Source organism: Epinephelus fuscoguttatus, linkage group LG13 (genome assembly GCF_011397635.1).
Source record: "Epinephelus fuscoguttatus linkage group LG13, E.fuscoguttatus.final_Chr_v1".
In the NCBI taxonomy this organism is placed as follows: domain Eukaryota; kingdom Metazoa; phylum Chordata; class Actinopteri; order Perciformes; family Serranidae; genus Epinephelus; species Epinephelus fuscoguttatus.
Window position 1 is genome coordinate 41,647,890 of NC_064764.1, and position 72,089 is coordinate 41,719,978.

At 41.3% G+C, this 72,089-nt stretch overlaps 3 protein-coding genes across 3 annotated transcripts; all 3 read left to right on the forward strand.

Moving 5' to 3' along the window:
* Positions 1–11,897: 11,897 nt before the first annotated feature.
* On the forward strand, positions 11,898–18,325 carry cd28 (CD28 molecule). The gene is made up of 6 exons (XM_049593527.1): positions 11,898–11,972; positions 12,094–12,167; positions 15,247–15,497; positions 17,166–17,322; positions 17,441–17,595; positions 17,707–18,325. Exons 2-6 carry the CDS (start codon positions 12,095–12,097, stop codon positions 17,794–17,796), a joined length of 726 nt encoding a protein of 241 aa, XP_049449484.1. The 5' UTR covers positions 11,898–11,972; position 12,094; the 3' UTR covers positions 17,797–18,325.
* Positions 18,326–34,682: 16,357 nt separating this feature from the next.
* LOC125899326 (uncharacterized) lies at positions 34,683–42,769 on the forward strand. Its single transcript, XM_049593529.1, has 5 exons — positions 34,683–34,931; positions 36,169–36,289; positions 38,310–38,515; positions 38,805–38,974; positions 40,463–42,769. The coding sequence occupies exons 1-5, from the start codon at positions 34,859–34,861 to the stop codon at positions 40,553–40,555; spliced, it is 663 nt and encodes a 220-aa protein (XP_049449486.1). The 5' UTR covers positions 34,683–34,858; the 3' UTR covers positions 40,556–42,769.
* Positions 42,770–57,691: 14,922 nt separating this feature from the next.
* Positions 57,692–59,014, forward strand: LOC125899538 (trace amine-associated receptor 13c-like). Its single transcript, XM_049593929.1, has 3 exons — positions 57,692–57,767; positions 58,008–58,047; positions 58,201–59,014. The coding sequence occupies exons 1-3, from the start codon at positions 57,692–57,694 to the stop codon at positions 59,012–59,014; spliced, it is 930 nt and encodes a 309-aa protein (XP_049449886.1).
* The last annotated feature ends 13,075 nt before the right edge of the window (positions 59,015–72,089 follow it).

Genomic DNA, 72,089 nt, shown 5'->3' on the forward strand with positions numbered 1-72,089 from the left:
GTATTTCAGAGCTGAGAGAGCCAGGGCAGATGTTCTTTTATTGCAACTGAACTACACATTGTACTTTTTAATGTGTATGACAATAAACTAAACGTAAACTGCAGCCTGTTCTCATTCCCAGGGCATCCAATACGGCAGCTCGCAGGGGACAACAAATCATTAATTTATAAGAAACAAAACACAACCTATATGGTCAAATCACATATGGCTCAAGCCCAAGCTTTGATCATATGTTCAAATGAAGCAGAGTTTTGGCCCTGAACCCTACGTTACTTCCTTTCTAACCAGAAGGTCACTGTGTGCTCAGCTGAGAGCTGGTATCCTACCCCTCGCTATTGAAGTGGGGCGGTTCACTGCGGTACCTGCAGACAATAGGATATGTAATGTCTGTGATCTAAAAGAGGCTGAAAATGAATTTCACTTTGTTTTATTGTTCACAGTATGAGGACTTAAGGGTTCCCCTGTTTGATGAAATGCAAAAACAAAAAGCTGATTTATTTTGGGTGGATGATGGTCAGAAGTTGGAGTGGTTATTTAAGACTGAGGTTTTTAAGGCTGCTAATTTCATTTTCGAAGCCTGGAATAGAAGGCAATCCTTGCTCTATGAGTGAGATATATGAGTGGATTAGATTAGGGTTCACTGTCCTAATCACGAGGACTGTTGTGTTTACGTTCTACTATTGTACATCTGTATTATTGTACATCTGTTTTGTATCTTGGTTGTTTCCTAATTGTATGTTTGATCATTGTTTCTGGTTTTGAGATAAAGTGTCTTATAAGCCCATAAGGGCTGGGCTTCTTTGAAGCATGACACTTACATAAAGAAATCAAATCAAATCAGATATTGGATTTTTTGCCGATATCTGATATGCTGATATGTAACAACTCATTTGGCCGATAACTGATGCCGATATATCCACTTGTTTCCCCACCTAATGTCAGTGATCATCATCAAGTCTCTTCTGTAGTGGATTAACATCATATTATACACACAGACTCTGATGGTGACGGCCCACCAGCAGATGGAGACATGAAATACTGTTCAGTGTCTGTGATATTCAGTCATCGTGCTAAATAAGAAAAAACATGTTGGCTGATTCTGATGACGTGACGATGTTATGGTGCATCCCCAATTTGTACTGTTTGTGATAAGTTAACATATAAAATGATGGAACTAATTTCCCAAGGTTTTCCTCCCCAGTGTTTCTGTGTACAGAAATCAAAAATTTAGTTCAGTTTCGGTTGATATGTTGTGTTGGTCGTCTCTCAGGCTGCAACATGCACGGACATATTTTGCTGCATCTGTGGCGCAGACACTATTTTCTCTGAGTAGATGTTGCATTTCAGTCTGGTCAGAGAGTGAATCAAACTCTTGGAGTTTACACTTAAGTTTAGTTTGGTGTCTTCATATGGTGTTTCAGTGTAGCAGGAAATGTTGCTCTGTGTCTGTCCGTCTCTGTGTCCAGCCTGTGATCACTGAGTCAGCATCTTTCTCAGTTTCTGATCAGTCACGGCTGTCACATAGTTGGCCATCATGTTCTGTTTGTTCAGGGTCAAACAGCACTGAAGTTTGTTTTGAGTTTGTCTTTTCTGTTCTGCTGCAGTCTGACTCTGCAGAGAGTTTGTTCTCCAGTCAGTTTGAAGTCACAGCCAACAGCAGTGGAGAGTACGTCTGCAAGAGGACAGTGGTTTATCCTCCACCATGCACAGAGGACTGTCACACCACTGAGGTCATAGTGGCAGGTAGACCAAAAACACAAATACACACTGAATTATGTCACACTGGATACACAGTATGAAACACACTGAACGAAGCTGTGTTCTGATCAATTCACAGAAAAACAGTCTTTGCCAATAATCAATGACACCGTCCCTGGAACCAATCAGAGCTGTCCAGTCAGGACTCCGTTCATCCCAGAGGTGGTGACGTGGGTGGCATGTGGAGGTTTATTCATCTACAGCCTGTCTATTACCTGCGTTACTATTGCTTTATGGGTAAATCAGAAAACATGGAGTGACTTCACTCAGTGTTCTTTACTGCACAGATTTTGAAAAGTATTGTTAAGTTAAATTGAAACTCTTGTCTTGTCTCTGTGTTGTATCCTGCAGGTGAAGATGAAGAGAAATGAAGAGGATTCAAATGTGTATGTCAACACCAAACCTGGAGAGGCCAGGAAACCCTACAAAGCCTGAGCGCAGCCTGTGGCAGCGATGAAGAAATATTACAGCTGATAAAGCTCTGAAAGTTGTCTCACACTCTCAGTGTAAATGGCAGGACTGTAGTTTATGTACAGAGTCTGGTAGAAGAGTCAGTAAGGGAGCTGCTTATGATGTGAATGATTTAATTAAATTAAACTTTTATCTTATTTAAACTGAAAAATGTTATCAAACTACATCTATTAGCAATAGCGTTTGTGCAGCAGATAGTGGTGTGTTGCACTGAGCAGATAAGCTGACGTACAAAACATGCAAAAAACTGAAACCTGATTTTTTCAAAATACTTAGAATAATAATCATAATCCAGAGACACACATGTAACAGCAATACATTTGCAAATGTTGTATGTACAAATGCTGTATGTATGTTTTCTGACAGGAACATGTACCTTTATTATGTCAAACAGCTGTTTTAACAATTAATCAAACTGTTTTAAAGGATTTTTTCCTGCATCACTGTCTCTCATGAACTGTGTTAAAATATATATTTACATGTTTGTAATATTTGTGATATACAGTACAGGCCAAAAGTTTGGACACACCTTCTCATTCAATGCGTTTTCTTTATTTTCATGACTATTTACATTGTAGATTCTCACTGAAGGCATCAAAACTATGAATGAACACATGTGGAGTTATGTACTTAACAAAAAAAGGTGAAATAACTGAAAACATGTTTTATATTCTAGTTTCTTCAAAATAGCCACCCTTTGCTCTGATTACTGCTTTGCACACTCTTGGCATTCTCTCCATGAGCTTCAAGAGGTAGTCACCTGAAATGGTTTTCCAACAGTCTTGAAGGAGTTCCCAGAGGTGTTTAGCACTTGTTGGCCCCTTTGCCTTCACTCTGCGGTCCAGCTCACCCCAAACCATCTCGATTGGGTTCAGGTCCGGTGACTGTGGAGGCCAGGTCATCTGCCGCAGCACTCCATCACTCTCCTTCTTGGTCAAATAGCCCTTACACAGCCTGGAGGTGTGTTTGGGGTCATTGTCCTGTTGAAAAATAAATGATCGGTCCAACTAAACGCAAACCGGATGGGATGGCATGTCGCTGCAGGATGCTGTGGTAGCCATGCTGGTTCAGTGTGCCTTCAATTTTGAATAAATCCCCAACAGTGTCACCAGCAAAACACCCCACACCATCACACCTCCTCCTCCATGCTTCACAGTGGGAACCAGGCATGTGGAATCCATCCGTTCACCTTTTCTGCGTCTCACAAAGACACGGCGGTTGGAACCAAAGATCTCAAATTTGGACTCATCAGACCAAAGCACAGATTTCCACTGGTCTAATGTCCATTCCTTGTGTTTCTTGGCCCAAACAAATCTCTTCTGCTTGTTGCCTCTCCTTAGCAGTGGTTTCCTAGCAGCTATTTGACCATGAAGGCCTGATTCGCGCAGTCTCCTCTTAACAGTTGTTCTAGAGATGGGTCTGCTGCTAGAACTCTGTGTGGCATTCATCTGCTCTCTGATCTGAGCTGCTGTTAACTTGCGATTTCTGAGGCTGGTGACTCGGATGAACTTATCCTCAGAAGCAGAGGTGACTCTTGGTCTTCCTTTCCTGGGTCGGTCCTCATGTGTGCCAGTTTCGTTGTAGCGCTTGATGGTTTTTGCGACTCCACTTGGGGACACATTTAAAGTTTTTGCAATTTTCCGGACTGACCTTCATTTCTTAAAGTAATGATGGCCACTCGTTTTTCTTTAGTTAGCTGATTGGTTCTTGCCATAATATGAATTTTAACAGTTGTCCAATAGGGCTGTTGGCTGTGTATTAACCTGACTTCTGCACAACACAACTGATGGTCCCAACCCCATTGATAAAGCAAGAAATTCCACTCATTAACCCTGATAAGGCACACCTGTGAAGTGGAAACCATTTCAGGTGACTACCTCTTGAAGCTCATGGAGAGAATGCCAAGAGTGTGCAAAGCAGTAATCAGAGCAAAGGGTGGCTATTTTGAAGAAACTAGAATATAAAACATGTTTTCAGTTATTTCACCTTTTTTTGTTAAGTACATAACTCCACATGTGTTCATTCATAGTTTTGATGCCTTCAGTGAGAATCTACAATGTAAATAGTCATGAAAATAAAGAAAACGCATTGAATGAGAAGCTGTGTCCAAACTTTTGGCCTGTACTGTATGTACATTTGTTTTTTATTGAATTATCAACCTTATCATTGACAGTTAAGATTTGGTATGTCAGGGCACTCACCATGCAGTTCTCTGGAGCAGTCTCAATATGAGGTTTTGCCCCACCCACCATAGCAACCATAGACCAATCAAATCAATTGTTACATGTCAAGTACTGTTGCGGCAACAGTTTGAAGTCATTTGCATTCATTGGCTGTTAACTTTTATAGAGCTGAGACGCTCAAACCTTAAATGGCCCATTTTACCTGATGTCACCCTATATCCACTAAAACCCGGACTGACCAAAACATGTCTGATATTCAAAGCTCCATGTTTAATATGTAAGGGATAATGTATAATGAGCCGGTGAAAATAACTCCCGACAGCGCGTCGAGGTTCTATTCCCCTGAAGGGAGTTGTTTTCCCAGTATTCACCGGCTCATTATACATTATCCCGCTTATTACACAGCTAATTATCAGTTAAATAAATAATTTGAGACAGAATATTGATTAATTATACAATTTTTATTGATTTCTAAATTAAATCGGGAGGAGAGAAAAAAAAAACTGCCAGCAACGGCTGAATCTGCGCGACAATAACCCGATAAAAAAGTAACTGTTGTCAGGGCAGCGTCCCTAGCAACGCTGGGCTACATAGCACCTGTCATTACACAGTAATATCAGACCTCTGAATGTCGCGACTGACCAATCAGAATACAGCATTTAATAGAGCCGTGTAATAAAATAATATAAATAACCAGCGCCAATTCATCAGTCAGTGAGAATGTGTGTGTGGGCGGGGCATAAGCACATACAGCCAGCAGCAGCAGCGACCCACAGAGGGCTCGGTGGGGACGGAGCACCTGCTGCAGCAAGCCAACGCGCTGTCTGCAGTCATTTTGACTTGGCCAGCGGACTTCACTACAATCTGATTGGCTGTTGAAACAGGTGACGTGTTTTAAAACCAGCCGCCGGCCATTTGACCAGCTGAGTGTCAGGTGACACCATCAGCCGGCTTGAGTCGAGCTCAGACCAGCCAGTTCACACTGATGACACTTTTCTCTGCAACGTTCTAAAACAGTTTCATCCCATCATAAATCTTTGGTCTGAACTGGACTTAAACCTTTTCAGGAGATGTTTGAAACCCAAAGTGACTCTGACTCAGTCTTCACACTCTTTAACATCGTGCTGTCTCACCAAATAAATCCTGTGTGGTTTTAGCATTCACTCTTAACCAGACGTTTGATTCTTCACACATGGAACCAAACACACTCAAAGTGTTCTCAAACCTTAGTTCAGATATGGAGACCCTTCTGAATTTTTTCAGCTCTCTACAGCCTGGGTTTTAAACAGAGGGTCCTCAGGGTTATCGCAGGGGGTCCGCCAAATTATTGTTTGATAATTCAGGTCCCAGGTAGCAACACTCGCTGACGGAGCCCTTTTTCCCCTCCTCCTTTTTTTGCTCTGTCTTTCCCGTTCTTTTTCTTTTTTTCTGTTAAGCAATGTATTATAACTCACAACACTGGCAGGTGGGTTGCGAATTCCATCCACTGCTCAGGCACAAAAAATGACCCTCATTGACCTCAAGGTGGCGCTTTATCATCAAGTTTACGCAATTACCTCAAAAAACGTCTGGTTTAGGGTCATTTTCTTTCAGTATATTAATCTCTCAAATCATCTGCACCTTTGCTCTGATGGTCCTCGGCTCTAAAAATGTCAAATTCTGTGACCTTCTCTCATTTTCTATAACTCACATTTTCATAAACTCATCCTGAAACTTTGGATCATCTACAGACGTCGCTCAACTTAAGCTTTTCCTTATCCTCTGTGAGGGTCCAAGGACAGACGGACGTCGTCTGCTGTTAAGGCCTCTGAGGCAAACTGTGATTTGTGATATTGGGCTTTATAAATAAAGTTGAAATTGAAGTGAAATTGTGTCAAGTTGTCACAAGGTGTGTGTGAAACCACGTCCTGGTGGCGCCATGAGGTTTATTTGTTGTGTTTTGTTTTCTTAAATCAAAATATGTCTAAAAACACACATTAACGTGAATCCATTTGTCTGTTGGTTAAAAAAAATACTTACACAAAACAGCCCATTTAATTTCAGTACACAGCAGCAACTGTTTTTGTTTTGTTTTTGTTTGTTTTTTGCTGCATATTTACAATAATTTTTCACCATATTGACATTAATGGCATCAGAGTGTGCATGGCTAAATCAGTGAAGATAATGGGGCATCAGATGTTGTTGCCTCAGTGCACAGATCATTAAACTCTAATTAAAAAGTAACCATCTGTGACTGACAGCATGTTTGAGGTGAATATTAAATATCAGGTGATTTATATTTGTTTTGTTGAACTCCAGTGACATAAACTTAAACACAGCCTGGCTCCCAGAACATTTTATCTGCCTCCTGTTTTCAAAAAAGTTTGAGAGGAGCCGTCATTGTTTCCACCAGCTCGTTCTGCACTCCTCCAAATAATCATCTCTCCGGCCTCTCTCCCACGCTGAGCCCAACCAGGTACGACGCCCCGTTGTCACAAGGAAACTCATTTTGTTCCAACAAAAAAAGGAATTTAATGTCTGTTATTGTTCTCTCAGCTGAGTCTCTGTTGGCTTCCTGCAGAGGCCTGAACACACATGTTATCAAACACAATCTGCGTTCTCACCAAAAACTATTGACAGTCTCATGTATGCCACACTGTGTGAATGTAATTTGACTAAACATGAAGGGGAATGACTCATGACTCACTGTAACCAATTAATAAATCAATTTTCACTCCATTGTATGTGGAATATATAACACACAGGTCTGCATTTTTATTTTTCAGCACAGAACTGAAACTCATTTCCAAATTAGAACTGAATACAAGATGCAGATTTACAGAGTGCCTGTTAAAACAACATATTACAAGAACTGTGAGATTGTTTGGGATCAACTGATGGTTAAAATATCATCTGTGGCAGAACACGAATAAAATTCAAGGGAGTTTACATTTAAAACTACTGTTTGAAACATGAGTAAACATTTGAATATTGGAGGGTGAGAATCTTTAAACATCAACACATTCAACAGTCACTGAAGGACTTTCTTTCTTCCAACAAAGTTTCTTTGGATGAAAAGGGTTCCTAATTACACCTTTAGTTTTACATGAACCTTTGAAGAACCCTTTTGGAACCTTTATTTCTAAGACTGTACAGAAAATAACTGGATGGATGTTAATATTTCATTTTCAGACCAAAGTAACTGAACACTTCTTTCACAAAACACACTCCAAAAGTTCCTTATTAGACAGACAAATATACAGTACAGGCCAAAAGTTTGGACACACCTTCTCATTCAATGCGTTTTCTTTATTTTCATGACTATTTACATTGTAGATTCTCACTGAAGGCATCAAAACTATGAATGAACACATGTGGAGTTATGTACTTAACAAAAAAAGGTGAAATAACTGAAAACATGTTTTATATTCTAGTTTCTTCAAAATAGCCACCCTTTGCTCTGATTACTGCTTTGCACACTCTTGGCATTCTCTCCATGAGCTTCAAGAGGTAGTCACCTGAAATGGTTTCCACTTCACAGGTGTGCCTTATCAGGGTTAATTAGTGGAATTTCTTGCTTTATCAATGGGGTTGGGACCATCAGTTGTGTTGTGCAGAAGTCAGGTTAATACACAGCCGACAGCCCTATTGGACAACTGTTAAAATTCATATTATGGCAAGAACCAATCAGCTAACTAAAGAAAAACGAGTGGCCATCATTACTTTAAGAAATGAAGGTCAGTCAGTCCTCTTCACATTTTCCTTTGTAATTATGAATGTGTGTTAGCTCTGGTCCAGGGCACATCGTGAGCTAGCTCTCACTAGCTAGCGCTCACTCACACTCACACACACACACACACACACACACACACACACACACACACACACACACACACACACACACACACACGAGAAAGGGAAAGGTGAAAAAGGCATGTACTGTAGCCTAGAAGTGATAGTGGAAGATGGTAACATGAAACTATAATTACAGTATGGCAAACAAGAAGGAAGAGAGAGGAAAGGAGAGGAGGAGAAAGGAAGACAAAAGGACCTGAAGCCTGATCGCTATGTTATGACTATATTAATGTTATTTTTCATGAATTCTTTAAAGCATTTAATGTATTTAAATGTAAAGTTCTATTGTGTTGTGTGTGTTGATATTAAAGATAATTTGATTATATTATAAAAAATGACTGTTGCAGTTTGAGTGGCCCATTTTACCTGAACACTGCACATCTCAAAAATGGGGGACAGCTGATGTTTCAACAGCTGTAGGGTCTTAACAATTATATTTTATTACATAAATTCAACACAAAAATATTAAAATAGGAACACCATCAAATGTCATAGATTGTTTTTTCTTAGTTTCCCAAGTGATTAACCAGAAAGTGGCCCAATGTAGCTGATATCACCCTACGTAGTTTAATCTGCACTGAAATCAGCTTCATCTGATAAATTCTGACTGACAGTTTCTAATTATATTTCTGTACTTCATGCTAAACCATTCTGAAACAATGACAGCAGCAGAAATAAACCACTGTTTTCCAGGGTGACTGAAGATCGTAGTGCTGACTGTGACTTCAGTAAGAATGGGGTTTAACCCCACAGAGTGTTTCCAGGCAAAACACAGATGTGACGTCAGGACGACTCAGAATGTCACAACATCAGCACTTTCACTGTTGATCTATCTGAAAACACAGCGACTAGAAATAGCTATTTTCCACTGTTTGCAACTTTATCAGGTACTGAGAGCAAAGAAATTCAAACAAGATGAGTCAGCAAAAAATGATTAATATTCCAAAGAAGAATAAAGTTGATGACATAACAGAAACTGTTGCATGATGTAAAATCACAATCAAACTTTTGATTGCATCACTCACTCCATTTCAACCCCACATTACAAATCATAGGTTTATTTTTAAAGGTTTTTTCTGAGCGACAGTGTAAATGTCTGTGTTTATATAACCCAAATTCAGTAAATGAAGAAGCTGATGCAGATAGACAGATAAAGGGAAGCTACTGCAAGGCTTTACTATACAGTAACAAATAACTGATTTACTCCTCTGCACCGTCAGTGTACGTCCCCTAAAAGCAACACATCCTCACTCTGACCTCGTCACATGTCCACACTTGGTCATGGACTTTCCATGTTGAGATACATGTGTAAGGTACCCTGGGAGTGTCTTCTAGGTTCTGTCAACTTCAGCCTGTTACATGCATTGTCTGAATTAGAAATACACTTCTGTTTTCACAGAAAATGCACAGTTTGCATTTGCAAAATAAATGCTCTCCAAACAAATGCATGTGGTTGGGTTTAGGAAAAACGAATAGGGTTTGGCTTTGCAATCGTACGGAAAGTGAAAGTTGGTGGTTGTTGGACCCATCCACCCTACTTAGACTTCCGCTGCCTTATCCTCCGTTGTTTTCGCACCACTTTCCCTCCTGACGCCGCAAAGTGCCGTTAAACAATAAGGGCAACCGGCTGCGAATCACGCTGACATGAAAGACGGTCAGTGTCTCACGCTGGAAGTCACTGACTAAGCGTCGATTTTTGATGACTTCACAGTGAGACTGGGTCGTCACATCACATTTTCTTCTTTTAAAAGGTCAAGAAACAGGTGGAGACATTTCCAGTCTGTTAGCTCCACTAAATTTGTGCTAACTTTAGGCTCTTCGGTTTATTTGAAGTGTGTTGGATGGTGGTTGTGTGGATGTGGGTCAGTCATCAGAATGAGGACGTCCTCTCACCTGTCTGTAAACTTTTCTCCTGCCGACTTCTGTGTGGCAGCCAGGTTGAGGTTTTCAAATGTAAACATCGAGGAAAAGATAAAGAGGAATGAGCACCAGCTGAACTGCCATCCTGCTCGCTGTAGTTAAGGTGTTAAGGTGTTTCCGACAGGATATAAGAAACTATAATATCCTTTGATTCACTAAAACTTGGCTGAATCATGGATAAGGCCATTCAACCAGGTGACTCTTTTTTTATGTTGATCTGACAGAGCAGAGGACTCTGGGAGAGAGGGAGAAGAGACGTGTGCTTTACGGTGAATAAGGACTGGTGTGACAGTGGGAATGTGAGGTGCTGTCCTGCTCCTGCTGTGGATCACTGCTATACGCTGTTCAGAGTCAGACACTCGTGTTCAGGAGGAGCAACCACGCAGCTGTCTTGTTGGGATCAGGATGTGTGGAATTAAATTATTCCACACCCAGCAATCATTGATCACTAGAACCATCTGGAAACATGGCCGATTATAAAGCAGCAGCCAATGATGGAAGAAGACAAGAAAAAGGACTAAATTACAGTGCACAAGTTAAACCGGGTCTCACTCCAAAGTCTGATGATGATACATGATACACAGCTGGTCGCTGTTATTATTTAACAGCGCCTGGCAGTGTCAACAAACTACCAGCGCCCACTAACAACCAACGCACCCAGGGTACCTTGCAAGTTGTATCCGTATGTGGAAAGTCCGTGATCACACATTGATATGTGATGAGGTCAGAGTGAGAATGTGTTGGATGTGAAGCACTTAGTGTCTGTTACTGAATTCATGACATTTTGCAGCTGGAGTCAGAGACTGCAGTCGAGCTGCAGCAGTTTCTACTGTACATCCCACTCACAGCATGATGCAATCACTCTGCTGCTGTTCAGCTTCTCTCTGCTCGCCCTGACACAACATCCTATCCTGCTCCTGTAAATGCGACGAATGCTGCCCTTCATTCACCTCTTGTTAGGTCACTTTCAAAGAGTCATATTGATTCAGGATGTGCTCACTGAGTGCTGACTTTAGGAGCTGGAAGTGTTATAACCCGAAATCAAAAATCTTCTGCTGATTCCTGAGAGACTGACGCTAATGTGTGAATTCAACAACTGAGAGCTCAGAATAAAGTGCTGCTGTGGTACAATCATCACTGTGCAGGCTTTAGGGGATATTGTTCACAAGCAGGTATAAAGTTGAAGGCTTATGTAAAAGGATTTCTTTTTAATTCGGAAGCAAAACACAGAAATGACTAAAAACATAGATTATTATATGTAGATATTTCCCAGAGTTTGATAATAACACTGTAATCTAAATCTAACTCTTGCAGGGAAAATTCAGACTCAGCGCGGCAATCAATAGGAATTCAAACTTAACATCAGCCCTGCAAAAGTTTCCACCTGAACAAGTCATTTGACTCTCAGCACAAAACTTTCCACAAGCGTTACCTGCAGAAAAAGTTGAGTAGATTTCTTTTGTTTCCGACATGTAAACCTGCCTCAGAAACATTCGAAAATCAATTCAGATTTCAGCATGATTTTATTTTCTTTAGTTTTCCATAACTGTGACTTTGAGCAAACACAATAAGAAATTGTTGGAGTTAAGTTTTTCTGCTTCTTTTATTTTTTAAGCCAAAGAGATTGTTAATAACGCTGAGACTAAACTGCTTTGGTAAAATCACTGAATTCAGTTCTTCTCAGCTTTCCTGCAGAACCACAGCCGCTTCAACTTGCCGTCTCTCTTTACCGGCAAAACACCATCATCACTTCCTGTGATGGCACACAGTTTCCATGACAGCTGAGGAAAATGCTCGACTATAAAGGTGAGTTTCACCGTTTTTGCTGTGTTTTAAGGAAATTTCTTCAGTGAGAGGGTGTGTGTGAGCTCACCAGCATTTTTGGTGATTTTTTACTGTCAGTGTGTAACTTTGTGAGATTCTGTAGGATGTTCCTGACTCACTGTGTGATGGTTTGGATTTTGGGGACGGTCCTCAGCCTCTGCCTGCCTGTGTGTAGCGGTGAGTATCAACACACTTTAAGTGATGGGATGTTTAGTTCAGGGGCTGGTGACACTTTCTGCTATCAGGTGATAAAAGATTAACTGTTGTTGTTTTCCTGGACCTCTGTGGGCAGGTAAGACCCTGACCTTATGGTGACTCTGTTTCAGATGAAGTGATCTTAGCAGCAGCCTGATGAGCACTGAATTCACACTTGATATGAGAGAGGAGACTTTTTGCTTTCATATAACTGCGTTTTGTACGTGTTTTTCTTAACATATTTACAGAATGTTCCAGTTGTCATGAATTATTGGTGAAATCCTCTCAGAAATTAAGTACCTCTAGGAATTTGATGGCTTTAATTTGGCCCTAAATACACACAGCAACTGATGAACACAAAATAAACTAAAAGTACAGAACAAGACTGTGGGAGATATGCCTCTTATATCTGCACTGTAAAATATTTGACTGTACATTTACAGTAAATTCCTGACATTTTTACAGCACACTGTTGTGAACTGACAGCTGTATACTGTGATCTCACTGTAGTTGTTGTGTAGTTGTGCAGTATGCTCCTGTAGAATTACTGTGTATAACTGTCAGCTCTCAGTTAAACTGCTTTTCTAAAGTTACTATATCTACCTGCATGAATTTCACAATAAAATCTGGTTGAATATCTCAGTAAAAGCCAGTGAAGTGGTACAAATGTAATTTATTGTGAAATATTACAGTTACATGTTGTAATGTCCCGGAAATAATTAGCAGTAAGTATACAGCTGGGGCCAGCAGCCTGTTAGCTTAGCACAAAGACTGGAAACAAGGGGAAATTGCTAGCCGGGCTCCGTCCAAAGCTGACAAACTAAAGCTAAAGCTGTAAAAGCTCACTGATTAATCTGTTATATCTCTGTCATATGTTTGCAAAGTGTAAGAAAGTGTAAAAAAGTTTTACAGGTGGTTATATGACAGACTTTTTCCTTTAGTCTTTCAGCTAAGCTAACTGGACTGTATTGTATTCAAGACACGGATGAGAGAATGGTTTTAATCCTCTCATTTAACTTTCAGCAAAAGGAAACAAAAAGGTTGTGGGTTTGTTTTTTTCAATTGGACTCTATTTTCTCATGTCTTTGTGTTTAATTGAAGTATTGGGCTGCAAAGTATCACACAAGGCAATCATGCACCATCAAATAATGTCGGCTGACAGGCTCAGATTGGTATTTTAAGTGTCTGGCAGCATTATGGAAATGATCCCTACAGAGATAGACCTTTTTGTTTAAGAGAAAGATCCTTTCTATTTAACCAGAAACAGCCCCAAAATCACCTTCGCCAAACTCACCAGACTCCATTTAAATACCAATAATTTTAGTGTGTACAGAGGCAGCATGTTTTCACATCTAACTGAGTGAATTTAGGGTTTATTTCAACCAAAGTAAGGTTGGTTTGTCTTTCCTCTGTTCCAACAATCACCACAGCAGCTTTTGTGAGCTTTATTTGTTTCTGTCAACTTTGAATGTCTAGTCTAGCTTAACGCTGGTGGAATCCTTTCCATAATGTTGTCAGACACTTAGTATAATAATCTGAGCCTCTCAGTGGCAAAAACAGACACTTTAAGTGGACGTAAATTGGTGGTGCAAACATGCACACTGCAGCTAGCCTGAGTGTCAGACTAAAGCTCCCAGAACCTTCAGTCTGACATGGCTTCCATTGAAGGCGATTTACAAGGGGGAGGGAATTTGATTTTTCCCTAACCAATCAGTAGAGATCAACGACTCACCCAGAATCTGACGTCATTAGTATCCATGCCCCGGGGGTGCTGAAAACAAGTGAGCATTGCCCGTTTAAAATGTCTCCGTCGTCGTGCACGCCCAGCTGCATCGCCGTTGAATCCAGTTTAGCAGCTTCCTTAATTTGGTCCTCCATTAACGCGAGTAGTGGCGAAATACCTCGATAGCATCGTTAATGTGGTCTGTAGGATCTGTAGCGGTCGCCATTGTTGCTATCCTCACCAGTTACCCACCGGAGTACAGCTTGACATCAGCGTGGCGCTGATTGGCTAATTGCTAGACCCCCAGCATTCATTGGTCCGTCCATCATTTGGACGAGATAAATCGCAAATTCATTGAAGTATGCCAGACCAGAGATGCAAGCCTACTCAGTTGAGTGGGCGGGGTCTATGGTCTGGAACCAGGCTACACTGCAGCCTGTTTTGCAGCTGCAGCGCTCTCGTTTGATACTGGAGCAGTTGCAAAAACTGTTGTTCCAACCGATCAGTTAGACACAAAAACATGAGACAGTAGTGTCCAGGTTGAAAAATGCTGAAGTCTTTCATGTGAAGGTGGAATAATGGTTAAAAGTTCTCATCAACCTCTGTCTGTCTGTTGATTTTCATTGTTGATGGTCCCATGGTGGTAAATACTGTGGCACTGAAAGCACATCAAGCTCTGCAATTCAGTGTAATTCAGTTCTACCTGTAGGCCACATAGTGGTTGAAATTTTGACATGTTGACTTGTTTGCTGTCTGATGAGGAGTTTGCTGTGAGTTTTTCCAGTCTGTGTTCAGTGGAAAAAGTAGGTGGAAAGTGTGTGTTTGGCCTCTTAGCGAGCGATAGTCACTGGTTAGTCTACATTCAGGAATCACCTGGTTTTGTTCAGGGCGTGTGTGAACGCCGCAGTCTCATTGTGACAACGGCATCTCTGCAGAGCTGCCGTCTGCTGTAAAACCACAATGTTTTGTCTTTTAATGTCCCCATGTGCTGAACACAGGAAGTGACATGTGGGTGTGGAGAGTTTTTGGGATTTTGTGGGTCAGAGCTGAGTAACTGAGAATAATGTAACAAGTAATGAGAATAATTAGGTTTCAAGTAACATCAACAGTGAATGATTTACGATTGTCTGCCTCTGACTGTAACCTTCATAGTTGGATTGCTCCTTCACAGACAGCTGCAGTGAGCTTCCTGTTCATTCTGTCCTTAAAAATCTGCAGAGATCTTCTGTCATCCCCCCTTTGGATTCAGTCCATTATCATGAGGTCCAAACTCTGAAGAGAAAAAAAACAACACACATCAGTTCATTCCTGAATTGTCTCCATCCCTTTTCTTGTCAGCTGTGAAGGTGACCCAGCCCTATAAAGTGGTGAGCAGCAACGGAACGGCACGGGTCCAGTGCTTCGTCCAACCCCAACCCTCCTTCAACCAGATCCAAGCCTTCTCTGACCAAACCCAGCACTATCCCTACCCTGACCCTGAGGAGCTCCGTGTGACCCTGCTGAAAGGACTCTATGGCACCCAGGAACTCTGCTCATCCATGCTTAACTTCACAGATCAGGTCGAGGACGACGCGGAGAAGGAGCGAGAGGTACATCCAAAATCCAAAATAATGTAATCTCACATTAAAGGCCCTGAAATGATGTTTTCTTTTCCCTGTCAGCCTCTTACTGTAAGAAACAGGGATCCTTCATCAGAACCATTATTTTTGTCAAAGTTAAAACAGTTTTGCAAATTCCAGTAGGGAGATTTTCTGCTTCTCTGTTGGAAAACAATGATGTCACAGACTTCTGTGCAACAAATAGGATTTTGCAACATGTGACATCTGGTGAAACATTTTTATTGGCTATGTCTTATGCTCTGAAGGTAATGGGCCATGTCTTAAAAAGGGTGCACAGCACAATGCAACTTGCGAGTTTAAGACTGACACAGTTGTCACTATCATGGTCAGCACCCATGGTGAGTAAGTAGCAAACATACATGCACCCATCTGTACCCTCATGGGCATGTAGGTCCTAAAATGAGGTGTGGTCAGGTGCATAGTTGGCTTCTCTGAGGCAGCAGAAAGTGATTGTTGACCAACAAACTCTCAGTCTGAAGTTAGAATGGTGCAGCATTATCCTGCTATTTTAAGGGCAGATTATTCAGATTGTAAGATGTGTCTACATAGTTGGGCTCCCAACACGTGTACACTCGTGTTACACACACAGGGACATGCTGATGGGTTGCAGGTTGGTAAAATGTTATCATTAATGAGGAAAATATTCTGTAAAATGTGAACATAGCAGAGAGCAGAGCAGAGCTGCTCCATAGAGCTCCAAAGTCAGCATGATACGAGGCTGGTTGCCCTTATTGCTGCTGCCGGACGTTCTATTACGATAGACGCTGTGCACATTTACGTACAAGGAGCAGCGTAACTTTAATGATTATTTCAGAGGCTTAAAGTTAAGCTCTGTTTCCTCTGTCAGCTTTATAACTGCAGCTTTTAGTTTTGCTGCTGTAAAGTCCCACAATATTTGCTGCAGTGACATCACTGCTCTTAATGGTTACTTCTCCAGTTGACTGAATCAGCCATGTAAATCAGAAGAGTCAGAAATTTCAGACAACAACAAACGAGGCAAGGGTGGAGAAGTTTATAATATTGTACCTTTTCTTTGTCATCTTCTGTGGCCATGTCTTGTTTGAACTATGCCACACTGCCTCCACCATCTCCAGTGGTCCTGAAACATGCACAAATATGGACAAAATGAACAGACTGTGGACCGAAGGCCCTGCCCGTCTCCGTCTCCATATCTAACATTTAGCATAAATAAAGCCTTACGTTGTATCCAGATTATATGCAGTTTAAGTGGAGCTTGACAGGCCCTAGATGCACTTGGACACCATAGATCGTCTAAATAGGGCCCTAAGTCTTTATTCAATATGAGCTACTACACTATGAAATCAGACCGATGTATGAGTGCACAGGCTTTCCAAAGAAAGAACCCAAATAAGGTGATCACCTTTATGTCACATCCTATCCATGGATGAGAACGAATATGTATGTTCCTTCTGTCCCCCTCCAGGAGCACCACTGGGTGCAGGGGACACGATACTGCTACCTTCTTTTTATTCATGTCTTGAGAACCTTTGTTAATTTTTGTTTGAAATAGTTTCTGTTGTTTCCTTCTTGTACTTGCATCTTCATATGTCATGACTCAAATTAAAAAGACCACCTGTCAACAGCTGGAATCAAACTAATGTGTGATGTGTGTTTTAGGTGCAGTGCTCTGCTCAGCTGAGAGAGGGCGCTGTGGAGGTGACAGTGTCTGGACTGAAAGCCAAACACACAGACATGTACCGTTGCAAGATCGAAGTCTTCTACCCACCGCCGTACCTGCGACTCACTGGCAATGGCACACTCATTCATGTTTTAGGTGAGACGCCCACACGTGACCTGCAGACGCTCTCGTTTGTGTTCACTCACTGAACTGACACACATTTCAGTCTCACTTTCAGTCTCACTTTGTCTTCATCCGTCTCCTTCATCCACAGAAAGCTCTGAATGTCCTGTGCTGGAGGCTCAGAGACACAATGCACACCGGGGTGATGAAGAAGAGGATGATGATGGGACGGCACCAGTCAGTGTTCCTGTGGCTGTGCTGGTGATACTGGTCATGTTTGTGCTCATCATCATTGTCTACTTCCAGGTCAGAGCAGTGTCATGCAGGCTGTTTTGCAGCAGTGTCAGTGTTGTTGGTGGATGCAGCAGGTTTGATATCATTAGTAATTATTGTCTCTGCTGTGTTGTCCTTCTGCAGGCTCTGCAGTGTAAACAGGAGAGGAGGGAGATTGTCCGAGCAGCGCCTGCTATGCTTCAGAAGGTGGATGCTGCTGCGTTTTCATGTTAAAACTCTGCATGAAAAACACACTGAAGAGTCACTTTGGACCCATTGTGTCCAAACCTGTGTTGTATCTGCCTAGAAGCATTAGAGTATTATTGATTTTGAGGGTCAGTGAAATATCGGGTCATTATTGACCGTGTATTATAAATCACCTCTGTTATAACTGAGGGTTTTGTTGTCTTTTTTCACAGCTATAGAAAAATACCAAAATGACTTTTGGTGTCTGTGCAGGTATAAAATAATGTTTACGTTGTTGTAAACACACATTATAAGAGGCACCTATAGGAGCTGCAGCCTGGAGGCTCGTCTGTGTACAAACTACTTGTTTGATTAAAACTGAATCACTCTGAGTTTAATGTGGTGAAACGCTCCAGCTAAGAAAATGCAATGCTTTGAATCTTTGGGATGCATTACAGCTGTTTAAGTTATTTGCCTGTGAGTGTATTGACACAATATATTTGTTGCCATTGCAATGTTCAGCAAATATTCATGTTGGATGCTTCCTTAAAATAAAGTTTCTCATCTTTAAACTGTAGTTTTGTGTCATTTATCATGATTTTTCTTGTATTGTTTGTGAACCAAAAAATAAAACAGAAATAAGAACATGTATGGAGTTCACTAAAATGCATGTGAAAGATTATCAGTGTTAATGCGTTAATTGTGATGTGATTAAGGTCCGATCATGACACCTTCTTTGTTTTTAAATCGCAAATATTGCATGTTGCTTTATTTTGTCCCTTCTGTGCACCCTCGTCAAGCTGCCACAGCGGCTCTCTGCTTCCTCCTGCTGCACTGATGGAAAATAAGACATTGCACATTCTCAGTTCATTTAAAGCCGATATCGGCCAATACTGATGGTGTGCTGATATGATTGTGCATTTCCACTCACTACTGTAAGCTGACAGGTCAAAAGAAGGATGTACCTCCAGAGAAAAAAAAACAGAGTGTCTCTCAAAACTGCTGCTGCTGTTGAAAACGAGTGCGCCAGCTTTATCCTCGACATCAGAGTGTGATGTCAGACTGTGTTGTTTAGTTCACTACTGGAGAGCAAGCCGGTGTCAGTACACGAAGCTATGCTGTGGTGCTGTATGTTTTCCTGTCTGATTTCAGAGTTTCAGCCTTCAAAGAGTTAAGTACGACACTGCAAACTTGACTGACAAACTGGTCAGCAGTACTGTGAATACCACAACACAAGATTTGTGTTGTTTGTTTGCTTGGTTGAATCCACCTTTTAAACTGAACTGAGTTGTGGGCTGTTTGTTTGTGCTGTGTGCCTCATTGTGGTCTGTGGTTTCACAGATCCATTTCCTTTCTATGTGACTCTGACTGGCAGCCCACTTTATTTAAAAAGCACTTTGGTGTCTAATATGGAAGAAGGTACTGTGATCAGATGTGATCTGAAGCAAATGTCTCTTTGATAATGAACACGTGTGTTTAAATATGAGCTTTGGGTTATGTTGAGTTTCAATGAAAAAAAAAAACAATAAATAAAATCACTACATAAGGCCTGTGAGTGTTAGGTGATCATTTGACGAGCTAAACTCTTGCATGAAAAAACAAAAGCAGATCAGATGCAGGTGACCCAGTGTTAAGGGTTCTTTAATATTCCCTCCACTGAAGTTTTAAGATGCACAGAATCCCCTCAAACAGCAAAAGACAGCGTTGAATTCTCAAACAGGCCTGGAGACCAGAGTTTCTGTTTGCTAACATGAGATCTGCATTCAAACAAGGAAGAGTCAGAATGTCCTGGGTGTACCTGTTCTCAGCTCTCTTCAGCCCTCAGAGAGTGCAGCGTCACACCCTGATTGGCCCACTGTGGAAATGCACCAAGCTGCTCTCCATTCTTTATCAGGAGTCATTACCCACACCTGCACAACAGGTGACCTGAGTTACCCTCCAATCAAGCCAAAAATGAACCGACAAAAAAGGGATTTGACAGCAGGTACCAAACAATTAGGCTGTAAGGTGAACCAGAAAAAGTCCTACAGAAACTGATTTCCGCTCCGACATCTGGGGACTACACGATCTTTACTTCATAAAAAAGACTGATACATGTTCAGCTAATCAGCGGGAGTTCGTAGCTCATAACCCCGCAAGAGTCCTGTGATCGGGGTCGTAATTTGGCACTAGTTCCTTCTGAGCATAATAATTAGTTCCTTCTGAGCGTAATGAGATTTGGTTCGCGAGTGGTGGCACGGCCGTCACGTGATCGCGCTACACCAATAAAAAAACAGCTTGTCGTGTTGTCATGGTTTCCAGATATCGGAGCGGAAATATGGCTTCCTCCAGCAGCAGTGATGAGGAAAACACACCAGAAAGTCCTGAAAAAGGTAGAAAACGTAAAACATAAAACATAAACAGTGTTATATGCACATAGTCTCTGTAAAGTGAGAGAATGTGCAAAATTTCACCATCACACGCTGGAATACATACAGGAAAAGCCTAGACCGGTGGCTCGCGTTGAAGGCAAGTTTCAGGATTTGGTTGGGCGGCTGTGGCTCAGAGGTAGAGCGGGTCGTCCACCAATCGAAAGATCAGCGGTTCATGTCGAAGTATCCTTGGGCAAGATACTGATCCCCAAATTGCTCCCGATGGCTGTTCCATCGGTGTGTGAGTGTGTTAAAACTGAGTAGCAGGTAGCACCTTGTATGGTAGCCTCGGCCACCAGTGTATGAATGTGTGTGTGTGAATGGGTGAACGTGACTCGTAGTGTAAAAAGCGCTTTGAGTCACTAGTCACTAGATGACTAGAAAGGCACTATACAAATGTAGGTCCATTTACCATTTAGCATAACTACAAACACTGTTTAGATATTGAGTTTGAAGATATTCCCGAGGATGCTGCCTACCATCCCACCTGTAGGTTTACTGATAAAAAGACAATAGACTCAGTGGAGAGATGGCTCGCATGTGAGAGAGAGACTGATACGGAAGACCGCTCAAGAAGAGAGTCTGTCCCGTCTCCCATCAGCACTCCTCTGACGAAGAAACTTCGGTCCAAGTCAGGCCTGCCTATCCAGTGCTCAGGCTCTGTCCTTCCTGCCCTGTGCATAATATGCAAGAAAACGGACAAATATATCACCAAGGGAGGCAAACGCCAAAAGGTCTATCTGACACAGGCTGAAACATTGACAGCAGGTGGGTAACCACAACATGCAGCACCCTCCTCCTCCTCCTACCTACACACACACACACACACACACCTTAGTGGCATGACTGAAAAGTTCAATTATGTGAGAGAGATATGTCAACAAACGGGCCCTGAGTTATCCTTTTGTTACTTAGGTCAGTTGCAGAAACCTGCCGAGTTGAAGGAAGACCACAGCATTCTTATGCATATTAAAGACAAAGACTGTGTGGCTCTGTGGGTGCGATACCACAAGTGCTGTTATAAACAGTACACCAGGTTTTTGAGTGTTCCTGCAAGACCAGACAAAGAACAGTAAGTTATTTATTATATTGTATTTTCTCTGGTTACGTGCTGTCATTCCGACATAACACTATTCCGACATGCAAATGTCCCACCATTCCGACAAGGCTTTCCATATAAGGAAATGTGCTTTACTCAACGGGTGACTCCCTTCTTTCTGTTCATGCATTTTTCATGTTTTAAGACATGTGTACAGATGTGATACAGCCAGTGAAAGCTTAATTAATAAACACAAAGTCTCGGCATCCGAAGGAGGAGATGCCTTGAACGGGAAGCAGGACGTGGTGGTTTTCAGTCACACACTCTGACGCCGCTTGTTGCAACTTCAGAAAATTTTATCCAGGAAAAAAAGGCTTAGAACCATGGACCAAAACAGCTCTATAATACGCACAAAAATCCAAAAGAAACGAAAGTTAACTAAAAAAAGCAACTAAACAGCATAAGTGGTCAAAATTGGTGTTTTACGCATGCCTCTGTGCGTCTGGCACACGCATCTTGGGGCTCTCCCACGTTGGTTTGTGGATGAAAGCTGTATGTTCAGCTCCCCTTACATGTAAAAAAAAATCTCTACATGACATTTTGGTCGGCGAAATCCACAGACAAGCAACTGCAATTATTATTGTTGCATATGCTGCCAGCGTGCATAAAGACACATGGGCTCTGTGGAGAGCTCTGCTCCAGCTGGCTGCTGTGACAGGTCCCTGTCACTGTATTTCTGCTTACGGTCAGTGATCCCAGTGATTCAGACATGAATCTAACATGTTTCAGACTCGCCTGAGTTACATTAACACGTGTTTTTTGATATTTGACATTTCAGGAGATTTTGATAATAGATTATTAAAGTTGGTTTGCGAGGTTGTGGAGTTAGGGGTGTATTTGCCCCAGCATATCATTAGTGCAAAATCTTTTGGGTAAAAAAATAGGCCATTAAAGGAATTGTCGGAAAGGCAGGATGTTTAAAAAAAAAAAAAAAAGAAATTCCGTTATTCCGACCATAGGAGAAAAAAATTGTCGGAATGATGGGACATTCGATGGAAAATTAAGTGTTTCCATTTAGACAATGAGAGGCCCATGTCGGAGTGGTGGGATGTCGGAATGGACGTTGCCCACCATTTTTTTCTCTAGGGCATTAACCTAACGTTACATAAGTAAACACTCAATACTTTTCTTTCTATTGTCTGTGAACACAATCACTGTACACCTTCTGGTACAGTAACTTAATGTTGTTTTTTCCTTCTGATTCATGTGTTTTCAGAAATGAGCCAACATTTGATATCGGCTACAAGATATTCTGCCAGATGATCATCCGTCAACGACTACTTGTCAACCAAGTTGACAAGTACTTGCTGGATATGGTTGGCACCTAGAGGATGGAAACTTACAAGTCACCTGGATGACAAGAAATCCGGCCCCTGATAGTGTTTTGCAAGTGATACACTGCAGTTGCAAGGGGAGCACCTGCGAGACAGGCAGATGTTCCTGTTTCTCTGCAGGACTGTGTTGTACCGACTGATGTAGGTGTCATAAGTGTATGAACAAAAAAGAAACCGAGGAGAGACTGTCCTGACACTGACAGTGAGGACTGAGTGCAGTGTTTTATGAAATATGTGCGGTGGGGTGGGCTGTTTTGTATTGTTTTATACCAGAGTTATTATTTTAGGTTAACTATAATAACCTTGTTTTATACTGCACCTTTTTCATAAACATGATGTTTATGTGTCTCAGTGCAGTCTGTGTTTTCTTTTTACAAATTAACTTTGAATAAATGATTGAATGAATGAATGATCTTTATTGTCATTAGGCTAGATTTATACACAAGTACAATTAAAATTTTATATGGCTTCAGTCATGATTAAAAGATTAGAAGAATTATTTAAAATTTCACCATTAAAAAGTGTAATAGCAGTCATAGCCCTTTGGTAAAACTGTTCAGCCTACTGGTGCTGCCTTTCATTGATCTGAATTGCTTGCCAGAAGAAATCCTTGTTACGATCTGCCTATCAACAACGACCTCTGCTCTAAAAATAACATCTGCTCTGGTTGTTAGAAAAGATTATTTCACAAGTGGTTCATGTGTTAATGAACTTACAAGCAGAAACATCAGCATACGGTTGTTTATTATTATTATTTACATTCATTACATTACAGTCATTTTTCAGATTACAAAAGCATCAATAACCATTTAACAACGACAGGACAGCTATGTTGTCTATGTAACAATATGTCGGTTATGCCCAGGTATTGAATCAAATGTGTTTTAAGACATTTTTGCTTAGTTCACCTTATTGTCTATTTGTCTCATCGCGCTTCGTGGACACGGCGATGTGAATAGCACTGTTTCAGCTCATTTCAGCTCACTTTTGAGGACTTCCGGATCTGTTTTCCTCTGCTGAACGAAACCATGGTGACACGAAATGCGGGTACCTTATTGGTGTAGCGCGATCACGTGATGGCCGTGCCACCACTCGCGAACCAAATCTCATTACGCTCAGGAGGAACTAGTGCCGATCACAGGACTCTTGCAGGGTTATGAGCTACGAACTCCCGCTGATTAGCTGAACATGTATTGATCTTTTTTATGAAGTAAAGATCATGTAGTCCCCAGATGTCGGAACGAGATGAAACGATAACTGTGTTCACCTTACGGCCTAAATGAAGGACTGCTTCTTTTGCAAGGCACTGTGATCCATTCACCTGACGGGTGTGGCCTGGTCATAATGAAAAACCACTTTAAAGTTATGCTGTCTTCAAGGTGTTATTGCAGGTTATGACTTTTCAAAAAAGCAACAGCCCGCTTTAACTTTGCTCAAGCACCACCATCAGGCCAGTATGTCCACTTGCACACAGCAAGTAATAAAACAGTGCAGACTCTAGAGGCTGCCTGCTGGGCTTCAGCTGCTGAATTGTCATGCTACCCACATAATTTCCATGAACATGAAGCAGAGAGACCAGAACAACTGCTGATGAGTCAGAGATAATTGTTGAAAAGTTTTCAGTTTGATTTGATGATCAGGCAGTTTGTTTCAGAGAACAGCACCACAGTACGCAGAAGAACTCTCACCACATCTGGATCTTTATCTGTGTACAGTTAGAAAATCACCACATGACAGATCTGAGCAGGAACAGACAGCGTGGGCAGAGACTATGAGAAGAATGAAGTCGTCTACAAGGTCATGATTTTAGTGCCTTTTGTGTGTGTGTGTCAGCAGGGTTACAGAAAAACTACTGGTGGAAGCCTGCAGCACAGGACAGGGAGGAATCTAATAATCACTCGACAACATGGAATGGATGAACAAATTATTTTAACTTTAATTAAACTTGTAATATACAGTATGTCAACACGTTTAAACCTCAGGAGGTCACAAGCAAGCATGAAGGTGGCTGAGCCAAAACAACAGTGGCTAGCATGAGCGTATCTATGTTTCCCAGGTTCTATGTTCCCCAATTAACCCTGCAAAAAAGGTTCTATGTTGTCCGCTCAACCAAGCGGGAAACATAGAACTCTTTTTGTGTAAGTGGGGAACATAGAACCCTGGAAACATAGGGATGACCCCCAGTGTAGTGCTAACAACAGCAACAACAGCGCTGACAGAGCTAAGGTGTTAATGGAGGTTGGCCCACGGTCGATATGTGACCTCGTCACATGTCCACGTTTGGTCATGGACTTTCCACGTCCACATATGACGTCCAAGGTACCCTGGGTGTGTTGGTTGTTGACGTTCTGGGACGCCGTGTCAACTTCAGCCTGTTACATGCATTGTCTGTTTTCAAAATACACTTCTGTTTTCACAGGAAATGTACAGTTTGCATACAGTCTCTTTCAAAATAAAAGCACTACGTTGGTACAACACCACCAACTGATGTTTTTTCCTTCAACAACACACACGTGGTTACATTTAGCCAACACACACACACACGTGGTTACGTTTAGGTTTAGGAAAACAGAACAGGGGTTGGCTTTACAATCTTACAGGAAGTGAACACCGCACTCCTGGGTGAAAGTTGGTGGTTGCTGGACCCATCCACCACCCCTCCCACCCACAGTACTCTGACTTCTGCCGCCATAACTTTAGTCATTGTCCCGCCACATTCCCCCTGACACCACTGGGCGTTGAAAAATAACAGAGACCAGCAGCGTGTCATGCTGACGTGAAAGGATGTTTTTTTTCATCAGTGTTTGATGCCAAAAGTCTCTGAACAAGCACCAGATTTTGACCACTTCGTAGTGAGACCAGTTTGTTGTTGTGGGTGTAAAAGTGGGACTGATTACCCAGGGCCACAATGGGAGGGGGGCCCTCAAAAAGCCTGAGATGAAAAGTTGTTTTTTTATTTCTAATTATTTTGTGCCACAACTAAATTAAAAGTGGCTGAATACATCAGTTGAAAGACTTAAAAAAAATGTTTTTTATTTTTGTGAAGAGGAGGGACATACAAATATAAATGGTTGTATTTTGAATTCAATTTACTGCCAATTTTTAAAGAAAACATTTCTTTAAAAATTTCCCATATTACACCATTTATTACCGCTGGAAACTGTAAAGACAGAAATTATAAATGGATTTTCAAATTTCTGATGGTCTTTGGACACATCAGGTGGGATGAATGCTTCTGTCAGAAAAAAACCCCAACATCAAATCTGAGCTTATTTTATCAAAATCACTTTAAAATGTTACTAAAAATAAACTGTTTGCATGAACTAACCAGCATGAAAGACAAGAGTGAACAAACAAGATCAATTTTCAGCTCCAGGATTTCATCTTGAAGAAGAAGAAGAAGAAGAAGAAGAAGAAGAAGAAGAAGAAGAAGAAGAAGAAGAAGAAGGCTGAGGTTTCGTTGGACCCTCAGACCAGCCTCCCTCATCGTCAAACCATGGCTGAGGACATGATCGATTATCGTGGCCCGAATCTCATCTGAGACGATGGTTCTTCTTCTTCTTTACTGTACTGTATGTAGTACTGCATACTGTATCAATACAGCACTCAGTGATTACTGCAGAATATAGTTTTGTAAGTGGACTGTTGTACTGTGCTGTAACCAAACAATGTTCTACAGTATGGCACATACATATGAGATTGGGAACTGCATTCCTGCTTTGTCTATACAATATGTAATGTATGTTGCTGTATCTGGATCTTTTGCAGAAATGAAAGATAACCACAAGCAGGTGGGAGGACACGTCTGTTCACGGCTCAGCAGGAGACTGCCATTGTGAACATAGTTCTGGAGAACAACGCTATCACCCTAAAACAAATCCAAAGAAAGATGATTGAAGACCAAGTGATGTTCCAGACCATCAACTCTGTCAGCCTCAGCACACTGGACCGTGTCCTACAGCGCAATGCAGTACACATGAAGCAAGTGTATAGGGTGCCTTTTGAAAGGAATTCGGCCAGGGTCAAGGAGCTGCGCCATGACTATGTGCGAGTAAGTCCTATATCCAGCACTGACACATTACTGTATTGCACCTGTAATACTGTGTGATGCAGTTACAGTGTTCCTTTACATTGTCTCACACGATCATGTATTGACTGCTCTACGTCCATGTCTGATACTGTCATGCTGTCTGTGTCAGAGAGTTCTGGAGCTGGATGCAGTCGCCAAGATCCACAAATTCCTCTACATTGACGAGGCAGGGTTCAACCTGGTGAAAAGAAGGCATTGGGGAAGGAATCTAATCGGCCAGCGTGCCATTGTTGAGGTCCCTGGACAGTGTGGATGTAACATCACCATGTGTGCGGCGATGAATCACCATGGTATCCTCCATCGCCATGCCACCTTCAGTCCCTACAATAGTGCACTTTTCCTGGCATTCCTGGATGCGATATTTTTTTTCGTAGGACGGTAGGGGAAGGTACCGCCTTTTCCGCCTCTGATTGGCTAGAAGGGCTCTCCTCTGATTGGTTATTTGCTGTCAGCTAGTCTGTTTTGATCGTCTTTACCACCAACAGAAGTAAACGAAGTCAATCCAACAGTGTGATAAGTGCGAGCCGTCAGATTTATATTAATGGAAAGCACATCGCCGAATTTAAGGTTGACACCTAAAGTGTATGTCCACATCTTAACATATGTTCTCATAGGCACGAAAAGTATCCAAGGGACGAGCAAACGGTAAACTAAGCTATTTCTTAAGGCACTTTGGCAGCACTCTCTGGAGGACAGACATGTGACAACACACAACAGTAACACCGAAACAGGTTAGTACAACTTTCAGTTCCATTAGCTGGTTTGGAGACTTGTGGAGTCCAGCCTTACAGAGAAAAAGTTGCAACACATATCTGTCCTCCAGAGCGTGCTGCCAAAGTTAAGATGTGGACATACACTTTAGGTGTCAACCTTAAATTCGGCGATGTGCTTTCCATTACGGTTAGACACATTTCTCGAAACTAAGCTCCATTCCTCAAAACCCTAAACACAAATCCAAAACTGCACACTCAACTCCCCAAACGTTAAACTTCCAGGTCAAAACCAAACGTTGCCTTCACACATCACACAACAGTTCAGAAAAACACAAACAGTACAACATAGTCTTAGACACTGCAGAGATCAATTCATAACACTGCCACAAAAACCTAAAATAAATAATGTTGCTTCTGGTTCTTCCCCACAAAATCTCTGTAAATGATAAACACAATAGACAAATGTTTTTACTTTTTTTATTCATAAGGGAGGAAAAAAAGAAGAAAAACATATTTACACAAAATATAAATAATATAAATACAGAAAATGGCAGAATAAAATGGCAAATACAGAAAATATTTCACTCTTGTACAGCATTGTGTCTCTGGTCTGGGTCAGGCCAGAGAACCTCATCCACATCACATGCAAAAACAGAAGTGGGATGGGATACTGTAACTGTAAACAATTCTTTTACTGTAACAAAATGGGAGCCTACAGTAATTCCACATTACATACTGTAACTGAGATGCATACAGAATGATAGAGCAAGCAGCTACAGTACTGTAAATTTATACATGCTGTACAGTACTGTGAGAGCTCAGGGTACAGCAGTCTAAAGTAGAGTACAGTAGAGAGCAGTATGTACATAAAACACTTACCTATTATCCTGCCTGAAGGTCTGTATGATGAGGCAACAGTGAAGTGGTTCAGGTTTGGCTGCACTCGTTGCCCAGCCTCCCTCATTGTCAGGCCATGCACAAGGACATGGTCGACAAGAGTGGCACGAATTTCATCACTCACTACTTGACTCCTCGGCCTCCCTCTTCCTCTTCCTCCTCCTCCTCCTCCTCCTCTTCTTTGACCTGTTCCTCTTTCTTGCCGTCCAGGATCCATTGTTCTAACAAATGAACTGACCCAGGGCCCTTTTAGATGTTCTGATTGGTGTGTGAACAATTTTGTCTCCTCGTGTTTTCTACCAGGTAATTGTGTGCTAACTGGGTTCAGCCTTTGCTGACTGAGTGAACAATATTGAATGCTTGTGCTTTCTGAATGAACACAAGGTGCAGGCAGTGATAATTAAGGGGATTTGTGTGTACAGTTTTGCACGACTAATTTGAATCATGTGTGTAAACAGCTCAATACGGTTAACAGTTTAGGGAAATGGGTGTGTCTTTTGGGAGATGGCATTATGCATTAGGATATTTAGTTCATAAGTCTGGTAATAGTGTGTAAGCAACTGAGAAAAACTGTAATATAAATCTGACGGCACGTACTTATCACACTGTTGGATTGACTTCGTTTACTTCTGTTGGTGGTAAAGACGATCAAAACAGACTAGCCGACAGCATGCCATGAACGTGAGACGACGTTTCACGGCCAAATCAAATAACCAGTCGGAGGAGAGCCCTTCTAGCCAATCAGAGGTGGAAAAGGCGTACCTTCCCCTACCATCCTATGAAAAAAAAATATCGCTTCCTGGACACACTCCATAACCACCTCATCCCACCTGACGACCAGTTCTTTGGGCCACAGCAGCTCAACTACGTTGTCCTCTGGGACACTGTGAGTTTTCAGTGGGCTGCTGTGGTCAGAGACTGGCTCACCGACCACCCACTGCTGTATTCCTCCCACCATACTGCCCCTTCCTGAACCCCACTGAGGAGTTCCTCTCCGCATGGCGATGGAAGGTGTATGAGCTCAACTGCCAGCAGCACGTCGCACTGCTCCAGGCAATGGGGGGGCCTGTGACGAAGTCCTGGCTGAGGCCTGCCAAGGTTTCATGCGACATTCAAGGCGTTACTTCCCCCGCTGCCTGGCGAGGGAAAACATCGCCTGTGATGTGGATGAGGCCCTGCGGCCAGACAGGAACCAAAGGCACGATGTGGAGCACCAGTAAATCTGTTTTGATGGTTGTGGTTGTATTTGTTTGATTTTGGATGAAAAAAAAAAAAATCTGTTACTGTAAATGTGTTGTTTTATATTTGAATATACCACAAAACATTATACTGTAATACAGTATTTTACAAAATGGGCACGTGTGACAGCATGAACATACAAATGTATAATTCTGAGTGTTTTCCATTCAGACAGTAGTGTTTTGCATTTTTCCCTGCAATGTTCAATTGGTGCCACAGGTGTCTACTCATATGATGGCTGTGTGTGTCATTTGAACACAAAGTTCCATTTTGAGGAGATGTTGAACTTGTTTTGAAGGCAGAGTGTTATTCTGCATGAGAAGTGTTGACTTTAGCAGTTTGTGTGTGTGTCTTTGTGGTTTGTGTGTAGAGTTTTGAGAAAAGCAGGTCTTCCTCCAAAAATCGTGTGTAAGCAATAGAGAAATACTGTAAGTTTTAGTTTGTCTTTGCATGTGACAGCTGTTGCTTGTTTTTCTGATCTGGAGCCCAGTGAAGAGCAATACATCAGTCTGTAACTTGTCTGAGATATAGGTGTGAACCACTTCCTCAGAATGAGCTCAACATATAAAACATTTGATATCTGACATGTTTTTCAACCAGTAAAAGTTGCCCTAGTTATGTTGCTGATGTGACTTTCAGGTTGCTGACATGCTATTTCAGCCACAGGGACCGATCACGAGCATGTCAGTCTTTGGGTCGGGTTGTGCTAGATTCAAAATAGTTTGTAGGACATGTTGTCTGATCACAGTATTGTTTATCATCGTTATGAACAGCCACACTTGAAGTGAAATGTGTTAGCGTTTAAATATGGAGACAGCAGTGCACATTTTCAGGTTGTCTCCCCTGAAAGACATTCAAAGTGTCAGTTCACATAGAAAGTGACAAAAAACCTAATTTTCACACATTTCATTCCCTCATCTCAGGCCCTCTGGAAAGCTGCCCGGCCATTTACTTCTAATTTTTCCCAGTGGCCACACGTGGTATTGTAGTGCAAAAACCTCCCACAGGCCAAAAAGCATTTGCTTCATAGGCCACCATTATGAAAGAGACGTCTGTAAAACTGTTGACAGACATCTAAAACAGCAAACAAGGTCAATAATGACTCTTTCTGTCCTGAGTTTTTGATCCATGGAGATTTTATATTTGTGAAACTTTCCTCAAGCTGAGAAAAGTGATTTAAAAGCCTGTGACATCATTACAACAGGCATGTGCACAAACAGTGCTCAGGCATCTGCCCCCTGACTAGATCAGTGTCCTTTCTGCAAGACTAATATATATTTTGAATTTCTTTTAATGATTTTATATTTTAGTTTTAAATTAAATTTAAATTTGGCCCATGACATAGGGCTGTGCACCATGGACAAAAATTAATATCTTGGTATTTTCAGGCTGAATGGTAACACACAATATACAGTACAGGCCAAAAGTTTGGACACACCTTCTCATTCAATGCGTTTTCTTTATTTTCATGACTATTTACATTGTAGATTCTCACTGAAGGCATCAAAACTATGAATGAACACATGTGGAGTTATGTACTTAACAAAAAAGGTGAAATAACTGAAAACTGTGGCCATTTCTGATTTAACTCTTCCCCCCTGTCGTATAATTACACTTGACTTAATTGAAGAAACGCCGCTGATAAAGTTTTGCTAATTCAGTAATAAACATATTTTAATTCCTATAAAGTTAAGTAAGTTGTTAAGTAAAAACTTTTATTGTGAAGCAGAAAAATAAGGAAAGGTTGAGTTTTCGAGCAGAAACTTCACACAACTTCTAAAACGGCTGATAGCGAACATAAATGGTAAAATAAATCAGATATCTAAAGTAAAAAGAGGACGCAGGAGAGAAACTAAACTCCAAACCACAGAGATTCAGTCAGAAGCTACAGACGTACTGAGAGCTGAACACACAGATTTTTAAGAAAGCCTTTCTCTCTGGTCTGCTGCAGACAGAGGGGAGGAGAGTCTCACAACACTCACGGGTGTTCGCTGCAGTTGGCTAGATGCCACGGCTACCTGCTTGAGGGCGGGCGGCCCGTCTTTTGGACCTACTCCGGAGAAGGAGTAGATGCACAGCTCGGCGTGGCACAGTGCGTCTAAACTGATAATGGAAACACAAATCAGAGCTTGACTGGACGCAGCTAAAAATATCCAGAGGTGAAGGCCCACAGTATTGTACGTGTGCTACTGCAGTAACTCCATCCATCTCACAGACTGATGTATCTTAGCTCGTGCAACACACAGACCAATGTCTCACTGTAGACTAATGAACAGACAGATTAAACAGAGGAGCAGCTCTGTGTCTCTCTGAGTGTTGATGGAGAAACTGTGAGTGAGTGAGGGGGCGGAGCTATGTGTCATGTGACGCAGCTTAACCCTATATCGATATAAACGGTATTGTCTAAATTTATATCTTGCTTGAAAATATATATATATATATTTGTTTTTTGGCACCAGCACTTCATGTGAAAAAATATGTGGAAGGGGTGCCCTTTTTCCACTCGAGCACATGCCCTGCATATTGTCTGTGCACGGCACTGCATCACAAAGTAAAGTTTATGAGCTAAGAGGGAAGTCACGGGCGGGGCAAGTGGGAGAAACACTACTGCACATATTCAGCGGGCCACATACAGCAGAAGATTACACAGAGACTAGAACGTTTTGTGTTGTATGCGCCAGGTGAACAACTTCAATGGAATGAATAGGTGGATATTATTATAAATTGATGCCGCAACTATGTAATGTGTCGTTAAGACTTTGTGTCCATTACTCGTATTTGAGACTAGAGTGGCACAACAGTGCTTTGTGCTACATGCTAACATGCTCACAGTGACAATGTTAACCTGCTGATGTTTACCATGTTTAAACGTTAACATGTGATTATCAGCAGTAAACATAAGTGGCTGCATTTATACAGAGCTTATATCCAAAACCACATGTTTCAGCTTCATGGTGGCACATGAGGAAAAGTCAGGGGATCACCACAGTCAGTAAGCTTCACCCTCTGGGGACAATGAATGTCTGTACAACATTTAATTGAAATTCATCAGGTAGCTGTAGAAATATTTTATGGACTGGACTGAAATGGTGGACTCTCTAATACAAGCGAGCAGGACTTGCAGGCGAGATGATTTTACTGTACAGCCAAAAACAAAAGGAAAAGAAGATAAAAAGAGTGTTATCAACAGACGGACGGTGAATAAGGTCATTATCTTCTCTCAGGGAGGAGCAGCCCTCAGATGGCCCAATCACAGAGCAGATTTCAGGCTTCTAACGCTGATTGTGTCTGTGGTTTCTATGTGTCTCACTCACTCACGCACAGGATTTCACAGAAGCACAAATGCTGAAAAACAGGATGTGGACTAACACTGCTGACTCCAGTTATGCCAGATCACATCAAAGGATTCAGTTTTTTTCACAGAAACTTCATGCTGATAAAAAATAATGGACAGATGCATGCAGCAGTGAAACAGACAGCAGCGAAGCACACAAAATCAAGATTTTTTTTTTTTTTTTGCTAAAACTTCATTGAAATTCGACTCCTTTGAAGAAAGTCTTAAGTGCAGACAATCACAAATATAAAACTCATATTTAAACACCTGTTGTGCAACAACCACCTCCACCAGGATTTCCTCTTTACTGGAATCCCACACATTTCTCGTAGTGTGCTTTGCCTCCATGGCGAGCTGCTAACCGTCTGTTTGTTTGGGTTTAGCGCTGATCAGTGTGTCATTTCATGCTGCATTTCTATTGGTTAGTTAGTAGACGTACATGGTAACAGCAGTCACACAGTCATCCTAAATTTCTGACACAGTCAGAATTTTATCCCAGGCCGTCTTTGATTCCAGACCGTAACAACAGCCATCCTAGAACCTCCCTGACTGTGCGACGTCAAATCGGTCTCACTCTGTCATTAAAAAACGGTGCTTGGGCTTTGACTTCTGGTGTTAGACACTGACGACAAAGCCGTCCGATTTGGTGCCCGATGGCATCAGGGGAAAATGTGGCGGGACAACAATGACAGTTAAGGCAGAGAAAATCTAAGTAGAAGTAGTCCACTGAAGAAACATAGGGGTTAAATATGACGCTCTCCGTAGACGAGGACCTGCTCCCTCGGCCTGGCCTCACTCCAGTCGTCAATCTGGCACTTGGTCAGTAGCTGCTGGCGTCAGGCACAGACGAAAAAAGCTGTCCTTTCACATCAGTACGATGTGTGGCTGGTTGTCATTGTTTAATAGCGCCCAGCAGCATCAGGGGGAAAAATGGCAGGATAACAATGTACGTTAAGTCGGTGAGAGTCACAGTAGGGCGGATGGGAGGGGTGATGGATGGATCCAACAACCACCAACTTTCACCCAGGAGGCCAGTGTTTGCTTCCTGTGATATTGTAAAGCCAGACCCTGTTCTTTTTTCCTAAACCCAACCACGTGTGTGTGTTGGTGAAAACAGAAGTGTATTTTGAAAACAGACAATGCATGTAACAGGCTGAAGTTGACACGGCGTCCCAGAACGTCAACAACCAACACACCCAGGGTACCTTGGACGTCATATGTGGACGTGGAAAGTCCATGACCAAACGTGGACATGTGACGAGGTCACAGTGAGGATGAGTTGGCTCTCTGTGTAGATATAAACAGCCTATTCTGAGGTAACAAAAGCCCAGCAATACGTATTTGTGATTTTACACAAGAGAAAACAGACTTTATTACATTATATTCCTTTTCTGCAAGTGTATCCCCATAAATCCTACACTGGAGCTTAAGAGCCAGGACTCACGGTGTCTGGTATTGATGGGAATAGACACACATCATCAAAGTATCTTAACTGTTACAGAATTCCATGAAAAACAGCTCCTGTGAGTTGTTAAACATCGTTTCCCTCCTCAAAAAATGTCTGTATACAACTAACTCTGATACAAAAAATCATAAACTAAAGTTTTGCTCCTAATTTTTAAATTTTAAAATGTTCCACTGAATGAAGCAAATATAACATTTCCTGCTGTACAGGAAATTGGGTAATTAAAATTTCCTGTAGACCTGTAAAAATTGTAGGTATTGCATGACAAGCTACAGGAAAGAGTCCCACCCACAGAAACTACACAAACAACAGTTTGACTGACAGCTGATAAGAGTCATCACAGCACCGTGGAAATACAGAATGCGGTGAGATCAACACCAAGTCCAACCTCAGAAACCTGCCCTTTTCCTGTTTAATAAAGAGCTCAGCATCACAGTGAGGTGTTTGTGATGTCGCCTGGTGTCTCTGTGCTTTGATCGGTCGTTTTCCAGTTTTAATCACAGAGCGAGAAGGAGCAGAGAGGCTGAGATGACAGCTCACAGCTTCAACATCTTCATCATCTTCACACTTTGTCTGAGCTTCAGCTTCCACCCAAGCCATGGTAGGACTCTCAACTCCACCATCTACTGTCTGTAGGGATGTACAGAGTTGGTTTATTTTAAACTTTTAATTCTTATATAGTCATTTGTTGTTTTGTCATAACAATGCAGATAGTAATTCACCAAACCATCCAATGACACTGTGTTTTACATGAGCCTTTTCTTTACATAAGCTGAGATGCCTCTACATTTGTTGTAGTGAAATAATTAGTGTCAGCAGTCACAGACCATAGGGGAGACAAGGGAGAATTGTAACATCTCAAATTGCACCAATCAGAGATGAGACAGAACCATGAAACTCATTATGTTCTGCGATGATCTGTCTCTGATTTGATTGACGTGTTTTTCAAAGGAGAGGTTAATGCTGAAAATAACTCAGAGGTTTTGTATGTGTGGGGAGGAATGCAGAGTGGAATTATCAATGGTGAGGTAGAAGTTGCGAGAGGTTTGGTGAGGGATTTGGGACAGATGATGATCATGTCAGATTTTTCACAGTTCAGTTCGAGACAGTTGGCTTGCATCCAGGATTTGATTTCATTGAGACAGGTGGTCAGAGTGGGGTGAGTTTCAGTAGTGATGCATTTAGTGGAGATGAAGAGCTCGACATCATTGGCGAATGATGTTACCAAGGGGAGCACATAGAGGATGAATAGGAGAGGACCAAGCATCCAACCCTCGGGGATGCCTGGGACAAAGGAGCAAGGGAGAAAGTGCAATTGTTGATGTTCATGAACAGATGTTGATTTGTGAGGTATGACCTTAGCCAGTAGAGGGTAGCACTGGTGATGTTGATGGAGGATTCAGTGCTAAAGAGGACAGGCGGGAGAGAAAAATGTGTGGTTGATGGTATCAAAGGCTGCTGTAAGGTGACCAGAGTCAAAGGCAAGGAGGAGGTCATTGGTGACATTTGATGTAAAAACAATTAATGCCTGTCAACAAGAAAAAGATACAAGTTACCTACATAATAAATGTGTCCAAATAGCTCAAGAGGTTTTTGGGGAATGACATCAAAGCCAAAAAATGTTACAATTACCCTGGTCTCCACGATATTAACATACTGAACAAAGAAGGATTCTGCACCATCTATCAGAAGGAAAGAGGAGCTGCTTGAAAACACTGATTTTTAAAATGAAATCTGAAACAATATTCTGATGACAATGACCAAACAAAAGAAGTTGGATAACAGGGAAAAAACTTGACGTGTTTTCCAACAGTAGCGGAATTTTTTTTATGCGTCAGGTTTTGAGGTGTTTCAGCCAAAGAGTCGGGCTGTGAACCCAGACGGGTCGACCTCTGTCAGCTGTGAACATAATGCAAACGTCACCTCGGTCAAAGATGTTCGACTCAACGCCATATCGACGTAAGTATTGTGGTGTCATTAAATTAGTTATATTTCAGATCCCTCAGCTGGAGTGTTTTATTTTGAAGAGAAAACATATTACAAGAATAGTACATTTAATGTTTCAGTTGCATCATGAAATGCTTTAATCCTCTGCGACCCATATGGACCAATTTTTGTCAACTGTTTGGACTGAATAAGGGATCTCTTGGGGGAGACAGTAGGTCAACAGTATATGCCACAGAGAGGGGGTATACATCACCTAAAAGCTGGGCATCTGATGATTAATTTGAGGTGCAGCTCAACACTGTCAAGTTTTTCTAGTCATAAATCTGTGATAAACATTTTGTTTTTGGTAGATGCCTATTCAATATTTAAAGGTTTAGAGTGTATAAGGGCTTAGAACAGTCTGATAGAGGTATATAATGACCATTCCCATGCTCCTTTCTGTCTCATACGTTGTTTAAGCAATTTTGGGGTTGATGTCATTTGTTACACAGTTTGAGTAGCCTACTAAATTTAAGCAAGTTTCATCATTCGAGACTCAAACTCCCTCCAATATACCACATCAACACACCAAGGCCTTGAGGAAAAAAAATCCCATGCTTTGATTTGGTATGAAAAACTTTTAATATTTGGATTTTTGGATGATGAGCACTGCTGTTCTAGAAACTGCTGAGAAACCCCAGTATCATCACTCCAGTTTTTAAACTCAGCCTATCTGAGCCAAACAGCAAGATGCCAAGTAGGCAGATGTTAATCTCTGTATTTGTGAGGTGGTTTGACCTGCGGGAAATTCCATTTCATGCCAAATCAGATCCTAAAACTGAAATCTATCGCATGTTACACAATCAGGAAGACCCTGAAAGAACCCCAAACAAAGGAGAGAGCTTAAAAGTCTCCTAAAATGGGTTTAATTTGCCTTTTTCCCTAACTGGTGCATTATGGAGTAAAATCCTTTTTCATTTGGGACAGTGCTAGGACGACTACGACTACGCCACGATTTCTGGCTCGGTCTTTTCAGCCTTTAATAATGGATAGGACAGACAAGTGTGAAGGGGGGAGAGAGGGAGTGACAAGCAGCAAAGGGCCACAGGCTGGAGTCAAACCCAGGCTGCAGCAACAGCCTTGTACATGGGGCGCCTGCTCTACCACTAAGCCCCCGACGCCCTGATGGTCTGTGGTTTTTAACATTGACAACTGAAGCTCAGTGCTGACTTTTAATCGTTCCTCTGTGGCTCCAAAAACTATTGCCTCAGTTTTGTCTTTGTTTAATTGAAGAAAATAATAATTGGCACATCCAACTGTTGATTTGTTCGACGCACTTAGTCAGAACTTGTATTGGACCATAGTCCCCTGGTGAAATGGATATCAATTCAATTTTTTCAATTTTATTTATAAAGCCCAATATCACAAATCACAATTTGCCTCACAGGGCTTTACAGCATACAACATCCCTCTGTCCTTTGGACCCTCACAGCGGATACGGAAAAACTCCCCAAAAAATCACCTTTAACAGGGGAAAAAAAACGGTAGAAACGTCGATATGTAAATTTGTGTGTCATCTCAATAATTATGGCACAATATTTTGTTCAATTTTCATCCACTTATCCGGGGCTGGGTTGTGAAAGGCAGGCTGAGTACAAAGTACTCCTGCTGTCCAGCTCCTCTGGGATCCCGAGGCGTTCCCAGGGGGATTAAATATACCGTACATATTTTCTTGTTTCCCATAATCTGAGCCAATAGAAGCATGTAGATGTTCAACAGAAGAGGAAACATGATTGGAGCCTTGGGGAACTTCCCGTCATTTTTGTCCACTTAGAAGTATAATTACCCATAGACACAAAGTACTCCCTATCCATAAAGTAGGGACTGAACCAGTTGAGAGTTGTGCCAGAAAGTTTCACTCAGTTTTCCAGTCAATCTGGTAATATGTTGTGGTTGACCGTGTAAAACGCAGCACTGAAATCCAGTATACTGAGATTAAAGACTAGTGAGTAAAGGTTGGTTGTACTCTGTATATGTCTTTGTTTAATCTCAGAACATACAAACCTCGACTGCTCTGCCAGAAGGGGAAGAAAGACTGTAAGAACATCATCATGCATCAAGTGAATCTTAAAAGGTGGCTTTTCATCCTACTTGATGTCGGGCCAGAGGCCATGAAAATAACATACCAGTGTGAGTTCACTGTGATAATAAATGAGCTAGAGCACACCAAGGAGGGAACACCAACTAGACTACTGCCAGGTATGTTCGACCCTATTGATGATTTGTAGTGCCTCTGCAAATACAAAGCAATGGAAAAGTAAAGTCAGATACAATAAGTATGTTTATATGTACCTCATTTTATAACCTATATACAGTTACTGTATCAAAAAGTCATTTATCCTTTTGTGTTTGACAACTGACTGAATATTCTTGTAGCTCAGAATTAAATGTGAAAGCAAGCTACATTAACACTTTTTGCATTTATTTCAATCTTGACTTTTCAAATACTCTGGAGTATACAGGAAATTGCCTCACTATGTTTTATTAGGTCAAAAGGAAGGACCCTGCACATTTGAACCTCCTCCTCCTCCTCCTCCTCCTCCTCCTCCTCCACCTCCTTGTCTTCAGTTTCATCAGCTCAGGTGGATTCTGATTGGTCTGCTGGCTCTGATGTTCCTGTATAGCTGCATCATCACCTCCTTATACATCAGACTGAGGGTGACTGTCTTTCTATCTGTTTGGCTTCGTGTCTGTTTCTCTTACATGTCAACCTGTTTTTCAACCTGGGCCCTATTTACTCATGTTTTTGTGTCTAACTAACTAATGGGAAAGATTTGTCAAATTAGTCCATGATGAGTGTGAGGGCTGCAGCCGGCAGTGCTGAAACAGATGGCAATGTAATGTTAATGGGCAACTGAGCAACGTCAATATACGTCCACTGACAGTGTTTGTTTTTGCCACTGACAGACTCAAATCATTATTTTTAGTGTTTGACAGCTTTATAGACAGGATTTCTGCAGAGGCAGACATCCAAGAGTACGATGCGTTTTGTTTGACCGAAAGTGCTGAAATTGCCATCGCCAAACCCACCAGACTCCAGCACATACATGCTGCCTCTATACACGCTAAAATGACTGTTCATTTAAATGGAGTCTGGTGGGTTTGGTGATGGTGATTTAAGGGCTGTTACTGGATAAACAAAAAGGAACTTACTCTTAAACAAAAAGCTCTATCTCTGTAGGGATCCTTTACATATTGTTTCAAACATTAAGAATAACAATCTGAGCCTTTAGTGGACATAAAGTAAAGATGCACAATTGCCCACAGTGATTATTTTGCTTTTTGTTTTGCCGCTGACAGCTGTAGCACTCTCACTCAACAATGGACCAAATTAAAAAACTGTTGCCACCATCAGTCATTTAGACACGAAAACACAAGACATTGGGGTTCAAGTTGGAAAATACCAATGTTACTCTTCAATAAACTCAGGGCAATAACTTGTGCGAGGATAGTGGCACTCCAAAACATAAAATCTCAATAGTGTGACCACATTATTTTCATAGATGAGTGCAATTCGTTAGACGAGCCTTCATCAGAGCCTGATCTCAGGGCAATAACTTATGCGGTAGGATAGCATCGCACTAAAATATAAATACTATGACATCAGTTTACCACATTTTGGCAGACAAGACGTTTTTAGACAGAAAAAAGAAATGCATGGAGTGCTGCAGGGGTCTTCAAAAAGTGTGAAAATGGTCAACCTCTGGTGCTCTTCAGTGCAGGAATCAGTCTTGACATTTTCAAAAAGAAGAATCTGAGGCACTCAGAGGGACCAATATATCTACCCCACCTAATGATTTTGTCTTCTTTAGACTCTTCTTTAGTCTTCTTCAGACTCTGGGAGCCAAAATCAAACTAAATCTATAAAGTCTTTTACGCTCTGACTTCTACTATCTCAGGTTATTTGATTTTCCTATCTAGTCTAGTTTGTTTGGGACTAAACTATGCGAGCTATAGCTACAACTCTTATTCGGAAATGTCCTATGAAGATGTCTGCATATTAGAGGTTAGAGGAACAGTGGTGGTTGTCTGTATCATTCCGTTGGGAATATTACCTCTATCTCCAGCACTGTTGGAGGCACTCATTGAGCTAAGTATTATTAAGAAAACTCTAACACATGTTACTTTTCTGTTTCTCTGTTTCAGACCAGTGACATAGATCCTGAAAACTCCGTCTATGTTGAAATGAGGAAAGCGCCTCGGCAAATGAACTCACCTTTTGACATTTATTGTGGGTAGCTGACTCACTCTTCTTCACCACTGGCAATATGCTGAATGTAATGAGAGGGAAAACACTGCTGTTGTTGCAGCTGGTATCAAAGCCTTGCTTTTGGATATCTTTTGTTTGTACTGAAGATGAACAGCAGGGTGAGACAAAGACTGTCTAAAGCACCCATGAAGTCTGCCATTGTACAAGTGTTCATCTCTACTGTATGCAATGTGGCACTAGGACATTATCCATTATGTTGTGTATGTATATGGATATATATATATAATTTATTATGATTTTTTTTTAATCAATGCTTTTAAAATCCCGGTTAATGGGAGTTTTCTAATGCTTTCACTGAGTGAATTCATGCATATGCCCACAAATTAATCTATGTGACTGTTAGGGTTCAACTTTGTTGAACTGTGACAGTGTTCTCCCTGGAAATACTTTCTATTGAACGAAATGGTATACAAAATGCCACAGGAAAATGAACAGAAGAGTAGAGAGCAGCTGCAGGAGCTATAGTGGCCCTGCAAGTCACTGTCATCGAGTTTTGGGCCACCACCTGTTTCCTGTGAATGAGTGAGCATCACTTTTTGTGAATTTCACCTTGCAATATCGTGGAATATACAATTAAAGTGACAAAAAATTATTTGGACATAAATAATGGTTATCTTTTAACATTTCAATTTTCATTTATCAGTTTTGTAAAACTAAAGTGATTCTTACATTCTCCAGTCTTAAAAAAATGTGTAGCTGTATTGTGAAAAAAACAAAAACAAACCTAAACTAAAATGCACTTGTATGTCTACAGTCTATTTGTTGAACCTTTATAGCGACGACTCGTCTTGAGTCTGTAGTTAGGCTAGCTATGAATCGAAATCTAAAAATGGAAAAGTCTCAATAATAGTAATAATAATAATATAATTATTTATATAGCATCTTTAACCCTTTGCAACCTTGATAGACAACTGTTTTCTCGGGCTGCATTCAGGTGCCTTTCACAAGAATTTAAACCTTTGAAACCTGAGCAAACTGGTTTGATTTATTTTGAAAATGTGCAAAATAGGCAATGAGAAACTTGAAGAAATGTCCCGCAAATTTCAAGAAAATAGTAATATGTGATATGAAAAATGATCTAAAGAAGAAAAGAGAGAGAAAGAGAAGGGAAAATTATTTGGAAATTATCAAAAAAGGAGGAAAAATGTCCGGAAAAATTTATTCATACTTATTATAATTATGTTTAAAATTGCTTCACAGGAAAAAAAAAATCTCTTTCTCTATATATATATTTAGCACTTTTTCAAGGTCGTTTGCTTGTTTGTTTTTGTTTTTTATTTAATTTCATGCATATTTGTGGGTCATCTCTTGTAAAGTTTCTCATTGCCTCTTAGTTTCATTCTTGAAAGGAATTAGGTCAATTTGCTCAGGTTTTAAAGGCTTAAAAACAGAGTTGCCTCCTCTGCACTGAGGAAAGAGAGGACATGAGGACAGAGAGTCAGGGAAGGAAATGTAAAATGGCTTGAAAAACTGCTCCTTATTATTCCAACCCAAACCGTTCTTTTCTGATGATACCTGAAAACCACATAGCTTTTTTGCACTATAAATGATAATTTAACTCAGTTTTCTTCATTTCTCCTGTAAATGTAATGTACTTTATTTTATACTGTCTAATTTGCATTCCTTTTTGTAACCACAATGTTCATGCACATGCACATTACAATGTTTATTTAGCCTTGTATTTATTTTTTTTTTTACTGGCCGCTGGTCATCCCGCCGCTGGTCAAGTTTGGTGGGCTTCTGTCTCATGTCTAGCAGCACTCTTATGGTATGAAGGGCATGATTGGAGACGCTTTGATCCACTCTAGAGGAAAAAAGGGAAGTCATGGACAAATCAATGCCATTACTCATCCCTCAGTGGACGAGCCTCCTCTTGACTTGAAGGTGCTTCAAGGTGGGAAGGAGAGTAAGACAAGTTTGGATGCAGCCCAACGTGGCCCAGATTTTGAATATACTTCAATAAAACAATTATGGAAAGGTAGACAGATAATACATAAAGAAATCCATAATTATTGGAAATGAAGATGGACTCTCCAGCCCTCTCTGCTGCTGTGGGCCACAATAGTTATTGTATACACCATCACATGTATTGTTATCTTGTAGGCTTGGTCCTGATGTCTGACTGTATCTTTCCTTTCTGTCACCTTTTATTTTGTGACATTACATTTTATTAATAAAATGATAAAGCACAACCTCGTCCTTTCCTAATTGAAAGCTAACACATATGTAAACATGACAGCCATAACTAAAAGACACTGATTTGAAGTCTAAAACATAGAATACATGCATGTACAGCTTCTTTTCCAGTTTCTGTCTTTCAAAAGGCGGGTATGGGTAAAAGCATAATTTATGGTCTGTTAAACTACCATAAAACTTCAATTAATAGCCCGGGCTATTATTTATTTGAATGACTGAAATCAACAGGCTTATATTTTGGACATGCCTTTCATTCCTTCCACACAAAATTGTTGCTCAGCAAATATCAGGAAATACAATCAAACTGGTAATTTAACCCAGTATAAATATTACTTGCTCAGAAATTAGGTTTCAGATAAAATATCAATTATGAATTATACATTTGATCTAACTCCGACAGACAGCGCATCAGAGAGAGTGCGCTACGGCACTCGGCACACTGACACGACATCACTTTATCCGGCTAAAACAATCCTCACAACTTAGATACATTTTTATGAAAAACCCTCTTGATTCTTTTGATCTGAGGACCCTTACAGACTAAAGGAATATTGAATAACTTACAGGATAATTGAGAAATTGGCACATCATATGAGGTAGCCCCAAATGTGCTTTAATACATTCGAAGAACTTCTATAGAGTAAAATGAACTGCCTGGCAACCAGAGCAGGCCCCTAATTAAGAGAGGCCTTTATTTGTCAAAATGTGTAGCTGCACCACGCAAGTAAAAGGGACTGGGCCTTTAATTTAAGTTTCATCATCACTGTCATCGCTGTGTTTTCAACAGCTTTTTAGGGACCAAATATTAGTGTTTTGTAGCGACCCATCACTGTTTTATGAGTTGAGACTGTGCACCCAAAATTGGTTATTCTTAGCCAAAACATGATCTTCCTTCCTCACCACAACCAGGTGGTTTTTGTGCCTAAACATATCCACACATTAACCACAGTTGAAATGTAAAGTTTCAACATATGTGCTACATAATGATGTGCAAATGTATCTTATCTGTGGTTTGCAGAAACGTACAATGCCAACATTTTTGGTGTTTGGGTTGTTAGAAAACTAGTTTGGTTCACTAAAGACACTTAAAAAAATAGTTTAAACTACTTATAAACCAGAAGAGGACTTGGATAGCACAGACCTCCACCAAGGCTAAATGCCCTGTTTTGCAACATAAATGAAAGTGAAAAATAATATGTGGCTCCGCCCATGATTTGGACCTTCTCCAAAATGAATTAGAGTCTTCCTTGCCCCATTCTAAATACGTTCAACAAGTTTCATGTAAATCAGGCTGGTGGTTTTTACGCAATGCCGCTGACAGAAAAGCAACAAATTGAGCAAAACATATAACCTCCTTGGCAGGAGGTTTAAATTGCCAATGTACATGTGTTACAAAATTATCACAAAATAAAATACAAAGAAAGTCACATGCCAGAAATAGCACTCAACTGACTTTATCACAAAAAGTGCCCTTGTTGCTTTTTATTTTTGTTAATAAATAGCAATAATCAATACTTATGACTAACTGGGCTCAAAGGGGGTTCAATTACAGTAAAGAAGCAATGACACACACACACAAAAAGTACAAAAATCATTTCTTTCCTTTTATGGCCCAAAGCTGTTTGTAGTTTCAACAGCTAACTATACAAAAAATGGCAAAAAAAAAAAAAAAAGTAAATTAACCACTTGAATCACTGCAAACTTGAATGTGGTTGAACCACCAGCAAACTACATTTAAATGTAATTAAAGTATTATTTAATGTATTTAATGATAAATAGTCAGCAACCTCCAGACACTGGTGAAAGGACAGATTATACTGTAGCTGTAATACTAACATTGGACACCAGAGGGAGACCCTGGCAGCCTTATTTCTGTTCCATATAATGAAGACACAAAACAACATCAGCTAACATTTGTTGATTTGAGGACTTTAAACTTTTTTTGTGCATTTACTCAAAATCTATTTCAACAAATAAAATATGTTGTGTATAAACCTTGACTAACCCCAACCCTTAGACTTGTTTGGCACTGTGTCAGCCTCACAGACATCAGGTTCAGTAGTAGTATATCGAGAAAAAAGATATGTCATGGGATTTAGGCAGGAGGTAGAACAGAGCATTCAGGTCATGTATTCTGAAAATAATAACAATAAAAAAGAAGATTTTCTGACCTGTGAGAGAAGGATACTAATGTGGGCAAAACTGATTATGACAAAAAGGACAACACTGAAAATACTACCCCCAATATTCAGACACAAATATGATAATGTGTAGCAAAAAAAAAAAAAAGAGAGAGAGTAATGAGACTTTAAGGGTAAAATGACATCAACAGCTTATGAGCTGCACTGACAATAGCCTACTGTCTGCAGCAGGAATTAGTCCAAAAATAGACAAACACACAAAAGTCTTCTCACAGTGATTATGAGAGATAGTATTACAAAGAACCACAAAACAACCTGTAATTACTGTCTGAAGTTCCTGTGGACTGGTGACATTACAAACATGAAAGCAAAGGTGTGGAGCTGCCTGAAGCAGAAAGAAACCATCTCATGTCATTTGTTTGAATGGAAACATTCCAGCTGTCATACTAAAAAATACAACAGGTTCACACCACTGGCTACAGTTCTTTATTCTACCTGTTTATTTATATTTTAAAATGATTTGTCATCATGTTTTGTACATCAAACTGCATTTCAGATACTCGTACCATGTCTTTAAACGTCATCAAGGCCTTAGAGATAAAGTTCATGCAAGGAGTGCAACGGCTCTGATGATTGCACAGATAAGTGATCTTAACCAAACAGCGTCAGAGGGGATTAAATCAGTTTTGCTACATCATCCATGATACTTTGATACCTGGAACCGGTTGGAACAGCTGTTTGTGAGTTCAAACTTAGCCTTAGTTCTGATGTAAGTACTTACCAAGTCACCAATTCAAAACATGTTGCACCCATCGATGCATAAAGAGAATTGAATACAGCGTTGGAGGCGGAGCCCCATTCATTCCCATGAAATTGCTCAGTGGCGCATAAAGATGAAAGCTGAAAAAGTTCAACTTCCCAGGTAAACAATGATTTACAATTTTGAGCACAAGTGATGAGCTTGTTCTCATAAGTCAGATGAGTTAATCTGTTTGCCTCTACGTTGAACTTGCCTAAAGACTCCTGGTGATCGAGCTTTTAGGGCCTTAACACCTAAATTCTGGAATGTTCCGCCTGCACCCTTATCGTCTGCTGACTTTGTGGTTTCTTCTGAAAGCCAGATTAAGGCACACCTGTTTAGACAGGTGTTTGGGTAACTTGTCTGCACCAGCTCTGTATTTTCTTTATATTATGTGTATACTTGTTGTGTCATGTGAATTTTGTTACAATCAATAAGGCTGAACCCAAACACAGAATACAGACTCAGAAAGAAAGTGGTAAAAAAAATCGCGTTTATTGCCAAAATAATGAATGTGACCTTAGAGGACGATCCAGAAGTTGATGGCAGGGAAGCATAACAAGGTTTGAGGGGTTTGGCTGGCTCGGAGCATGGCAGAAGGTCAAACAGGCAGGCAGGTAAATACAGGAGTAAGTATCTACAAAAAATACACAAGCAAAAGTCTAAGCTGAGTTTACAATTCAACAGAAGTTGTTCCAGTAGACACAATGATCTGGTAAGGACTGGACAGGAGAGCCTGTGTTTTAAACTGCAGGGTTGAGCATTGGATGATTCTCAGGTGGGCAGCAGGGAGCAAGTGACATGAATGAATGGAATCAAGAATCCAGGAGAGTGAGGGAGTTGCCACGGCCACAGCACAGACACACAGAGAGACAGACAGGGGGAGGGGAAACAGAGGACAAGGACAAACACAGGGAAACTAGTGACACAGCCAAAGCCTTGACAAATTTTTCTTTTTTTATTGTGCAAACATTTTTCCACTTTTAACTACATGGCTCAGGTAGTTGCTTTATCTTTTATGTTTTTTTCTTGTTTGTTGTATGTTGCCCTTGTAAAGCTCTTTGTGACCTCTGTCTGTGAAAAGCACTATATGAATAAATTTTAGTCAAGTCAAGTCAGTTTATTTATATAGCACATTTAAAAACAACCTCTGTTGACCAAAGTGCTTCACATAACACAGAAATTATCAATCAAAAAACAACAAAGACAAAGCAAAAAACACAGTCATAAATAAGAAGATACAGTAAATTAGTAAAGGCATATAATATCTTGGTGACATAAAATTGTAGCACAAGCAGCAATTGGACAACCAACAAATAAAACATACAATCGAATAAACACAAGAGCCTATCTACATGATAACAATTAAAAGACTAAAGAAAAAAGGTGAGTCTTCAGACGTGCTTTGAAGACTTCGATGGAGGGGGAAGTTCTAATATTTAGTGGCAAACTATTCCACAATTTTGGGCCGACAACTGAAAATGCACGATCACCTTTGCTTTTTAACTTGGTGCATGGAATGAGGAGCAGTGATTGGTCAGCAAATCTAAGGGGTCTGGAGGTGTGAATAGGGGATGACCATATCAAAAATGTACCCTGGTGATAGTCCATGCAATGCTTTAAAAACAAATAAAAGGATCTTAAAATCAATTCTGTACTTCACTGGTAACCAGTGAAGAGAGGCCAGTACAGGGGACATATGGTCTCTCTTCCTGGTACCAGTGAAGAGTCTTGCTGCTGCATTTTGAAGCAGCTGCAGGCGTGAAAGTGTTGACTGACTGAGTCCAGTACAAAGGGAATTGCAGTAATCGATGCAAGAGGAAATAAATGCGTGGAGTAGGGTCTCTAAGTCTTTGGCGGACAGTGGTGATTTAACTTTTGCTATTGATCTTAAGTGGTAGAAGGCAGTGCTAACAACTGAATTTATTTGTTTGTCGAATTTTAAACCAGAATCAAAGATGACACCGAGACTTCTTGCACGGGATTTTACATTTACTGACAAAGGCCCGAGGGCATCAATTTTTTTTGCAGGGCCGAAGATTAAGATCTCTGTTTTATTTTGGTTCAGCTGGAGAAAGCTTTTTGCCATCCAGGTTTTTAAATCCTCAGTGCAGTTTAAAAGGGATGAAGCACTGCATGGATCACAGGGTTTCAGAGGGAGGTAAAGCTGGGTGTCGTCAGCATAGGAGTGATAAGAAATGTTACGTTTTTTTAAAAATAGACTCCAGAGCCAACATGTACAATGAAAATAAAATAGGGCCTAATATAGATCCTTGAGGTACTCTGCAGGAGATTGGAGCAGAAGACGACAACACACTATCAATTCTGACCGAGGCTGATCTGTCCTGAAGGTAGGAGGCAAACCATTGAAGGGCCTGGCCTTGAATGCCAACAAATTTTACTTACTTATATAGAGTGAACACACTAAAGACTTTTGTCAGCAGAGCAGCTGACTTCCAGTTTAGCCCTCCACTAACTTGAGTGGGGATAAAATGATTTAATCGTTTGGCTCCTCTAGACTTTGAAAACGTTATCAGACCAAATGGATCAAATCCAGATGGTGAAAGGAGTCTTTATTTTGGGTTGTGACACTCAAAAAAATAAAATATCCACTTATTTACAAGCATGTCTTGTACAGTGTAGGCCTACCCACTAAAAATCAAGCACTCCTTAATGCAGGGTCTTTAACATTTTTCAGACAAAGGACCTCTCAGCTGAGGAGCGATAAAGCAGGGACCCCCTACTATGTTTGTCCTCAAACTGGGCCTACAATAATATGTAGGATGGCCTAAAGTCCCACATATAATTAGCTTTTGGTCATGTGCTTCACATGTCCACATATGACGTCCAAGGTACCCTGGGTGTGTTGGTTGTTGACGTTCTGGGACGCCGTGTCAACTTCAGCCTGTTACATGCATTGTCTGTTTTCAAAATACACTTCTGTTTTCACAGGAAATGTACATTTTGTATACAGTTTCTTTCAAAATAAAAGCACTACATTGATGCAACAAACAAATTGATGTTTTTTTTCCTTCAACAACACACACACACACACACACACACACACACACACACACACACATGGTTACATTTTGCCAACATAATAAAGCACTCTGTGGCACGCACATCCCAAAAAAAATGTTCAGTTGGGTGCTGGATCAACAATACTGGTAAAATAAAAAGAAAACATAAGTTCCTCACACCAAGTAAAGCTCCCGTCAAAATGCCATTTATTATAGAGGTGATGTTACGAGCCCTCAGGCTCTTCTTCAGACACACACACACACACACACACACACACACACACACACACACACACACACGTGGTTGGGTTTAGGAAAAAAGAACAGGGTCTGGATTTACAATCTTACAGGAAGTGAACCCCGTCTCCTGGGTGGAAGCTGGTGGTTGTTGGACCCCTGACACCGCTGGGCACCGTTAAACAATAACAGCGACCGGCCATTTATAATGCCGATGTGAAAGGACAGCTTTTTTGTTTGTGTGTAATGCCAGAAGTCACTGACCAAGCGCCAGATTTCAACGACTTCAGAGTGAGAGCAGGCTGGAGTATATTACATTAAGATTTATGGATTTTAGTTTAACATAAGCATTAATGATTTACCTTTGCAAAACCACATCATAGCAAATGAGCTTCTTTTATGATTTTGCTGCTGCATGTACTGTGTTTCTCTTTTTACAAGGTGCATTTAATGAATGTTCATTCAGTCAGTGTTGTTGTTTGCATATTTCTAGTTTTGCTGTTATTATTTACCACTGAAGCCAGTTTTAGTTGGGTTTCACTCTCAAATATCAGTGACAAGGAGCTGCTGAAATAATAAAAAGAATGACACAAGCACCACTGGAAGACCTTTTCTGAGGGACTGCAGGTCAAATTTTGTATGTGGCTTGTTGAAGAATTTTACAGTATTAGAAATAATCTGAACTATATATTGTAAATCAGAGCATATAGTTACACTTACAAGGATCTTTAAGTATAAACAGTGCCATAAAATCTGAGTTTAGACTTACTTAAATAAGAAATGTTTTATTTACTGAGTACTGTGTCCAATTGTTGGTCTTTTCCGATGAGGTTTCATCATGTGTTAAAAGTTAAATTGTTTGTCTGTTCTCAGAGTTTGCACCATGTGTTGAAAGGTCAAGTTGTTTGTCTCCTTGCAGAGTTTGCATCATGTGTTGCCTTGTGGGTTTTACATCATATGTTTACTTTGGTTGATTTTCTTGACACCTTTGATTGGAACGATTCCTCCGAGATGCGAGTTTGCATGCAATCGTCTGATGTGACTACAAGAAGGTGTGAATCCTTAATGAGCTAGGTGTGAGAGTGAATCACTAAATGTTGATGTTTGTTTTGTTAGGTGCTTGACGCAAATCAAGTCTCATGGGTATGGGCAGTCAGGTAGTGTGTGTGTGTGTGTGTGTGTGTGTGTGTGTGTGTGTGTGTCTGTGTGTCTGTGTGTCTGTGTGTGTGTGAGTGGTAGATGGAGAGAAGAGCATATTGTAAGATGCAGATTTTGTTAACACACCTACAGAATACTGAACATGTCTAGCAATGTTGAATATGGTCAATGCACTCTACACAAAACCAAAATTGCTTCCCTACTTTTTTCCAAGACAAAAATCCCCTCTGTGCCTCAACAGCCCCCAAGGTCGAATCTGGACAGTTTAGCCGGAGGTTATCCCATGAAAAAGCAAAGTTATGATATTTAAAGGTGGGGCTACTTGAGTGACAGTGCCAATAATGTCCTCTGCTTCTCAGTAAGATCCACTCCTCGCTCCTCCACAGCCCCAGCCCCAGCCCCAGCCTCTTGTTAGAATATGGTCACTTCTGGCTCCAAAAAAACAACCAAGATGGCGACCGCCAAAATGCCAAATGTGAGTGTTCAAACCAGTCCACAAACCAACAGGTGATGTTACAGTAGCTATGTCCTTTGATCCTACAGTCTATGATCCACACCTGATGCTGTGATATGGGTGAAACTCAAGCCTGAAGGCCTCCTTCGTCAGCTTAAAGGCCTCCCACACTGCTGGTGACCACCAGTGGGTTCTGAGGTTGCCGCCATGACAGATACTGATGTCCTCCCTACCACAACTCTTAGCAGCTCCCATCATAATGGAGGTCCCTTTACATTAATAAATATATTTCAACCATAAATTGATGCAGAAGAATTCAACAGAATGCTCAGAATATCTTGGGGGATGATACCCAGACCCCCCGACTTAATTTGTGTCCCTCAAAACAGAATTACACTCTTGTCTGCATCACTGTATGGGTATTATCGTAAATATATAAGTAAGCAAATTGTGTTATTGTATATAACTTAATTTATTTAATTGATAATTATGAGAGGTGCCCCCTTCTTTTTGCTTAAGCACCTGCCCCCACAACATGTCTGTGCATGGGACTGATAAGTACTTTCAATGCAACACTGAAGCTAGTTAGGTTTTTTTTCATTTTTGAATAGAACTGAATAGAATAGAAAGCCTTTATTGTTATTGTACGAAGAATATACAATGAGATTAAGAGTGCTACATCTAATCAAGTGTCAACTAGGCACGAAACAAGCAAATAAAAACCAAACAACATAATCATTCAGTAAATCTGAAATAAATAGGCTGCATCAAGCTGTTGCACATGTAAAATAGTGGATTGCACTTGATATAAGGAATATTGCACTAAAAAGTATTAGATTGCACTGTTTAATTAATATGGATTGCACCTGAAAAGCAAAACTATTTCATAAGTTTTGATTTCATGACAACAGCTGTTAGAGCTATCGGCCTGTAGTCATTGACGCTTTTGACTGTTGGCTTTTTGGTGACAGGGAAGATGGTAGCCGACTTCAGACAGGATGGGGTGGTAGCTTTTGTCAGGGACAGGCTGAATATTCTGCTCAGGAACCCTGAGAGCTGGTCATCACAAGCTTTAAGTACTTTACCGAGTACTCCATCAGGTCCTGCAGCTTGCTTAGTATCCACCATCCTCAGCACCTGTCAGGCATCAGCAGTGGCACTCACAGGTGAGTTTCCCTTGCAGTTTGTGATCTGGTGTAATCCCTGTCACACATGCCATAGGTTAATGTGTGAGCTGGTCCTCTAGCTTCCTCTTTTAGTCCTTTGCAGCCTTGACACCTGTCCTCATGTCTGCCCTTGCCATGCTTTACTGGGCTCTCACCTGACCTGGAGGCCAAGTTGTGGTTTCTCAGGAGAGACTGTACTGCACTTGTCATCCAGGGTTTCTGGTTGTGATGAATCCAGATGCGCTTGTCGACCATGACAGTGTCAATGCAGAACTTGATGTAAGATAAAACAGTCTGTGTGTTTCTCAAAGTCCTGCTGTTCAAATATGTCCCATGGTGTGTGTGCAAAACAGTCCTGCAGTTGTGAGAGTGCTCCCTCAGGCCAGTGTCTTATATTTTTTGTTTCTGGTTTGGTTTTCCTTCTGAGGGCAATGCATGCTGGGATGAAGAGCACTGAGAGGTGGTCTTAAGGTGATGGAGGGATACTGCTCTATGTGCATGCTTCAGATTAACATAGACATGGTCCAGTGTCCTCTGCCTCTGGTTGAACATTGTACAAATATAGGGAGCACAGTCCTGAAACATGCATGATTAAAATCCCAATCTTCAATTTGAACTCTGTTTGTTCATAATACCCTGGAGCTGGTCGAGAGCTATGCCAGGACATCTACTGGATCTTATAAAAAGTAGGGATACTATTCATTGGAAATCTATGGCTCACCAAGGGGGACCATTGGTTGTGAAATGGCAGTAGTACTATGCTTCACATGGTGACACCATTGTTGGAATTTCAGCCTTAACATGGCCTTGACCCAGCAATAGATCACCAATTTAAATATCAAATTGGCTATCGGAAATAATTAAATATGTTAAATAATGTGACATAACTGACATTAAATCCCCTCGTGGGGCACCATTCACAAAAAGGGAAAATGATAGCCAATTAATGATATCAGTCTCATAGAGTCATAGTAAAGCCTGAAGGATTTTGGAGTTCTTGACTTTGCAGAGGTTGACTATTCATTCACTCTTGTGCAACATTAAACAGCAGGTATAATTCCATATATATATTTATTCATACAGGAAGCAAAGTAAATGAATCACACAAATTCTAACTAACTAACTAACTGACTATATTCATGCAAGTGTGTGTATGTGTGTGTCTGTGCGTGTGTGTGTGTGTGTGTGTGTGTGTGTGTGTGTGTGTGTGTGTGTGTGTGAGACAGACAGACAGAGAGAGAGAGAGAGACAGACAGACAGAGAGAGAGAGAGAGAGAGAGAGAGAGAGAGAGAAAGATAGACAGACAAAGGTGGGTTCTGAAACAAATAGGCTGCATCAAGCTGTCTACAAAACAAAGACAAAACAGATTATAATGATTAGATACAAGATGGACAAATCAAAGCTGGCTTCAGATCGGGGGAGGTTTTGTCTGGCCGTGTGGTCAGGACAAAGACAGAGGAAAAGAAGCGGGAACTTTGAATTGCCTCTTGGGGTGTAGCTCTGTTAAAGGGCATATATATAAATGAGTCTATGTGAATGTGATTTGTGTTGCAAAGGGTTTGGATTAGTGCGAGGATGTTAAGTTGCATGCAAGACTTTGTCTGTGAAAAACATAAGCAAACTAACATCACATAGCTTTACTAACCAATAGCCTAACTGTAATCAATCACAGCAATGACTCAATAAACAGCATTAAATCACAAAAGGGCAAAGTTCAACAGTCCGTACAACTGTAATAATGCTGTGCCCAGTTGTTACGTTACCAATCCTTGTATGGGTGGAAGAAAGAGTCACTTTGTGGTGGGCTGTTTTTGTTGGTGTAACCCACATAGAAAATGCGCTTATGGTGGATAAATGTAATAAATATTTATTTCCTACATTCTCCCGTGTCCTTAAACGCACCCTTGAGTCACGTAGTTACGTGCGCACGCACGCTGAGCACCTTGCGAGCCTGTTAGCCAATCGCGTTCCTGTAGTCCTCTTCAATTGTGTGTCCTGCTCGGTTGGCAGACAGGCAAGGGGAGACGGGCTGCAGGGACGGCTGCAACAGGTACGCGACTCGTTTACACGCTGTTTCTCACATAATAATATATCGTGTGCACTTCTAACTCCAGCTATGCGTTGTACACTTTTAGAAGTTTGATACCAACTGCGTGCTGATGCTGGGTACTCGCTGTGTGACTGTCTAGGAGTGGAATTGGTGAGTCTGCTTGGTCTAGTTTCATTTTGCTACACGCCGTTAGCATTAGCATACTGTTAGCTGCGCCCATATGCCTGTACTTAATGGCGGAGCACTGTTATGCTAATGTAGCGGTGTTATCGGCTTTTGTAGCCCACTCTGCTTCTTGTTTAAAGCATTTACAAGCTATTTAAGGTTACGGTGACTGAATGGTTACACTGTGTATTTTTTTTGGTTTATGCATCGCCAGCCGAAGCACTTTAGAGCCAATGCTTGTTGTATATTGTATGTTTATTATTACTGGTTGAATGTAATGATTTACTGTTGATATTTAATTGTGTATGCACTGAGAATTGAGAACAAAACAACCAAACTAGCTAGTATTAATGATCTATTGTTAAATAATTTTACTCATGGTTGGTCCTGTTTAATTAAACACAGGCCAGGTGTGCCCTGCTTGGTGCCCCCACCCGCGAGCTAAGCCCAAGAAGAGGAGCCTCGAACACCATCCTCACACAGCAACAGCACTAGCTGCTGCAGCCAGTCCACTCTCCTTTTTGTTTTCCCCTCATTCACAATCCGCTTATGAACTCTGTTTTGCGCCCATGGACAATTATAATACCAATGAACATTCTGAATGAACTATGGACAATCAATCAATCTACCAATCTCTACTGCGGACTGTGATTTATCATCAGTGAGGTGATTGGGTGGAGTACAGGTACTCCAGGTATTTTCCTGGACTAGGACTGGTGCATTTCTTTTGCTGTTGCTATTGTGAAATAGCATATTGTGAAACTGTAAACTGAACTGTTTATTTGTGGTCAGAACGAATGGTTAAAACAAAGTGCACTTTTTCCCTCTTCAAACTTCTCTAATAATTTCAAATCAAGCTTGAACAAAGTCATATCTGCAGATTGTAAATATTTTGGGACTACTGGTTGAATTCACTTTTTTTTCCCACTGTTAATAATAAAGCACTGGCCACTAAACCGTAAATATTTGTCTGTGTTGTCTTTATACTGCCACACGCACCTCCCAGAGCCGAACCTTAGCATTTTCTGATCTAGTCCAATTACCACCTTATAAAATTAATAAACTTATACTCTTCTTATTGAGCATTACTACATGTACTTGCTACATTAGCAGCAGCAAAGAGCTGTGGTTCCAAGTGCAGTCTTTGTTGTGTCCTTGTTCTGGAGGTGCAGATCCGAGGAGGCTGGTTGCTTGGGGTCCTTGCGGAGTTAGACGTTGGGGTGCTAACTCAACTTGGTTCTCCTTGTGGCTGGAAAGTTAGTTGCAAACCTGGTGTTTGGCACACTAACTTATCTGGATTTCAGGTTTTGCTCCTGCTGTGAGGGAGGGAAAGTCATGGTCCAGGAGAAAAAGAACAAAAGTCATTATGGATGTAGATGCAAAGAACACCTCCTCTGCTCTTACCAGAGTCACTATTTTGTTCCCTGATGGCACAATATTTTGTATAATCCTGTGAAACATTTTTTTAAAAAACACACAACAAGATTCAAGTTCCTTTTTGTTGCAAGGTCCTGAGTAATGATGCTCTGATGCCAACAATAACTGCTGCGCTGAAACAGATCTGTATAATAACCAAACATGGTGTAAGCAAATGCAGTTTTGAAAAGATGACGCATGTTGGTTACTTGTGCTTTGTTTGCTCATGACCTGTCCACTGTGGCAGAAGGACAACTTCAGGTCTTCAGCTCATCCATCAAAATCCTATAATCCACTGTATCATATATGGCATTAGACTGTAAACAAAATTATCTTTAGTGTCACTGTTGATCGTCATACTGTTAAGTTATTGTCTTTTTATTAACAAGGGTTAGTTGGTAGCATAACCTACAATTTTGAAGTGCAGAGAGGATTACAAGGAAAAGGAGAAAGAAAAAAGGAAGAAGCGAAACTGTTGATTGAAGATGGGAAGGGAAGGAAAGGATGAAGATTGAGTATGAGGCAGATGAGCATGGAAACCATAGTACCTCTGTCTCTGTGGAGATAAACAGCAACAGAGGTGAGGAGGAAGGAGGGGTGAGCAGAATGGATAGAGATAAATCTTTTGTATGACAGAAAGCTTTGGTCAGACAGCTGCCAGAGTTCAGCAGCTTCTCCTCTCTGGTGATGGAGACCTTGGAGGGAATTGAACTCTGCTTTCCACAACTCCTCAACACCTCCTGCTTGAAGCCAACACGTCCTCACTTTGAATCATTGCTGATTTACATTGCGTTGTCCCCCATCTCTCTGCTCACTGCAGCTCTTAACCTGCTGGTCATCATCTCTATCTCCCACTTCAAGTACCTCAATATTTCAATAATCATGAAACTGTTAGATAGTATTAATGAGTATGACTTGATCTCAAAACTGCGAGGAAAAGTCTTTCTGCTTTATTTGAAATGATAATTGACTTTATAAAAAATGATAAATATATTGCTGGTCTTCTTCTGCAGGCAGCTTCACACCCCCACCAACCTCCTCCTCCTCTCTCTGGCTGTTTCAGACTTCTCTGTGGGCCTCCTCATGTTCTTTCAAATTGTACTCATAGATGGTTGCTGGATCTTTGGTGACATCATGTGTGCTGTGTATCAGTATCTTGCATTCATTATTACCTCTAGCTCTGTAACAACCATGATGCTCATATCAGCCGATCGATATGTGGCTATTTGTTATCCTCTGCATTACTCCACTAAAGTGCCATGCCATGCATATCACATGAAAGCGCAGGACTAGACCTTTCCAGTGAAACCACGCACATCATTGTGCTGTCATCCCATCATGCTATAAATCCAGATTAATTGTCTACAAAATAAAAACCTGACAAATTTCTTTACAGTCCATCTTGTTGTCAGTCACTTCATATAGTGAGGAATATCGTATCTTACCGCGTCTTAGGCTTGCATGTGTTTCTCCCTGTCTATCCACATTTGTAGTCGGGCTTTCAAGATGCAAATATCTCCATATTGTCCAGTTGACACTCCATCAAACTTTGTAAGACAAGACCAGCCACTTCACCTTTGCGCACCCAGACAACTGTAGCCTAATCATGCATGCGCAACCATATACACTGAGGGGGACATGTCCCCCCCAGTGCCCAAAATGCCCCCCCAATATATAACTGAAACTGAAAAACAACAACAAACTTTGTTTACTGCAAACAAAGTGGCAAATATTATCTTGGAGGACATCATTGCACTTGGTTGACTGTTTTTCTATGATCTTAGATGTAAATATTGCATGTTTCCTTCAGATAAAACACATTTTTGACTTGTGAATGAGTCAATGGAATTTCTTGAAATAATGAAAAAATACTGGCAATCATGTCCACCTGGCACAAACCACATGTTTTGGACAACAATAACTGCTGCGCTGAAACAGATCTGTATAATAACCAAACATGGTGTAAGCAAATGCAGTTTTGAAAAGATGACGCATGTTGGTTACTTGTGCTTTGTTTGCTCATGACCTTTCCACTGTGGCAGAAGGACAACTTCAGGTCTTCAGCTCATCCATCAAAATCCTATAATCCACTGTATCATATATGGCATTAGACTGTAAACAAAATTATCTTTAGTGTCACTGTTGATCGTCATACTGTTAAGTTATTGTCTTTTTATTAACAAGGGTTAGTTGGTAGCATAACCTACAATTTTGAAGTGCAGAGAGGATTACAAGGAAAAGGAGAAAGAAAAAAGGAAGAAGCGAAACTGTTGATTGAAGATGGGAAGGGAAGGAAAGGATGAAGATTGAGTATGAGGCAGATGAGCATGGAAACCATAGTACCTCTGTCTCTGTGGAGATAAACAGCAACAGAGGTGAGGAGGAAGGAGGGGTGAGCAGAATGGATAGAGATAAATCTTTTGTATGACAGAAAGCTTTGGTCAGACAGCTGCCAGAGTTCAGCAGCTTCTCCTCTCTGGTGATGGAGACCTTGGAGGGAATTGAACTCTGCTTTCCACAACTCCTCAACACCTCCTGCTTGAAGCCAACACGTCCTCACTTTGAATCATTGCTGATTTACATTGCGTTGTCCCCCATCTCTCTGCTCACTGCAGCTCTTAACCTGCTGGTCATCATCTCTATCTCCCACTTCAAGTACCTCAATATTTCAATAATCATGAAACTGTTAGATAGTATTAATGAGTATGACTTGATCTCAAAACTGCGAGGAAAAGTCTTTCTGCTTTATTTGAAATGATAATTGACTTTATAAAAAATGATAAATATATTGCTGGTCTTCTTCTGCAGGCAGCTTCACACCCCCACCAACCTCCTCCTCCTCTCTCTGGCTGTTTCAGACTTCTCTGTGGGCCTCCTCATGTTCTTTCAAATTGTACTCATAGATGGTTGCTGGATCTTTGGTGACATCATGTGTGCTGTGTATCAGTATCTTGCATTCATTATTACCTCTAGCTCTGTAACAACCATGATGCTCATATCAGCCGATCGATATGTGGCTATTTGTTATCCTCTGCATTACTCCACTAAAGTCACACATAAAAGAGTTCAAGTCTGTGTTTGTCTGTGTTGGATAGGCTCTGTCATATTTCAAAGTTTCATTCTGCAGGACATCCTGAAACAACCAGGCAGGTATAACTCCTGCTTTGGAGAGTGCATATTTGCTCTAAGCTCCTCTGCTGGACTTGTAGATGCTATTTTTACATTCATTGTTCCCCTTTCTGTTATTGTTGTTCTGTACATGAGAATATTTCTTGTAGCTGTGTCTCAGGCTCGTGCCATGCGATCTCGTATTGCGATTGTCACACTCCAGAAATCAGTGAAAGTAACTGCAAAAAAATCTGAGCTGAAAGCAGCCAGGACTCTTGGTGTTGTTGTAGTTGTGTTTCTAATATGTCTCTGCCCAGCTTACTGTTTCAGTTTATCAAATGAAGATTACAATAATTCTTCATCTTCTGCCTTTGTAATCTGGTTGTACTATTTTAACTCCTGTCTAAATCCTGTGATCTATGCCTTTTTTTACCGCTGGTTTAGAAAATCAATTAAGCTCATTGCTACACTCAAGATACTACAGCCTGGCTCCCGTGAGGCAAACATGCTGTAGGGAGACTCTGCATTGTGGCTGAAATGAAACCCTTAGCAAACAGAAAAATGTACTTGGTCATGGTGATGAGTAATTAAATACAGCAGATTATGTTCTGGATGAGTGTCTTTACACTGTACTTGTTAAAACATAATAATCTCTAATAACTTTAAATGCAAAACTGAAGCTAGTTTATTTTTTTAATATATTCTGGACAAAGCATCGTCTTTAGAATTGTGCACTCTGCAAATATCAGTGGGATGCTAGTGAGTTAAACAAGGTTGGCAGTGGTTACCCATTAATATTTCATCATTCCATGAAACTTGGAGCTGTAGTGTTACGGTTTGTCCCTGTGATTTGTATATTTCATTGTGTATTACTTTGATGCTTAGCAGTAATAGTTAGCAGTTATGCATCATTGAATACAAAAATCCACCTCCCACACTCACACAGGCCCCCTTGGTGATAGTACTTGGAGGCCAATATTATTGTTCGCTGAGGCTGTGGCACACTCATTTTTTGGGAAGATATCAGAATCTTGTCACACTAGCTTTTAGCTTTTAGACAAGGGGGCTGAAAAATACTTGTTGGTATCATGTGTTTAAAAGTGATAAAATAGCAATGAAAAATAATTTGTGATTATTATTTTTTTGTAAACAATATGATTTATTCTACATTAAATCACCTCATGGGACACCAATTACAAAACAAAACAAAACAGACACAAAAGGGGTAACAGCTACTGGGAAGCCTCTCTCACTGAGGTAGGAGGCGAACCACTTCAAGGCACTCCCTGAGACACCCACCAACTTACTGAGCCTGTCGAGCATGATATGGTGGTCTACAGTATCGAATGCTGCACTCAGGTCTAATAACACCAGTAAGCAGCATTTGCCTGCATGTGCAGCCATCATGATGTCATTAGACACTCTGAGGAGGGCTGTTTCTGTGGAGTGCTGCTGCCGAAAACCACACTGGAATTTATCTAACAGGCCTTGGGTGGTCAAGAAGGATATAATTTGGTTTGCTCCTACTTTCGCAAGGATTTTAGATATAAACAGCAGTTTGGACATGGGTCTATAATTTTTGGGTGTGGAGGGGTCTAAGCTTGGCTTTTTGAGAAGCGGCTGCAGAGTAGTCTGTTTGAAAAATGATGGAGCACAGCCTGATTTCAGGGAGGTGTTAATAATGGAGACCAAGCTAGGGCCCACAGAGCTAAAAACCTCTTTCAGCAAGGATGTTGGTAAGATGTCTAGTGGACTGGAGGAGGATTTCATGGTGCTCACTAGCTCAGTCAGATCCTGCAGAGTGATAGAGGAGAAACTGCTGAGAGAAGCCAGCCTTGATGGACAGGTTGGAGGGGAGGCAGCAGAGGGGGTGATACTAGCCCCGACACCAACAACATTAGAGGCTCACACAGAAATGCCATGCATATCACATGAAAGCGCAGGACTAGACCTTTCCAGTGAAACCACGCACATCATTGTGCTGTCATCCCATCATGCTATAAATCCAGATTAATTGTCTACAAAATAAAAACCTGACAAATTTCTTTACAGTCCATCTTGTTGTCAGTCACTTCATATAGTGAGGAATATCGTATCTTACCGCGTCTTAGGCTTGCATGTGTTTCTCCCTGTCTATCCACATTTGTAGTCGGGCTTTCAAGATGCAAATATCTCCATATTGTCCAGTTGACACTCCATCAAACTTTGTAAGACAAGACCAGCCACTTCACCTTTGCGCACCCAGACAACTGTAGCCTAATCATGCATGCGCAACCATATACACTGAGGGGGACATGTCCCCCCCAGTGCCCAAAATGCCCCCCCAATATATAACTGAAACTGAAAAACAACAACAAACTTTGTTTACTGCAAACAAAGTGGCAAATATTATCTTGGAGGACATCATTGCACTTGGTTGACTGTTTTTCTATGATCTTAGATGTAAATATTGCATGTTTCCTTCAGATAAAACACATTTTTGACTCGTGAATGAGTCAATGGAATTTCTTGAAATAATGAAAAAATACTGGCAATCATGTCCACCTGGCACAAACCACATGTTTTGGACAGCTGTGAAGTGACAGAATGTCCCACCATCATGGTTCTTACATTGCCAGATTCCAGAGAGTCTCCCCTCTTCATATATGGCAGAATATGTCAACTTCCAACTTGCTATGGTGAGATATATGTAAAAATGTAAGAATTTAGTCACACAGATTTGTTTTTTTCATTGATATAAATATTAATATAAAATACAGGCACATAGAAGGACATGAAATGATGGCAAATTTGGATAGCCCACATTGTCCTGAAAAAACAAACAAACCAAGATATAGCATGTGTATGTAGCCTTTATAATGACTGTGATATGAGCTTAAAAGTAAAGGCAGTAAAAATACCCCAAAAACGCCTAGGGCCCATAGGGTTACTTCTTTGCGTTCTAAATATAGTAATTTGCAGATTTTGATAATAGATGAAATATCCATGGTTAATCAGCCTCACTGGATCAGTTTTAAGATGAAAAACATACAGAAAACATAATGACTTAAAGTTGACTACAGGGGCGTCGTTTCAGCAAAAGCTAAGGTATGGCAATATGACATGACGTCACAGAGCTACTGATGATGGAGTTTCAAAAATATGAACTTATAAAAAAAACTTCACTTTGATGTTTGACCTGTCAGAAGTACATACTATGCTATTGAAAACTGTTTCAGAGGACATGAAGCTGTTTCTCACATTCATAATACCTCATGTCTGCATGTAATGCACGACTTGGTGAGAGCAGTGAAAACATCGGACCTATTTCGGCACATATTTCAGCACCGCAGACAGCGAGTGGACGTTTAATTATCATTAGTCATGTGTTTAACTTCACAGAAAATAAAGAAAATAAATTAATTACAAGCTCATTTCTAGAAGATAACCAAAGGGTCAGGTGTATGAAACACAGTAAAACAAAGGCCAATTTGGTACAAGACTATATAGGCCAATTTGTTGGAGTGTCTTCAGAGACCGAAAATACAAGCTTAACATGCCGACATGAATAAAAAAACCCCACATACAATCAGACGGGCTTCAAGACATCATTTAGACAAGCTGTCTACAGCAGCAGAGCAAAATGCTTTTACAACACACAGATACCGTATTTTTCCAAATAGTAGCCCGGGCGTTTATTTCACAACATCGATTTTGACCCCAGGCATTTAAAAGAACCAGGCGGCTATTTGCTCAAGGCTTTTATTTTTTTTGCACCGACCTGCACGAGGCTGTTATTTGGTTACAGTTCCTGTCCGGTATGTTTTTTAGTGCAAAAATACTGTATAATGTAGGAGTGAGTTCGTGTACAAAAATCTCTGAACATTTAGAGTGGGTCATTTTTTTCATGTACACGGGTTTCACCGCTGGGTGGTGCTTTGCATTATACCAGTAAAGCCCCACTTATCCGAATACCAACCGAACAGGCTATTTAACCAATGGTTACAGGCCGCCACACCGAAATATCGCCCTTCCGATGGTCCACCATCCCGAATTTTGATCCCTGAGTCCTGACAGTGAGCTATGGCGAGCCTGTAGAAGCTGTATTTAGCATGCATGTCAGCGATTTTCACTGGGGACGTACGTGAGTAATTCAGGCTGACATTACCTGTTTTTCAGCAAACTCTTCTGGTAATTTTGTTCAAAGACATGGCATATAGGTCCACAGTAACTTATTATTATTATTATTATTATTATTATTATTACTATTATTATTGGGTCTTGTAAGAGTGGGCTACAATGAGTACCGGGCCATCAAATCACAGCATCCGCAGTGAGAGGTACACGGAATTGTGTGTGCTTTTACGCACGCGGGTCAAGGCGATCACTTATCAGCAAGGACATTGGTAAGATGTCTAGTGGACTGGAGGAGGATTTCATGGTGCTCACTAGCTCAGTCAGATCCTGCAGAGTGATAGAGGAGAAACTGCTGAGAGAAGCCAGCCTTGATGGACAGGTTGGAGGAGAGGCAGCAGAGGGGGTGATACTAGCCCTGACACCAACAACGTTATTCACAAAAAAAGACAGAAAATTATTACAATCCTGATTGGAAGAAAAAGGGACTGAGGGGAGTGGAGGACTGATAATGTCATTAATAGTCTCGAATAAGACTGGGGTTTCGCCTGCTGGAAGTGATCAGGTTAGCAAAATAAGCAGCCCTTGCGTTCTTAATCAGCGCATTGAGCTCTGTTAACAGATCTTTGAGATAGATCCAGTGGACCTGGAGTTTGGTGGATTTCAAAAGCTGTTCTATTTTTTGACATTTGCGTTTGTGGCTGCGGATCTGGTTGTTTACCCAAGGAGAGGAGTTAACATGTCTGATGGTACGGGTAACCGTGGGGGCTATTTCATCGAAAATTGTGGAGCAGTGGGAGTTGAAAGCATGAACGAGAGAATCTATGTCCACATGAGGTGACTGAGCTTGGCCTGCATGGCAGTCAAAAGCAACAGAAAATTTTTCTGCTGAGAGACTGTCAAGGATGCGTGAACTTTTTGCTTGCTTCCCTGGTGAAACGTCAGCATCGAGTGATAGATTGAATAGAACACTTTTGTGGTCAGTTACAGGCAAATCCTCAGTACCATGACATTCAAACCAAGAGTGAAAACTAAATCCAGAGTGTTACCCTTAATGTTCGTGGGACCAGATATATGTTGGTTCAGGTTAAATGACTCTGTGATATTTAGAAAGTTTGCAGCAAAGCTGTTAGTGTTATCATTTACATGTATGTTAAAGTCGCCAGCCAGGAGGATTCTTTCATAATGAATGATAGATGATAAAAACTCACTAAAATCAGACAGAAAAGCACCATTTATGCCTGGGGGGCGAAAAATGACACAACAATAAAATGGGTTGGAGCGACCAATTTTGGTAATCAAAACTTCAAACATTGAAAAAGATCCAGTGCTCAACTTGCGGGTAGTAAAACAGTCTTTGTGGACTATGGCTAGCCCCCCACCATGGCCTGAGGCCCGCGGGGCACAGGAGAAAGAGCAGTTTGGAGGACAAAGTTCAATCATTGAAACAGATTCCTGCTTTAGTGGCAGTGGCAGTTGGTGCCTTTAGGGGGAGTGGTTACGGGAGGCAATACTCACAGAGCTCAAAGAGGGCATCGTAGAAAAGGAAGAAGAAGAAAGCACTGAGGAGGGGGTGTCGCATGTAAACAGTCACGCGTGTGTGTGTGCCATGGCCTATACAGTGTACTGTATGTTGGCTGTGAGCATGCGGCTACCTAATTTGCTCGGGTGTAGTCCGTCCTGCCGACAGAAAGAGGGGCGATTCCAAAAGTTAAAGTTGTCGACAAAATTAAAACCAATGGTACTGCGGGAGTTTGTTGAACCGCTGTGCACCGAGTCCGAGTGTGGGAAGAGGCCCGCAAATAAAGACTGACTTCCCGCAGTCTTTCAGAGTGGTGAACAGACTGTTAAAGTCCTTCTACAGCAGTTCAGACCGACACCAGACAATATCATTCGTACCGAGGTGCAAAATTATGCATTTGATGGAGTCTTTGAGACAGTGGCTCCTTGAAAACAGTAAGTGGTGGCGTTAAAAAAGCGGATATTTCTCATTATGGAGTCCCCCACTATGGCAGTAGTTGGAGGGAACAATGGACGAGGGGGGGGGGGGCGAGCCCCGTTGCCGGGGTGCCGGTGAAGAGTGTGGTGGGGACAGAACTGTGGCTGCGGGCTCACATGTCCCCTCACGGCAGGGAAGTCTGCTGGAGCGACTCGCTCTGAGGGCAGCCTCTTTCATGATCTCCGCCAGGAGGAGGAGGTTGAGAACCTGACCAAGAGTCACAGTGCAGGTCCACTAGCTCCCTGGGCCCCTGACAGCGAGACATTGACGGGGTTAGCAGGAGAAGAGAAGACAGTTTGGGAATTCCTCGACGCTCAGGATGTTAAATCTGTTTTCCAGCTGGAGCTCACAAGTTGGGGAAGGTAGCGGAGTGGATTTCCCTCGCTTTTTTCCATTTACCATGGCTCTTGGCTGGGAGTGGAGCTGTTTGCTCTAAACCTCGGGTTTGGGCTGCAGGTGAATGTCGCCTCAGCCCTCCTAGTTGCCCATTTCGCCATGGCCCTCAGCAACAGCCGCGGGTCCTCAGCAGAGAGATGTGGAGCTGGAACTGAGGAGGCCGGCCTGGATGTAACGTTAGCTGTGGTGGTGTCGTCATCGGTGCGGAGCTGAGTAGCCCGGACGGTCTGCTCAGCTGGGGCCAAGCCGGTGGGGTGAGTGTCTGTTGAAACCGAGGAGCCGGCATCAGACACTGGGGCGGTGGAGTCCAGATCCGCAGGGTTTCCAGCAGGGCCGGCGCCAATGGAAACCACAGAGTCTAGGAGAGCTTCTTCACCCCTGATCCAGTACAGGTTGGATATACGTCGCTCCAGCTCAGCGATTTTCTGGGATTTGTGGAGGCAGCTGTCAAAGTCATGTGGAGAGGTGAGTGGACCCATGGGGGCATGTTTGTTGCCTAGGAAACAAAAAACGACTACGGCATTTGATTGTGTGTATCATTTTCTTAAGTCAATTAGAGGTACCCTGTCTTTCTGGCAGGGTGCACAGAGGGACCTGTTGGCTTGTGTGTGTAAGGTAGGTGTCCCTACCTGGTCCTGTTCATTTTCTTCCTCTTAAATACGTTAGAAAATTCTTCTCCATAGTATTTTAAAACAGGATGGTAGAACACCAGTGGTTAAAGACTTAGATTGGGCAGACAGGTGTGGCCTGCAGCGTCACAATCCTGTCACTGTGGTGAGAGTGTTTGATTCATTGGCAATGGCTTTTGAAGGAAGTACCAATGTCTCCACTGCATCGAAATAGTAAAATAAAATACTACTTTCACCAAGTGGAATTTCAGCTACACAGTTCCCCTCACGTCCATTACTTGTTTTGGATCAAGAATGCCCCACTTTCTGATAAAAACATAGATTAAGAGGTCATTCAATTTACTGATAAATATGTAACGTGAATTATCATCAGATGATGACACATTATTGGACATTGTCACACCTGTGCAGCAGCACTGAAAGCAACATTCAAAACAAATAAAAAGAAAAAAAAGGATTATCGTTTTATAAGAATTGTCATGTGAGGTTTAGTGATGGATGAAGACAATGAAGTCTGTTGTCAATTTAAGCAGGCGGAATTTAGAAGCTGAAGCAGGAATGGAAAGACAAGAAATAGATAGTGGAAGAACATGGGGAAAATATTCCAGATTTAGCAGTAAATGGCTGACAAGTTGCACATTTTGAAAAGAAAAATAACATCATGTGTAGAAGTGATGGTTTGGCTTTAGTCAGATCTCTGAATGAGACACATCTGTCTATTTTTTTAATCAGATTTGACAATGGTGCCTAGACAAGATAACAGGGAAAAACCCAGATCCCGGACATATATTTATTACAGGTGGTGCAGGGACAGATGAACGCTGAGGAAGATGAATGCAGAAACCATAGTACCTCGATCTCTGTGGAGATAAACAGCAACAGAGGTGAGAAGGAAGGAGGGGTAAGCAGAGAGGATAGAGATAAATCTTTTGTATGACAGAAAGCTTTGGTCAGACAGCTGCCAGAGTTCAGCAGCTTCTCCTCTCTGGTGATGGAGACCTTGGAGGGAATTGAACTCTGCTTTCCACAACTCCTCAACACCTCCTGCAGGAAGCCAACACGTCCTCACTTTGAATCATTGCTGATTTACATTGCGCTGTCCCCCATCTCTCTGCTCACTGCAGCTCTTAACCTGCTGGTCATCATCTCTATCTCCCACTTCAAGTACCTCAATATTTCAATAATCATGAAACTGTTAGATAGTATTAATGAGTATGACTTGATCTCAAAACTGCGAGGAAAAGTCTTTCTGCTTTATTTGAAATGATAATTGACTTTATAAAAAATGATAAATATATTGCTGGTCTTCCTCTGCAGGCAGCTTCACACCCCCCACCAACCTCCTCCTCCTCTCTCTGGCTGTTTCAGACTTCTTTGTGGGCCTCCTCATGTTCTTTCAAATTGTGCTCATTGACACTTGTCATGCAGGGTTTCTGGTTGTGATAAATCCGGATGTGCTTGTCGACCATGACAGTGTCAATGCAGAACTTGATGTAAGATAAAACAGTCTGTGTGTTTCTCAAAGTCCTGCTGTTCAAATATGTCCCATGGTGTGTGTGCGCAAAACAGTCCTGCAGTTGTGAGAGTGCTCCCTCAGGCCAGTGTCTTATATTTTTTGTTTCTGGTTTGGTTTTCCTTCTGAGGGCAATGCATGCTGGGATGAAGAGCACTGAGAGGTGGTCTTAAGGTGATGGAGGGGTACTGCTCTATGTGCATGCTTCAGATTAACATAGACATGGTCCAGTGTCCTCTGCCTCTGGTTGAACATTGTACAAATATAGGGAGCACAGTCCTGAGACATGCATGATTAAAATCCCCATCTTCAATTTGAACTCTGTTTGTTCATAATACCCTGGAGCTGGTCGAGAGCTATGCCAGGACATCTACTGGATCTTATAAAAAGTAGGAATACTATTCATTGGAAATCTATGGCTCACCAAGGGGGACCATTGGTTGTGAAATGGCAGTAGTACTATGCTTCACATGGTGACACCATTGTTGGAATTTCAGCCTTAACATGGCCTTGACCCAGCAATAGATCACCAATTTAAATATCAAATTGGCTATCGGAAATAGTTAAATAATGTGACATAACTGACATTAAATCCCCTCATGGGGCACCATTCACAAAAAGGAAAAATGATAGCCAATTAATGATATCAGTCTCATAGAGTCATAGTAAAGCCTGAAGGATTTTGGAGTTCTTGACGTTGCAGAGGTTGACTATTCATTCACTCTTGTGCAACATTAAACAGCAGGTATGATTCCAAAAATATATTTATTCAAACAGGAAGCAAAGTAAATGAATCACACAAATTCTAACTAACTAACTAACTGACTATATTCATGCAAGTGTGTGTGTGTGTGTGTGTGTGTGTGTGTGTGCGCGCGCGCTTGTGTGTGTGTGTGAGAGAGAGAGACAGACAGACAGACAGACAGACAGACAGAGAGAGAGAGAGAGAGAGAGAGAGAGACAGACAAAGGTGGGTTTGTGAAACAAAGGGCTGCTTGGTCTACAAAACAAAGACAAAACAGATTATAATGATTAGATACAAGATGGACAAATCAAAGCTGGCTTCAGATCGGGGGAGGTCTTGTCTGGCCGTGTGGTCAGGACAAAGACAGAGGAAAGGAAGCGGGAACTTTGAATTGCCTCTCGGGGTGTAGCTCTGTTAAAGGGCATATATAAAAATGAGTCTATGTGAATGTGACTTGTGTTGCAAAGGGTTTGGATTAGTGCTGAGGATGTTAAGTTGCATGCAAGACTTTGTCTGTGAAAAACATAAGCAAACTAACATCACATAGCTTTACTAACCAATAGCCTAACTGTAATCAATCACAACAATGACTCAATAAACAGCATTAAATCACAAAAGGGCAAAGTTCAACAGTCCGTACAACTGTAATAATGCTGTGCCCAGTTGTTACGTTACCAATCCTTGAATGGGTGGAAGAAAGAGTCACTTTGTGGTGGGCTGTTTTTGTTAGCAGCAGCAAAGAGCTGTGGTTCCAAGTGCAGTCTTTGTTGTGTCCTTGTTCTGGAGGTGCAGATCCGAGGAGGCTGGTTGCTTGGGGTCCTTGCGGAGTTAGACGTTGGGGTGCTAACTCAACTTGGTTCTCCTTGTGGCTGGAAAGTTAGTTGCAAACCTGGTGTTTGGCACACTAACTTATCTGGATTTCAGGTTTTGCTCCTGCTGTGAGGGAGGGAAAGTCATGGTCCAGGAGAAAAAGAACAAAAGTCATTATGGATGTAGATGCAAAGAACACCTCCTCTGCTCTTACCAGAGTCACTATTTTGTTCCCTGATGGCACAATATTTTGTATAATCCTGTAAAACAATTTTTTAAAAAACATACAACAAGATTCAAGTTCCTTTTTGTTGCAAGGTCCTGAGTAATGATGCTCTGATGCCAACAATAACTGCTGCGCTGAAACAGATCTGTAAAATAACCAAACATGGTGTAAGCAAATGCAGTTTTGAAAAGATGATGCATGTTGGTTACTTGTGCTTTGTTTGCTCATGACCTGTCCACTGTGGCAGAAGGACAACTTCAGGTCTTCAGCTCATCCATCAAAATCCTATAATCCACTGTATCATATATGGCATTAGACTGTAAACAAAATTATCTTTAATGTCACTGTTGATCGTCATACTGTTAAGTTATTGTCTTTTCAGTAACGAGGGTTAGTTGGTAGCATAACCTACGATTTTGAAGTGCAGAGAGGATTACAAGGAAAAGGAGAAAGAAAAAAGGAAGAAGCGAAACTGTTGATTGAAGATGGGAAGGGAAGGAAAGGATGAAGATTGAGTATGAGGCAGATGAGCATGGAAACCATAGTACCTCAGTCTCTATGGAGAGATAAACAACAACAGAGGTGAGGAGGAAGGAGGGGTGAGCAGAATGGATAGAGATAAATCTTTTGTATGACAGAAAGCTTTGGTCAGACAGCTGCCAGAGTTCAGCAGCTTCTCCTCTCTGGTGATGGAGACCTTGGAGGGAATTGAACTCTGCTTTCCACAACTCCTCAACACCTCCTGCAGGAAGCCAACACGTCCTCACTTTGAATCATTGCTGATTTACATTGTGCTGTTCCCCATCTCTCTGCTCACTGCAGCTCTTAACCTGTTGGTCATCATCTCTATCTCCCACTTCAAGTACCTCAATATTTCAATAATCATGAAACTGTTAGATAGTATTAATGAGTATGACTTGATCTCAAAACTGCGAGGAAAAGTCTTTCTGCTTTATTTGAAATGATAATTGACTTTATAAAAAATGATAAATATATTGCTGGTCTTCCTCTGCAGGCAGCTTCACACCCCCACCAACCTCCTCCTCCTCTCTCTGGCTGTTTCAGACTTCTTTGTGGGCCTCCTCATGTTCTTTCAAATTGTGCTCATAGATGGTTGCTGGATCTTTGGTGACATCATGTGTGCTGTGTATCAGTATCTTGCATTCATTATTACCTCTAGCTCTGTAACAACCATGATGCTCATATCAGCCGATCGATATGTGGCTATTTGTTATCCTCTGCAGTACTCCACTAAAGTCACACATAAAAGTGTTCAAGTCTGTGTTTGTCTGTGTTGGATAGGCTCTGTCATATTTCAAAGTTTCATTCTGCAGGACATCCTGAAACAACCAGGCAGGTATAACTCCTGCATTGGAGAGTGCATATTTGCTCTAAGCTCCTCTGCTGGACTTGCAGATGCTATTTTTACATTCATTGTTCCCCTTTCTGTTATTGTTGTCCTGTACATGAGAGTATTTCTTGTAGCTGTGTCTCAGGCTCGTGCCATGCGATCTCGTATTGCAATTGTCACACTCCAGAAATCAGTGAGAGTAACTGCAAAAAAATCTGAGCTGAAAGCAGCCAGGACTCTTGGTGTTGTTGTAGTTGTGTTTCTAATATGTCTCTGCCCAGCTTACATCACCAGTTTTTTGAGCGAAGATAACATTGGTTCTTCATCTGGTGCCTTTATAACTTGTTTGTACTATTTTAACTCCTGTCTAAATCCTGTGATCTATGCCTTTTTTTACCCCTGGTTTAGAAAATCAATTAAGCTCATTGCTACACTCAAGATACTACAACCTGGCTCCCGTGAGGCAAACATACTGTAGAGAGTCTGCATGATGCCTGTATTTAGAGAGAAAATGTACTTGGTCACGGTGATGAGTAATTAAATACAGCAGATCATGTTCTGGATGAGTGTCTTTACACTGTACTTGTTAAAACATAATAATCTCTAATAAACTTAAATACAACACTGAGGCTAGTTTATTGTTTTTAATATATTTTGGACAAAGCATCGTCTTTAGAATTGTGCAGTCTGCAAATATCAGTGGGATGCTAGTGAGTTAAACAAGGTTGGCAGTGGTTACCCATTAATATTTCATCATTCCATGAAACTTGGAGCTGTAGTGTTACGGTTTGTCCCTGTGATTTGTATATTTCATTGTGTATTACTTTGATGCTTAGCAGTAATAGTTAGCAGTTATGCATCATTGAATACAAAAATCCACCTCCCACACTCACACAGGCCCCCTTGGTGATAGTACTTGGAGGCCAATATTATTGTTCGCTGAGGCTGTGGCACACTCATTTTTTGGGAAGATATCAGAATCTTGTCACACTAGCTTTTAGCTTTTAGACAAGGGGGCTGAAAAATACTTGTTGGTATCATGTGTTTAAAAGTGATAAAATAGCAATGAAAAATAATTTGTGATTATTATTTTTTTGTAAACAATATGATTTATTCTACATTAAATCACCTCATGGGACACCAATTACAAAACAAAACAAAACAGACACAAAAGGGGTAACAGCTACTGAGAAGCCTCTCTCACTGAGGTAGGAGGCGAACCACTTCAAGGCACTCCCCGAGACACCCACCAACTTACTGAGCCTGTCGAGCATGATATGGTGGTCTACAGTATCGAATGCTGCACTCAGGTCTAATAACACCAGTAAGCAGCATTTGCCTGCATGTGCAGCCATCATGATGTCATTAGACACTCTGAGGAGGGCTGTTTCTGTGGAGTGCTGCTGCCGAAAACCACACTGGAATTTATCTAACAGGCCTTGGGTGGTCAAGAAGGATATAATTTGGTTTGCTCCTACTTTCGCAAGGATTTTAGATATAAACAGCAGTTTGGACATGGGTCTGTAATTTTTGGGTGTGGAGGGGTCTAAGCTTGGCTTTTTGAGAAGCGGCTGCAGAGTAGTCTGTTTGAAAAATGATGGAGCACAGCCTGATTTCAGGGAGGTGTTAATAATGGAGACCAAGCTAGGGCCCACAGAGCTAAAAACCTCTTTCAGCAAGGACGTTGGTAAGATGTCTAGTGGACTGGAGGAGGATTTCATGGTGCTCACTAGCTCAGTCAGATCCTGCAGAGTGATAGAGGAGAAACTGCTGAGAGAAGCCAGCCTTGATGGACAGGTTGGAGGGG

Coding starts and splice junctions, on each gene's coding strand:
- cd28 (XM_049593527.1), top strand. CDS start 12,095: ATGTTCCTGACTCACTGTGTGATGGTTTGGATTTTGGGGACGGTCCTC. Junction 12,168..15,246: donor CTGCCTGCCTGTGTGTAGCG/GTGAGTATCAAC, acceptor TTTTCTTGTCAG/CTGTGAAGGTGACCCAGCCC. Junction 15,498..17,165: donor ACGCGGAGAAGGAGCGAGAG/GTACATCCAAAA, acceptor TGTGTGTTTTAG/GTGCAGTGCTCTGCTCAGCT.
- LOC125899326 (XM_049593529.1), top strand. CDS start 34,859: ATGACAGCTCACAGCTTCAACATCTTCATCATCTTCACACTTTGTCTG. Junction 38,516..38,804: donor ACCAACTAGACTACTGCCAG/GTATGTTCGACC, acceptor ATGTTTTATTAG/GTCAAAAGGAAGGACCCTGC. Junction 38,975..40,462: donor CCTTATACATCAGACTGAGG/GTGACTGTCTTT, acceptor TCTCTGTTTCAG/ACCAGTGACATAGATCCTGA.
- LOC125899538 (XM_049593929.1), top strand. CDS start 57,692: ATGAAGATTGAGTATGAGGCAGATGAGCATGGAAACCATAGTACCTCT. Junction 57,768..58,007: donor GGAGATAAACAGCAACAGAG/GTGAGGAGGAAG, acceptor TGCTCACTGCAG/CTCTTAACCTGCTGGTCATC. Junction 58,048..58,200: donor ATCTCTATCTCCCACTTCAA/GTACCTCAATAT, acceptor CTTCTTCTGCAG/GCAGCTTCACACCCCCACCA.